This window comes from Tachysurus vachellii, chromosome 1 (assembly GCF_030014155.1).
Source record: "Tachysurus vachellii isolate PV-2020 chromosome 1, HZAU_Pvac_v1, whole genome shotgun sequence".
In the NCBI taxonomy this organism is placed as follows: Eukaryota; Metazoa; Chordata; class Actinopteri; order Siluriformes; family Bagridae; genus Tachysurus; species Tachysurus vachellii.
In genome coordinates this window covers 881,087-953,175 of record NC_083460.1, presented here as the reverse complement: position 1 = coordinate 953,175, position 72,089 = coordinate 881,087, and the positions used below count along the sequence as shown (strand labels likewise).

General features: G+C 38.6%; 3 protein-coding genes and 1 long non-coding RNA gene across 5 annotated transcripts; 1 reads left to right on the top strand and 3 right to left on the bottom strand.

Annotated features, from left to right (window-relative positions):
* Positions 1 to 5,105: 5,105 nt before the first annotated feature.
* Positions 5,106 to 8,776, bottom strand: LOC132843703 (uncharacterized). Of its 2 annotated transcripts, none has more exons than XM_060867004.1 (4): positions 6,802 to 8,776; positions 6,559 to 6,722; positions 6,359 to 6,454; positions 5,106 to 5,591 (listed from the first exon to the last, which is right to left on the bottom strand). In XM_060867004.1, exons 1-4 carry the CDS (start codon positions 7,750 to 7,752, stop codon positions 5,558 to 5,560), a joined length of 1,245 nt encoding a protein of 414 aa, XP_060722987.1. In that variant the 5' UTR covers positions 7,753 to 8,776; the 3' UTR covers positions 5,106 to 5,557. The 2 variants fall into 2 exon arrangements, with proteins under 2 accessions (XP_060722987.1, XP_060722986.1); XM_060867003.1 differs by having other exon boundaries at positions 5,107 to 5,591; positions 6,564 to 6,722.
* A 13,100-nt stretch (positions 8,777 to 21,876) lies between these two features.
* On the top strand, positions 21,877 to 22,878 carry LOC132842820 (uncharacterized). Its single transcript, XM_060865708.1, has 2 exons — positions 21,877 to 22,101; positions 22,234 to 22,878. The coding sequence occupies exons 1-2, from the start codon at positions 22,027 to 22,029 to the stop codon at positions 22,876 to 22,878; spliced, it is 720 nt and encodes a 239-aa protein (XP_060721691.1). The 5' UTR covers positions 21,877 to 22,026.
* Positions 22,879 to 25,859: 2,981 nt separating this feature from the next.
* LOC132856680 (ubiquitin-conjugating enzyme E2 W-like) lies at positions 25,860 to 28,073 on the bottom strand. Its single transcript, XM_060886379.1, has 5 exons — positions 28,059 to 28,073; positions 26,690 to 26,781; positions 26,445 to 26,547; positions 26,200 to 26,355; positions 25,860 to 25,916 (listed from the first exon to the last, which is right to left on the bottom strand). Exons 1-5 carry the CDS (start codon positions 28,071 to 28,073, stop codon positions 25,860 to 25,862), a joined length of 423 nt encoding a protein of 140 aa, XP_060742362.1.
* Positions 28,074 to 56,925: 28,852 nt separating this feature from the next.
* Positions 56,926 to 70,087, bottom strand: LOC132857793 (uncharacterized). Its single transcript, XR_009649606.1, has 6 exons — positions 69,889 to 70,087; positions 63,975 to 64,078; positions 61,858 to 61,980; positions 59,440 to 59,546; positions 58,462 to 58,518; positions 56,926 to 58,075 (listed from the first exon to the last, which is right to left on the bottom strand). It is a non-coding gene; the product is annotated as an uncharacterized LOC132857793 (long non-coding RNA).
* Between the last annotated feature and the right edge of the window lie 2,002 nt (positions 70,088 to 72,089).

Sequence of the window (72,089 nt, the reverse complement as noted above, 5' to 3'; positions counted from 1 at the left end):
TCCATGGAGTAACGTAAAACTAAAAGTACAAAATCAAGAACTCTAAGCATACATATTCAATAAGATGTTCACATAAACACAACAAAGGCTCTTCACATTCCTTGTAGCTAGCATCAACTATTTCACAAAAACAAAGAGAGATAAATGAACTTCTGGCAAACGAAATGATTTGACATCATATAAGGACTTAATCAATAATATGCAATACCCCATTTGAACAGAAGGGGTCACTCTAGAACAACATTTCAACAAATGAAACAAAAAAGTTAGTAGAGAAAAGCACACATTCTAAAAATAGCTCATGTTTCAAAGATCATTGGCTAGACTGCAAGATGTTTTGTAGAAGTGTTTTGCTGTGTCTTATATGACGTACAATACACTTTGAACTTATACTGTGTCTTATGTTCTTTACTGTCTAGTGTATGAATTTAAGATGGGTTGTAGCATCACAAATGGAACACTAACGTTATTTGACTAACAGGAAGTACAAGCTGTTTCCCAATGGCTGTCAAATGACACAGTTCACATAAGGCTACGTGCTACAGTAACTTTAGCTGAATCGAAACGAAAACGAAAGTCAGCCATTTCTGTTGCAATGGAGTGCTTTGACACCGGCATGATGGTAGCAGACTTGAAGCAGGTGGGGACGATTGCCTGGGCCAAGGACAGATTAATGATGTCCGTGAAGACCTCGGCCAGTTGCTCCACGCATGCTCTGAGTACTCGACCAGGGATGCCATCAGGGCCAGCTGCTTTACTTGCATTCACCCTTCCCAAGCGTAGAAGAGGTTGAGCTCGTTGGGGAGTGAACTGGCAGAACTGGTTGCAGGTGTTGCGTTGGGTGGTTTGCGGTCAGTGATAGCCTGTATTCCTTGCCACGTTGGGGGTCAGCAGAGTTGAAGTGCTCCTCAATCTGCTGTTTGTAAGCATGTTTGGCTTTGCAGATTCCCCTCCTCTTATTATTATTATTATTATTATTATTATTATTATTATTATTATTATTATTTCATATTATATTGTTTTGGCACTTTGTCTGTCTATGTATGAACATGTATATCCAAAGATTATAAGGTGATATGGCCTATGTGGCTGTATATGCTGATGTGAGATACCGGTACAACTGTGTTGTGTTGTGTTGTGGTTGAAATTAAAAAATAAATAAATAAATGACGTCTTGACTGATTTAATTGTAAGTAGAACTTTAATTCTTTCATTGAGTAACACAAAAGCATAATAAACATTATTTTATAGAGGATTTCAGGAGTTATTGAGTGTGTGTGGGGGGGAGCGGGTCATCAAATGATCTGTGCATGTGTAACGATCCTAATTTACTGCTTATTAAGAGTTAGTAATGTAGTTATTAAGTTTAGGTATTGGGTACAATTAAGAATGTAGAATAAGGTAATGCAGAATAAGGCATTAATATGTGCTTAATAAGTACTAATAAATAGCCAATATTCTATTAATATTCATGCTAATAAGCAACTAGTTAAATGACCCTAAAATAAAGTGTTACTGTGCATGTTATAGAAGAATGTAAGTACCTGCAGGGGGTTTGGCCTCAATGGCGCTCCAGTAAGCAGTGTGCTGTGTGCAAGTGACAGAGGAACGCAGGGTATAAAGTCAACTTAAATTGCATTAAATCTTGTTGTTTTAAACAAAATTAGATTTTTTTTAACTACATTTAAACTTGTTGTAGACAACTCTGCATTTTTTTTAATTCCTAGTTTATTTCTATATATTCCCATTAATTCCCATGGAAAGTTTCCAGCCTTGAAAATTCCCAGAATTCCCAGAATCTATCCTTAATTTTCAATCCATTAATTTTTGTTTCTAAAATTAATACGGTGTTTGGTTGTGGAACATTCTTTGATAGCGCTTTCACCAGCAGAGGTCCTCATCGAGCTCTCACTCACTCACTCATTTTCTACGGCTTATCCGAACTACCTCGGGTCACGGGGAGCCTGTGCCTATCTCAGGCGTCATCAGGCATCAAGGCAGGATACACCCTGGACGGAGTGCCAACCCATCACAGGGCACACACACACACTCTCATTCACTCACGCAATCACACACTACGGACAATTTTCCAGAGATGCCAATCAACCTACCATGCATGTCTTTGGACCGGGGGAGGAAACCGGAGTACCCGGAGGAAACCCCCGAGGCACGGGGAGAACATGCAGACTCCACACACACAAGGTGGAGGCGGGAATCGAACCCCGACCCTGCTAACAAAACAAACAACGTGCTAACAAAACAAACAAACAAAAAAAGAAGAGCTATGGCAGCGGTAAGTAACGCTTTCATACTCATGAACATGCTGAGCACACAAGACTATTGGTTTAAAAGAAAACAGGCTCCTGATCAGATGTTTAGCACTGAAAGAGGATTATGTCAGTGCCAGTATCAACAGAGATGATCACAGGTACCAAGATCCAGCACTGGGTCTGAACACACTCCTTATTCACTATAGTGTGCTGTATTCATAGAGCTGTCTGAGGTATAAATGAACAAATTAATTTATATTTGATTATCTCTACAAGGTCCAGTGTAGATTTTACATGTAGTGCCTTCTACATCAAGAGCACCACTACTTCTGTAGACACAATGCATGCGTTTCTGCTCTTTCTTTTTATTCGCAGCTTTTCTTCTGTGGTTTCAGAAAACTGATAACTGTTAACGCTTGAATTGTTTAAGTGACTGCGTTCTCTGACTTTAGTACCGTCTCTATATTCTGCTGCCCCAATACACCTCTATACAGAACAGACATATAGACGTATCAGTTATACCATTAGATCATCTTCCCATAGTGCTTTGTGGTGTCGTGTCTCCCCACAGGTAAGCGATGCACATGCACATGACGTGCACCAATCCGGTTACGACAACCATGTTATCCGGCCCTTTAAATTCCCATTCATTGAGCCGCTTTCTAGCCCATCGCTGCTGCTGCAATTTAAACACCCTCCTCCAACCCAGACTCCACCTAGCCGGAACCCGTTGTTTGTTGTACCAGTTTACGTTATAAATCTTCATCATGTATTCGTTTTTTCTTCTCTCTCTCCCTCTCTCTTTATTTTATTTATTTATTTTTCAAAACCTGTAAGTGAGCATATTTAATATTATGCATGATTAATGGTTCTGCTGTTATACGGGGGTCTACTTTATTTTCTAGTTGCTGCTCTGTCCACGCATGCACACAGATTTTTGCCCAGAACAGAACAATACCGCTAACACTAACTGTATGCTTATCATCTAATAAATCCTTATTTGACAAAGTGGTCTTGACTGAACTAAACTTTTATTTTTTTAAATGTAAAGTATGTGTAATGAGGCATCGTAAGGCTAAGGATCTATTTGCAGCGTCTTTTAATGGTAAATACAAAGTCAAACAGGCGGGGTAGAAATCGGCAAACGAGATAATCAGAGGACAGGCAAAATCGCAACGGTAAACAGGCAAAAGGCCGGGACAGGCAGCAAACAATCAAACAGGTCAAAGAACAGAAATGGAGCCGGAAACAGGCAATCGGAAATACAGAAACGCTCAGAATGACAGTGAAAACACGTTGAGACTTCACAATGAGGTCAAGTTCATGATGGCTTTACAATTAAGAATGTAGAATAAGGTAATGCAGAATAAGGCATTAATATGTGCTTAATAAGTACTAATAAATAGCCTATATTCTATTAATATTCATGATGATAAGCAACTAGTTAAATGACCCTAAAATACAGTGTTACTGTGCATGTTATGGAAGAATGTGAGTACATGCAGGGGGTTTGGCCTCAATGGCACTCCAGTAAGCAGTGTGCTGTGTGCAAGTTCCTTATTATAGGCAACTCTGCATTTTTTTTTAAATTCCTAGTTTATTTCCATATATTCCCGTTAATTCCCATGGAAAGTCACTTTGTTGTCTTTGATAAAGATGCAGACATCACAGCTTCCTTCCTACACTGTAAAACGTAATAAGTTGAGTTAACTTAAAAAAGTGAGGAAACCGATTGCCTTAAATTTATAAGTAATGTATTACTTTTGAGTTGGCAAAACTAAATAGTATTTGTAAACTAAACTTATTCATTAAGTAAAGTATTAATTTTAAGTTGGCAAAACTAAGTATTTGTAAACTAAACGTTTTCATTTTAAGTTGGCAAAACTTAATAGTATTTGTAGACTAAACTTAATTGCCAAGTACAATTAAGTACTGGTGACTAAAAAGCATTAGTTGAGGTAACTTATTATTAGTGTTCACTTTACTAATAAATATAAGGTAACCGATTGCCTCACATTTTTAAGTCAGGTAAACTAACAAAAACGAGTAAAGCAAAAAATTTACTATGTTGTCAAAACAATCATTTTATTATAATAATTCAACCCTACAATAAAACATTTGTGTTACTACAAACACAGATAAATGATTAAAACACATTTTTGTTGTGGGTATAGGGATTTGTCACCCATCAACCTGGATACAACACCCAAAATGCAAATACAGACCTACAGTCTTGTTTCTGCTGTTACAAACGTATGAAAAACAGAAAAAACAAGTTGTTACTGCAGTTTTGGTTTTTGTATCCAGGCTGACAGTTTACTAAATAAAACTCGAATTACAGCATTTTTTGCTTTTTCTAGGATTTGTATCCAGAATGAGACACCCAAAGTGTAACAACAGACCTACAACAACAGTCTTGTTTCAGCCATCAGCTCAAATCTGATTAAAACAGATGTTTTTTTTTTTTTCTTTTAGTTGTGGGCATAGGGATTTGTTTTAATCAGTTACCCATCAACCTGGATACAATACTCAAATCGCAACAATAGAAACAAGACTAAATCTTTCTGTAATTACTAACACATCTTGACTAAAAGTTTTGGTTTTGCATCCAGGTTGGCAGGTATCTGATTAAAACTGCCAAGAAATTTAACACACCTACTGCAACACTCTTGTTTCTGCCATCAGAAACACAAAGAACAAATCTTGACCAAAATTACAGTTGACCAACTTCAATTTTGCTTTTCTAGGATTTATACCCAAGTTAATACCCAGTCACCCATCAATCTGGATAAAACACCCAAGGTGCAACAATAGACCTAAGACAGTCTTTTCTGCTATTAAAAACATATTGGACAAATTCTTGACTACAAAGCTTTTAGTTGAATCAGTTTTGGTTTTGTATCCAGGTTGGCAGGTGACTGATTAAAACTCAAAAAATAAAAAAATGCAACAACAGACCTACAGTAACATGGTCTTGTTTCTGCCATCAGAAACACAAAAGCACATTAAAACAGTAAGTTTTTTTAGTGATTGCAGTTTTGGTTTGAGAGATTTGTGCCCCAGGGAAAGAAAAACCCTTTGAATGAACTCAAAAGTGTTTTTAAGCTGTGAAGGGTACTCCATGTTTAAAGCATAGATCAGCCCAAAAACAAGACACATGGCATGTGGAACATTCTCAAGTCCATCCATTGCTATAACACCCTCCAAGATTATTGCTGTATCAGTGACCTCCAATGGCAAACCTTGTGGAGACATCAGGCTGTCCTCTGGCACCACAGTGAGAATTCCTATCGATACTTGAGGTGCAACAATATCACAGTCCTAAAGAAAGAAAAGCAATATTAAAATACATTCTTGCAAACGCAAAGAAGTGCATGTTCCTTTTAAAAATGTAAACTGCTTAAGGTGCTGTTACTAGTTCTTGAAGTAACATTTAAATTTGTAACAGGGCTTCAGTGAGAATTGTCAGTGATAATTTGGACCTTTTCAGCAAAAGCATCATTGAAACATTTAATAGCAATGTATTTTTAGTAACACAGTTACATCCATCCCATGATCGGTTTGATTTCAAACATTCCTTAAAATATCTTCCTTCGTGTTCATCAGAACAAAGAAATTTATACAGGTTTGTAACAAAATGAGATCCTTTCCCTATCCTTTTAATGTTTAAGTTATTATTTACTGCTGATTATTGGTCGTCGAAAAGTGTTTGTTTTTGTTATTACTGCTGAAACCGTCTATACCAGAAGAGAGTGAGGCGATAGGGTGGAGAAGGGATGCTGCTAAAACTGTAACGGGACATAGGTAAGGAATGGCTATATATAGAGACCTCTTTGCACTGAGTAGTTGGATTGGAAAAATTTAAGACACTATTCTATGAGATTTTTATAGTTTGAAAATAGTTTCACCCACAATTTAAGATTTATTTGATAAAATGTTATGAAAAACTAAAGTATATATTTTACTTGCGTTTTATTTCTCTTCTATGTACTTTATATAAGATCTCTTAAATAAACATAATGCTGACAAAAATTGGGACATCTTTCTTGTAGAACTTTTTACAGATATTAAATTAGAAGAATACTTACAAAGCATGTTTTGAAGAAGTCTGTAGTGTCTTCCCCAAGAAGGACAGCAAGACCACGGAGAACTGTTGTCCGTCGAGCAGTGACATCTGTGATGTTCTAACATAATACATAAAACATCAAGATCAACAGTGAAAACAGATCACTTTAAAGTTGACAAATGGACTTACATTATTGTTTTAAAAAAAAAAAAAAAACAACACCTTACTGCAGACTTCATTTGCATTAGATACTCCGAGAGCTTTTTTCCAGCTGTGCCTTTCTTTGATTTGAAAACTTCCAGAAACCGAGAAGTATGTGTATCTAGGGCTGAGAAGAATTCTTGCTTGAGGTTTTTAATTGTGATCCAGTTGAACTCTGCAATAATCTGCAAAAAGAGGAGAACCAAAGAAACATTTAGACTTAAAACATTTTTACATGCCCTAGATAAAATGTGTCTTAATTACCTGACTTTCCCTGAAGAGTGCTGGCCATCTTTCTAAAGTCTCTTTTACTGAAGGCTCCTTTTCAACCAACTCTTTTCTTCTTAGCGAAAAGGTTGTGTCCATGTACTGTGCTATCAGTGTAGAACTCGGATGTCGTTTCTTCATCTCCTCCACAATTTCTAATCGTTTTGATTCCATGCTGCTTTCACTTTCACCAGAAGGCATATTGGGTAGAAAATTGATCTCGAATCGTTTGGGTTTCTTGACATTTCTTGGAGAATCTTGGCTCCCTCTTTTCATTGAATTAACAAGAACATCGGTGCATCCAGCTCTCCGTAGTTTGCTCCTGTAATTACCCATTTTAAACTTTATACTGTTTTTCCATCCGTTCCATCCAGTGGAGGAGCCTGGTTCAAAAAGGCATGGATGTTTTTTGACAAGTGCCGATGCAACATCATTGAAATCTACTTCACGGGGATATGCTTTAAATTTGTACATAGCCTCAGCAAGCTTTTCAAGCACTTCATGTTTCATGTCCCTGGGAACTTTCAAGTATGTCTTATCTCTCATAAACAAGAGGTTTCCCTGGCGCAGTCTATATTCCACATCCACGGAAAAGCTGGGAATTTCAAATGTTTCTGGCCATGGATCCTGGCGTGTAAGAGGTGACTCTTCTTGAGAGGTAACAGAAATAATGTCGGTGTCGGCCTGGCCTGGTGTAGGTGATGTCACGAGAGAGATTACCTTCAAAGTCGGCTTTTCAGGTAAATCTGCAATGTCAGTAAGGTTAACAAGTGCATTGTTAAAATCAGCGTCTTCATACTGAAGAGAGAACGTGTATGGAAGATCAAGATGCTGCCCAAGCTGTTCAATCAGGGAGTCCAGGGTTTGTGGTTTGCTAGGAAGCGTGACCTTGTGAATGTCATGGTCAGTCACAATAACTCTTAAAACAGTTCTCATCTCCATTGTCATGTGGACCTAAAAATAATTTGAGAAAAATGATTGACACGTTCCACAATTTTCAGTATTAGACCCAAGACAATATTCAGCACAAGATGAAATGTTTAATTGTAACAAATGTCCTGCCCTGTATTTTGTAGGTTGGCAGTGGAAACAAGTCATTCAAATCAGACAGCTTAATGACTGACATAAGTGGTACATGGCTGGACAATTCATAGGAACGCAGATGCTCGGTGTACCACGCTGTCTGCTCTTTGCACACAAACAAAACTTCTGTGTTGATGACTACAATTTTAACAATTTGCCTGAAATCAGGAAGACCTGAACAGGAGCCAACAGAAACGACTACATCTGGACAGTACTTAATGCCATCAATGCATACTGAGGATGTAACAAGGACAGTGCTTTGAGCACCAAAGTTGTTCTGAAGAACATTCTGAACATTCTCAGGAAAAGATGAAATCGGTGTAACTGCAACTTTTTCCATCTGAACAGAAGGTTTGAAAAAAGAAAATGAATCCATGTGGTACGCCATCATTCTTTGATGCCGGACTGCCAGAGTTTGAGGGACATTTTTGAAATTCTTTGTGTCACGAATGATTTGCTTGAAGAACTTAAGTTTGCCTTCAAAACGCATTGTCCAGACATCTCTTAAAGGCCCATACATTCGTATAAGTTGTGGGTAATGTTCAATGTAATGGTGTTTGGGACGCAATGCAAAATGAGGAAATGCTGTTAAAAGCAAACCTCTGTGCTCTGAAATTTTATCCGCAAGGAAATCAATAGTTTCCACAGTGAATCTGAAGGACGTCACCAGTTCCAAAATGTCTTTCAAAAGCATTAAAATCTCCCATGATGGATCGTTCTCTGGGATATCAAATCCAATCATGAGGGGAAGAAGTCTTAGAAGTGCCCAATTTTCATACCCATTACCACCAATTGTGCCTCTAGAGGCAAAGGCAACTGGAATAGTTTGAGGCTGATCAGTCTTGTCCATGAATTTGTATGGACACTGCTTGATTTTTCTGTTTAAGTAGTCAAGAGTAATGTACTTTTTGTTAATCAAATCATTAAGACACTGCCATTTCAACGGGTATGACACCCTCTAAGAGATCATGCATCAGTGTGAAAATAGTCTAGCTCTCTGAAGACACAACTACCTTTCACACCATATTGTTTAACCAAACTCTGATCTTTTAAAACTTCAACTTGCCTGTCGTGATTTAGCTTGGTCCTGGATTCAAATGCTCCTGTCCGTACCTCTCTTTGTTGGATTTCACTCTTCTTCAGCATACAGAAGCGACAGGGGTGTTCCACAATGAAACTCTCTTGGAATCCTGCCAAGGTATGGGCACCAAGGTTATCAGCAGACACACAGAGAACAGTTCCCAATACACATTCTCCTAACCGCTCTATGAAGATGCCATGTTTCTCTAATGTTTTCAGGTCTTGAACAAGAGGTTGTAGAACTTTTTCATATCCATACTGTTTCACTGCACTAGCTTTGCATAAGATTGCCAACTGAATTGCATGAAGAGAAGACCGATACTTAGAGGGAAGATTGGCAAGGACCCAGTAAACACTGAACATCTTGTGTTTCTTTTTTGAAGTACCAAGAGGATTGGCAATCTCAAATTCATCAGTGTAGAGGGTAAGTAAAATCCTAAATTTTTCTGCCATCAGAAAAGGATTCTCAGAGTAGTTAGTGCCATCTCTGTAAGAGCTAATTCCACATGCACTGCCATCGGGAGCAAGAACTTTATCAAGGACCTCTGATCTGTTTAAATGTCAACAAACTTAATAAAATAAGTTAAGTTTACTTAATCATTTTAGTAATCTCCGCAATTACATTTTACAGTGTACGTGTCAGACACTTATTTGGAAGTTGTCAACCACACGAGTCCCTGATCAAATTTAAAGTGAATGTGATTATCCATGATGCTGTTATTGCACTTTTGCTGCCTCTACAACATGTTCTTATGCAGAAATCTTGAGAAAATTAAGTCGTTATCACGACAAAACTAGACAGATAAAACAGAATAATCTGTGGCCTATTAGGGCTTCCGTAGGTCTGAATCCTCGTATTCTCAATGAAGAAAACTGGTAGTTCCTACCAGAAAAATTCCTCCAGCTCCAGTGTGGACAGCAGATCCGTGGAGGCTCCGCAGCTGCCTGCCCTGAAAAACATCACACAGATATTAACACAGTGACGATGGCAATAACATGGATGAAATCACAGCTTTCCTTCGTGGTGGACAAAACACACAAGTCTCTATGTGCAGACAGCTGAGAGACAGATTCCAAAGACCGTCTGCAAAGTGCAAAACCCGAAAAGTGAATACTACAAAAACAAGACACCTTTAGCACCTAATCCCAGATTAGTGCCGTGCTTTACTTTTTATTTCTAGGTCTTGCACTAGGTGCAGGTCCCTGACCTGTCAACAGATCCAGGTCTAAATCCTGTCTTTACAGCCCTTTTTACACAGAGACAACCAACAATATAATTTTAATATTCAACACTAATAAATTTAACTAGGGTTCTTTTTTTTTTTTTTTTTGGTGGGGGGGGGGGGGGGGGTTACGACGACTTATAACCTTACAATTGAAATAAAATAAATCCTCTCACCTTCCACGTGTCCAATTACTTTTGATTCCGGTGTTGAGGCGGCTCACGGCGAACTCCCGAGTCCTCTCACGCTCATGGCCAATTTTGCGGTTCGAGGTGAAGTTAACAGCCTTCAAGGCTCGAGCGCTACAAGCCTTCCCGGGAATCCCCGAAGTCAACTCTCAAGCGCGGAATGCTGCTCGACAACGCCAAATTGTTGTGGAAGTTCTGAGGTTAGAGAGATTTAAAGAATAAAGTATAACACTGGTACAGGGTTTTTCCTACATTTTTCCTTTTTGGCGGGTGCCAAAGCCTTATTTGATGTATAATTGGGTTTTGTGAGTGATCCTAAAGGTCGGAAGACCGAATCCATGTTTCATGTGGTGCATTCGGAGAATATTTTTGCTGAATTACCGCTGGGTGTGAATTGCAGTCAAAAAAAAGTTGCCTTATCTTCTCTTACAACTTGTGACAAACATTCCGCACATGCAGCTGACATTAAATAAACGCAAAAAAAACCCCAATCTATCCAGTTATGAAGTGTTTTGTGTGTGTGTGTGTGTGTGTGTGTGTGTGTGTGTGTGTGTGTGTGTGTGTGTGTGTGTGTGTGTGTTGACAAATCTTTCACGATGTCCTAACAGCCAGGATTCCCACATAACACGTCCGCTAAAGTCCGATTCGCGACCTAATGACTCCTTTGAGCCGATTCATTAAAATGAATGGTTAAAGCAGTTGGTCTGCGTCAGTGTCTGAATCAGTGTATAACAAATCATTACTTCTTAGAAGAACATACACATGTGAAATGAGAGTAAGTGCTTACCGCATTTAGCAAGAGTGTTTAGTAAAATTTAGCCTTAATAATCCACAGTATGTATAGGCCTATGACAATGTGTAGTAAATTACCTATAAAATCATTTAGTTCAAAGTTAGACTGGAGTGAGATGAAACTAGATCAAAGCACAAAGCAAGCTGTTGCTAGCTATCTGCTAAATTTATTACATTTTATATGGTAAAAAATGACACTATTTTTTACTATTACTAATATTACGCTGTGTGTGAATGACCATGTCGGTCAGCCACCACAGAAGACCTGTGGTAGACACGGGCAAGAGTAAAAAAGGGACATTGTTTATGGACAACTCGTCCCCAGTCCCTACTGCCCTTGTCATAATCTAAACAAAACCTACTGATGACAACGTCAGTCTCTGGTCATGACGCACACAGGGTACAAGCATAGAAGGTCAAAGCCTTATGAACATCTTTAGATTAGAAATTTCCACCACTGTACATAATTTGTACTTTTGCCATTTGTACTAAATTGACCTTTAGTAGTGTTTTCAGTTTTATGCTTTATAACCACTTGGTCTTACTGTCTTTTTTCACAAACTTTTAACACCAAGATAGACCAGACTTTAGAAACATCCATGTGTTTGTACTGAGTGTTTTCACTTTACTTTAATCGAGGCAAATAGTGGTGAGAAGTTGTTGTTAGTAATGTTGTAATTTTTTACAGTTTTCAGGTACTTTTATCTCGAGCGTTTAACATCTTTAATAAAGCTGTTTTATACAAAATGTTTTGATCCCATTGGGGAAAAATAAACCATTTAATTGTATTTAAACAGTGTGATTAGTGTTGAAATCTAACTGGTTAAATACAATTAAATGTATTATTTTTGGTAATATCTTTATTATTAATAATGTTTACTTAATTATTACTACAAAAGAAAATAAACAGATAAATGCAATTTACCTTAAAAAGATTTAAAAGATTTTTTAAATATTGCTGTTACAGTAAAACAAGAAATTACAAAAAAATTAAAAAATTTACCTGAATAAATAATTTCAACAAAAATAACTTTCATTAAAATTTATTAAAACTGATTTTTTACAATATAATTACAAATAGTTATATAAAATATAAACAAATACAATTAAATATAAAATATAAATAAATAGAATTAAAAAAATAATAAATATTAATGATTAAACTGATTTTTTACAATATCATTACAGATCTACATAAAATATAAATAAATAGAATTAAATATAAATAAATAGAATTAAAAAAATAATAAATATTAATGATTAAACTGATTTTTTACAATATTACAAAGAGTTATATAAAATATAAATAAATAGAATTAAATATAAAATATAAATAAATAGAATTAAAAAAATAATAAATATTAATGATTAAACTGATTTTTTACAATATCATTACAGATTTACATAAAATATAAATAAATAGAATTAAATATAAAATATAAATAAATAGAATTCAAAAATTAATAAATATTAATGATTAAAACTTGTAGCCTGTGGAGAAATACACACACACACACACACACACACACACACACACACACACACACACACACACACAGTGTGTTACACACAGTTAAATATTTAATAAATAATTTCAACAAAAATAACATTTGTTAAAATTTATTTCATAAAAACTGATTGAACAATTAATATATTTATTACATTTTAAGATTTAAGACCCGTTTTGCATGAACTGCACACATACAGGGCAGACTTCCTTCTGTGGAGAAACACACACACACACACACACACAGTTACACATCTCTACCTCGTGTCCTTATTTTAAAACTGAAATGTTAACAAATGATTATACAATAATCTAAAATGAAGATTTTATTCTACGTCTTTCCAACAAGTTCCAACATCAACATCATCTGTTCCCAGCATCATTAAATACAATAACATGCTTTTATAGACGACTTAGAAATTGGGTTTGTACAGCTGTGGTGCTCTGTGTGCTTTGGGTGTGTATGTGTGTGTGTGTGTGTGTGTGTGTGTGAAGTTTTACTGAAGCATGTGTTAATACCTCTGAAAATTTTCCAGAAAATAAAGTATCTCTCACAGAAAAGTATTGCAATTACACATGTTTTGCTGTACACACCTTTGTTTCCTTTGTGTGTATTACATCACAGAGATAAAGCACAAGGAGAAACAACACAAAAAAACACACAAAATTATTGACACCCTTAACTTAATATTTGGTTGCACACCTTCCTATAACCATCAATAAACTCCTTACACTTTCTCACCCGGAATTTTAGACCATTCTTCCTTTACAAACTGCTCCAGGTCTCTCATATTGGAAGGGCACATTTTCCCAACAGTAATTGTAAGATCTCTGCACAGGTTTTCAATGGGCTTTAGATCTGGACTCATTGCTGGACACTTCAGAACTCTCCAGTGCTTTGTTCCCATCCAGTTCTGGGTGCATTTTGAAGTATGTTTGGGGTCATTGTCCTGCTGGAAGACCCATGATCTCAGACACAAATCCAGCTTTCTGTCACTGGGCCCTACATTGTGACCCAAAATCCTCTGGTAATCCTCAGATTTCATGATGCCTTGCACACAATAGAGGCACCAAGTGGCAGAGGCACCAAAACAAGCCCAAAACATCTTTGAACCTCCACCATATTTGTCTGTAGGTTCTGTGTTCTTTTGATTACAGTTTTCGGTAAACAGTAGAATGATGTGCTTTACCAAAAAACTCTATCTTGGTCTTGTCTGTCCGCAAGACGTTTTCCCAGAAGGATTTTGGCTCACGTACATTTTGGCAAACTGAAATCTTTCTTTTTTATGTCTCTGTGTCAGCAGTGGGGTCCTCCTGGGTCTCATGCCATAGCGTCTCATTTCATTCAAATGTCGACAGACAGTTCGTGCGGACACTGATGCACCTGAGCCTGCAGGACAGCTTGAATTTCTTTGGAACTTATTTGGTGCTGCTTATCCTCCATCTGGACATCCTGCGTTGCAACCTTTCATCAATTTTTCTCTTCCGTCCACGTCCAGGTAGATTAGCTACAGTGCCTTGGGTTGCAAACTTCTTGATTGTCTGTGGACAAAGGAACATCTAGATCTCTGGAGATGGACTTGTAACCTTGAGATTGTTGATATTTTTCCACAATTTTGGTTCTCAAGTCCTCAGACGGTTCTCTTCTCTTTCTGTTCTCCAATGCTTAGTGTGGCACAGACACACAGTGCAAAGACTGAGTCAACTTCTCTCCTTTTTATCTGCTTTCAGGTGTGATATTTATTGCCCACACCTGTTACTTGCCCCAGGTGAGTTTACAGGAGTGTCACATGCTTGAAACAAACCTATTTATCCACAAATTTGAAAGGGTGCCAATACTTTTGTCTGTCCCATTTTTGGAGCTTTGTGTGAAATTGTCAAATTTGCTTTTTTCCTCTTTATTTTTATTTTATTTTTTTTCAATTTTTTTTTTTGTCGTGTTTCAATACACACAAAGGAAATAAACGTGTGTACAGCAAAACGTGTAATTGCAATACTTTTCTGTAAGAAATACTTCATTTTCTGGACAAATTTTAAGGGTGCCAACACTTTTGGCCAAGACTGTATATAATATCTACTACCTTTAGTGAAATGTGTGTGATCTTAAATACGAGAGATAGAAAACTGACCCCTATAATATCATGATAAAATCAGTGTGCCTTTAAACTAGGGCTGGGCAATAAAACGACAACGATATGTATCGTGATAGACACATGATCGATATCAATAAAAAATGTGTTCGATAAAATGTTAGATATTTTTTATTCTTCATTGTAAGAAAACCGAGGTTGCGAAGCAAGTTTGGTTGCATTAACAAAGGCATTCGCTCTCTGGTAACCTAGCAACGTAGGGAGTGACATGCTAACAGCCAATCATGTAACAGTATCAGGTTTGGTTGCACCATATCGTTGTCTCGTCTTTCAAAAAAAGAGCAAATCTACGATGGATAATGAAGGACAAAACAGTCATACAGGTAGATTTTATATTTTATATCTATTATGCTTTATTACCTTACAGTTAAGCTGTTTTAGAAAACAAATAAACAACCAAAAACTACGGTGAGGGTTAGATTATCAAATAGGCCACGCCTACCTGATGACGCAATATCTGTTACACTGTTCTAAATTCCCTGGAAATAAGTGCATCCTGACCAGAAGCGTCCCTGAGCTCGATGTTTATATTTAACACTTTGCACTATTTTATTACACGTTATGAAGCATTTCTTACATTTTCTTTCATTTTGCACCTTAAATGTTAAGAGATAATAGTTAAGTGTTCATTGTGACTTTAGACTCATGTTTACATTGTAATTATTAGAGTTTTCCTGGTTGGTGACATTTCTGTCTTAATAACTGAGGGGATTCTGATCAGAGGAAGGTTAAGTTTCAAATAAAAAGGTTTAAATGTAATAGATTTTTCTCCTGGTCCTTATTTTAAAGGGGTCATAAAAAGATCAATAATTATCGATATCAACCGATATGATACACTGATATCGTGATACGGTTTTCAGCCATATCGCCCAGCCCTACAACAAATTTCAAGCTAATTTACTATGTAAAATGTGGTGGATCAGCCGTAACAAAAATTGGGGTGAGGATGGATAGAAAGGAGTGGGGAGTGCTGAAGTCTACCAGCAGACTAAAGCACAATAAGGAGAAAGGGAAGTGATGTAGGAGATGATGAGATAGTTACCACGGCGAACCACTGCAATATGCATGATGTATGGTACACATGCGTGCAGGGGAGCACCGTCTCCTGCCCTGTGAAGTCGTCCCAGCATATAATGCAATCTCCGACTGCGGCACAAGGGGGAAGAAAAGACAAGCAATGTAGAAGTTAATGAGGTTGGAAATCAACATCTTGTGTTGGCTGAGGTCAGAGAGAAAATATTTAATCAAGTCAACCGGCCCTTAAACGCTGTTAGAAAGGATATCTGGTGTCTCTATCTGGCTGATATCAGCAGAAAATCCTGGATCAGATATCATACAGAAAGGAAAAAACAAATGGGATGTGTTTGTGTAACAAGCTGCCATGTGCCCTGAAACAGGATGTTGTGTTATAATAAATACATCATCAGTAATGCAGTGGTGTGATGTGGACGCTTTATTCCACTTATACCACAGCAGCCCGATCTGTTATGGCGAGACCAATACGTCATATTTAACGCTTAGGATAAAATAATAAATTATAATCGTGTTATAAAAGAGCGAACAGGAAAATAGCTCTTTTAATTTCAGTTTCAGTAATTAAGTATTTCATGACATTGGATAGATGTCCCTCAAACCTCAGCTTTATCGCTCAACTTCTACTTCACTTACACCATAATATATTAAAGTTAACGTGTCTAAATGAGTATCACACTGGGCAGAAGTTTCTCCGTATCCTCCCACAGTACAGCTGTAATAGACTGGACTATTGTAATGCATTACTAGGTGGTTGTCCTGCATCTTTAATAAATAGGCTACAGTTAGTCCAAAATGCAGCGGCCAGAGTTCTCACTAGGACAAGAAAGTATGACCATATAACCCCAATTTTATCATCTCTACACTGGCTACCTGTTAAGTTTAGAATTGATTACAAACTGCTGCTACTTACGTACAAGGCTCTTAATGGTTTAGCTCCCATGTATCTAACTAGTCTTCTAACACGTTACAATCCTTCACGCTCTCTGAGATCACAAAACTCAGGACTTCTGGTAGTCCCCAGAATATCTAAGTCTACTAAAGGCGGAAGAGCGTTCTCTTATTTAGCTCCCAAACTTTGGAATAGTCTTCCTGATAGTGTTCGGGGCTCAGACACACTTTCACAGTTTAAATGTAGATTGAAAACTCATCTCTTTAGTCAGGCGTACACATAATACATCCCATAAATATTGTGCACTATCACACTAGACTTGCACATTCTTATGAACAGCAGATATGTTAATCCCTATGCACTGCTCTTCTCTTCTCTTTTTCTACCCATGCTGAGACACCCATGCTAAGATCGTCTTCCGTGCGTTGAAATTTCTGGACCTCCACTGAGACAAGGCTGACTCTGTGAGAACCCAGAGACATCTACAGATCTACCGGCTCCAGTTGGACTCTGTGATACTTGTATATTTGTAACCACACCATCTAGTGTCACCCATATGAGGATGGGTTCCCCTTGAGTCTGGTTCCTCTCAAGGTTTCTTCCTTTACCAATCTAAGGGAGTTTTTCCTTGCCACTGTTGCCTGAGCCCTCAGACTTGCTCATTGGGGACAAATACACATACACACATACATACATACTGTGAACTGTTATATCTTGAATTTTTATTATATTAATTCTTTATACTTCTCCTTATGTTTATCTTTTGTTTTATGTTTATGTTCTGTAAAGCTGCTTTGTGACAATGTCCATTGTAAAAAGCGCTATACAAATAAACTTGAATTGAATTGAATAATAAACAAAAAGCCACTCACTCACACCCTCCTCCTCCATATAAAAGAGCATCCAGATAAGAACCTGTGGGAAAACATTACACTTTACATATTCTGCATCTAATGACTAATTACATAATTATCAATAATTATTCTGTCCAGGACTCCACAGTTGTGCTACCTGACTTACAATTGATGTCATTCTTTCTATGATGTTTCCCATTTTTCTTTTGAGAATCTGGAAATAAAGCAAGAGAGAGAGATGTAAGATTAAGTAAGATTGAATAAAGCAAAGTTTTAGTGAACACACAGACCGACCGTCATGATTAAGCTCAGTTTGTTTACACTGTGACTTATTGGGAGACCACAGATAATGTGGGATAATCTTACCGTAGAAAAAATTGATTGGCTCAAATTTACGTTTACGGAAATAACCTGTTGGAAATGTAACTGATAAATAATGAGGGAGACCAGAGCAGATAAATTAAGCAGAGCAGATATCTGTAGTAGTTTTTGAAATATAACGGTCAATCAGCCGATCTCTATACGCTCACTACGCAAGTTGCGTAAGGCCCCGCAAATTACACAAGGCCCCGCCTCCCAGAGCCGATCGGTCCTATACGCTCACTCCGCAAGTTGCGTTAGGCCCCGCCTCCCAGAGCCGGTCGTCCTATACGGTCACTCCGCAAGTTGCGTTAGGCCCCGCCTCCCCTGTCATTTTACAGCGTGTGTTAATATTTACTGTGTATATGACCATATGAAGCGGAGCTATACATCTGACCATGAAAAGAGAAAAAAGAAACAAAATGAGAGTGAAATGTGAGAACAGCAGTCAGGTAAACTTTTGTTGTCTTCAAGTTTGATGTCAGCAAGTGTAAATAACAGTAAAGTTAAGTTGATGTGATTCTGTCTCTAGTCTCTATCTGACTAGCTACATTAGCTGTACAGTGCTGACAGTGCATCTCTTGGTCTGTCTGTCTGTCACACAACAATTTATTGTGTGAACATTCGTGTGAATAAACGCCAAAGGGCAACGGTGTTAATAAACGGTGTTAATAAACGGTGTTAATAAACGGTGTTAATAAACGGTGTTTATAAACGGGAGCTCGATAACCGCGCTGCGCGTGAACACGCGTTCATATGCGCGTGCAATCGTGCACGAAATGACGCGCTCAAAATCTCCAAGTCCAAAGCTGTGTTCTGTTTTTTTTATATTAATATATAAATATATATCCTGCTTTTAACTTCAGTTTGATAAGGAATTTATAGGTCTAATTCACTCCAGAGTTAAAAAAAAATCTCTAAATGTTAAGAGCTCATATAAAGTTTCTCTCTCTCTCTCTCTCTCTCTCTCTCTCTCTCTCTCTCTCTCTTATTCTCCCTGTCTACCTGTCTCCCCCCCCCCCCCCCCCTTCAGGCCAGACGGTAATTCTCTCCACCCACCACATGGATGAAGCTGATCTTCTCAGTGATCGAGTTGCGATTATATCTAAAGGCCAGTTGCATTGCTGTGGTTCTCCTTTGTTCCTGAAAAACTGCTTCGGTGTTGGTTTTTACCTCACACTCGTCCGCCGTATTAAAGAGCTACACAAGAAAGAGGTGAGGTGTTCTGTTACACAAGATTTCAGATGTTCCTTTGCTCTCAGTCTCAACATTTCTGTAAAAATCTCATTTAGTTTCTCATGATGTTTGGACTGCTGTTAAATATGTCTACAATAAGCTAGATAATGTTAGTCAGTGTCAGGTTGTTATGGCGAACAGAAGAACATGGTGCCTTTCCTAATTTACATACTGATGTATATTCATAGATCCAGGCATTGAATTTGTTTCTTGCGCATTAAAAATAGCAAACAGGTTTTTTCTCGTTTGTTTTGCAGAACGAGTGTGACTGTGCATCTGAATGTTCCTGTATGTGTTCCACCTGCACCAGGTATAAAGAGGAGAGTCAGACTCAGCACAAGGACAGAAGCCTGGATGGTTAGCATGCTAATTATCTCTTAGCTTTTTTCCTATTTTATAGAGTTTCATTACAGTTTTTTACAATCGCTATGACAGATTTTTCAATACATTTAACAAGTTTCCTAAACTCTTAACACGCTTAGCACAACATCTGTATTTTTAGGCTATACAATTAACACATTTCTTGTTGCTTTGTTACAAAATGTATACAGTTAACACAAATTTAAAATGCTTGAACTTCTTTTACACACAAACTCAACCAAGACCAAAACAATGTCATTTTACAGTCAAATTTACAAATGCTTTCACACTGTATGTCAGAACAGATAACATCATGTTCTAAACATAACTTATATAGACTAAAGTCAAAGTCAACAGCTGTTCATATTGTGAATTGAAACATAAATGAGAAACAGCTTATTGCAGTTATGCAAATATATAAACCACTGCTGATTCCCATCTAGGAACCACACTCAGGTGTTGAGGTTCTTTCAATCGCATGATCATATGTTCTGAAAGAGGACTCTTTGGGCTGATCTTGTGTGGAAAAGGAACAATATAGAGCAACACAAAGAGAGAAAGAAAGAAAGAAAGAAAGAAAGAAAGAAAGAAAGAAAGAACGAAAGAAAGAAAGACTGCCAGGGATGGTGAGTCATGCCAAAAGATTCTTCCCACGATGCCTTGCCAGAGAAGATATCAGGTGTGATGTGGATGAGAACATGTGGCCAAATGTAGAAGACCGGGCAGATTAGAAGATTACTTTGTTTTTTATTATAATTCCGGTGCTTTTTCTGCTTGTATATCTTGCAGTAATGTCCTTTTGCAAATAAAGTCTTTACTGCAACAATTCTGTGTCTGTACATAAACTGTACATTTTATAAAGCTACTCTGAGACGGTCTTTCATTTTTTGTATTGAATTTCTGCAGCAAAAGAAACAAAATGCATGCATTTACTAAACAAAACAAAAATGTAGAGAGGATTCAAAAGAAACTACAGTGCAAAACACGACCTATGATCAATACAATATAGTGTCTATTGTATAAGGGTAGAACTGACACATAAAATAATGTAGTTTCTGTCATTTCAGCTGATGATAGTGTTTTTTTGTCATTGTGTTATGATTGAATAAATGTTCCTGTTAGAAGAGAAGGTGTTAGTGTTTTGAATAATTATTTGATTTTGAAACATGCTTGCAGTGTTTTGTTAGACAAAGTGTATTGTGTTAGTTTATTATTGTATTTTGAAAATTAGTTTTGGGGTTTAGTTTACAATGTGTGATTTTACAGTTTTTTTCAGTCGCTAACAAGCGTTTGTCCAAACAGTTGTCACATTTTCAAAACTCTAAACACAATTAGCACAGCATCAGTCTTTTGTGGCCATACCATTCACACATTTCATGTCGTTTTCACACAATATGCAATCAGTAAACACATTTCCACAATGCTTACATTTCCTTAACAGACAAGTTATACCTCTCAACAAAATTATGGATTGTTTTTGTAGTATTCAAGAATGTTAACACACAACATCCCACAATAGCAAAAACAATATTCCAAACCTTAGATACAGTATAAAAACCTCTGCTTCTGCAATGATATCAGTTCAAAAACAATATATCTCAGCTGATAATAAACAAACAATTGAATAATTGACACACAGCTGATTTATGTTGGGTGAATTGGGCCAACCACAGCTGATTCCAGTCTGGCTTAGACTCAGTGGCAGGGGTTATTTTTTTCTATTACTATAAAAAGAGGACTTTGAGGAGTGATGTTTTTGGAAACAGAAACAGAAAAAGACAAACACTGTAATGTTTGGACGTGGAAGAGGAAGAGCAAGGGGCCCAGGGAGAAGACCAGCTCCAGTGAGAGATGCAGGGCCAGGGAGAGGTGCAGTAAGAGATGCAGTAGGAGGTGCAGTGAGAGGTGCAGTGAGAGGTGCAGTGAGAGGTGCAGGAACAGGAGCAGGCCCAAGGAGAGGGCAAGGTAGAGGTGTAAGAATGCGTGGTGGTGGCATTCCAAGGGCTGCAAGAACAGTAGTCAGTGATGAAATTCGTGCCACTATCATTGACCATGTAATCAACCACGGTCTCTCACTAAGAGAGGCTGGTGAAAGAGTGCAACCCAATTTGAGGCGGTCAACGGTTGCCGCCATTATTCACATCTTTCAACAAACCAACAGGTAAGTATTGCATTTTACATGGATTGTTTCTATTCTCACTTGACATGTCAATAAGGTCATACAGTAATGCATATGTTGATTTTTTTCCCATCTAAAGAATGCAACGTCTTCCACCCTCTGGGGGAAGAGGAAAGCTCCTCAATAATGATCAAGAGCTTGCCATTGTAGAAATGGTTGTTGCAAAAATGCAATAAAACTGCATGAAATTAAAACTAGAATTGTGGAGGACCATGAGATATTTGGCAATATAGAAAGCATCAGCCTCACAACCATTACACGTACATTGTCCAAACACAGAGTGCGGATGAAGCAGCTCTACACTGTTCCCTTTGAGAGGAACAGTGAGAGAGTCAAGGAGCTACGACGACAATATGTCCAGGTATAGTGTATATTCAATTCAATGTCCAGTTCTATAAGCTTTGCACTTTGCAAGTAGGTAACCTACACAGTAATAGGTTACAATACAGTATGGTATACAGTAATGACATGATATACATAAACTTTGTTTCAGAGAGTTATGGAATTGAAGGCCAACCAGGCCCCTCATGAATTCATTTACATAGATGAGGCAGGATTCAATTTATCCAAAAGGCGTCGACGTGGACGAAATATAATTGGAAAAAGGGCCACAGTTGATGTGCCAGGACAGAGAGGGGCAAACATTACCATGTGTGCAGCAATGGCAAATGCAGGATTACTCCTTCACAGATGTCAGGTTGGACCCTATAATACCGAGCGCCTCCTTGCCTTTCTCAATGATCTCCACCAGCGCCTGGTGCCAGAGCAGGATCAGGAGGGTGAAAACATGAGGACCTTTGTAATTACCTGGGACAATGTTGCTTTCCATCATTCGCAAGCAATAACAGCATGGTTTGAAGTCCACCCAAGACTGGTAAGTCTCTTCCTTCCACCCTATTCACCTTTCCTCAACCAGTTCTTTTCTGCATGGAGGTGGAAGGTTTATGACCATCAGCCACATGACCAGATGTCCCTCCTTGAAGCCATGGATGCTGGCTGCAGGGACATCACAGTTCAAGATTGGCAAGGGTGGATCCGACATACCAAGCGGTTTTATCCCAGGTGCATCGCCTTGGATGATATCAGATGTGATGTTGACGAAAACATGTGGCCGAACCATGAAGATCGCAGGGATTAGATACATTAATTTTGTGCTATTTTTAGTTCCCCCCTTCTTATCTGGGCTTTTTGCTGTTTTGTTTTTTGTTTTTCAGAATGCTCTTATATATATTTTGTTCACTGTAAGCAATACTGTAAAACTTTTTCTGTTCTATTATATTGTGTTTCTACTGTACCTCCTTTAGTAAACAGTAAAGAAAAAAATAACTGTGGACATACAGTTCCCAACTAAGAAGTTTTGTGTAAAAGGTGGATTGCATGTTACCTGAAACATAAAAGTCTATGCAGTTTTTCTAATGTCAACAATAGCCAGTATTTTGAAACCTGGTGTACTTTGATTGACTGCATATACCTTGTGAAGTGAAAACAAGTGTTATTGTTTGACAGAATAATTTCATTTTGAGTCAGATTTCCAGTGTTTCGGTAAAGTTAGTGTGTGCAGAGAAAGATGTGTTCTGTTTTGAAATGGAGAGTTAGTATATATTTAACAAAATGTGTTTTTGAGAGGAAAATTATCAATTTGGCCAATTGTGTTCTGTAGGTATAAGTCTGTGTTAAGAGTTTAGAAAAATTATCTTAAGTATAGGTAAGCGCTTGTTAGCGATTGAAAAAAACTGTAAGCATGAAATTAACTGTTTAACCAATTGTGTGTTTTAGGTGTGTTGGTGCGTTAAGAGTTTAGGAAACTTGTTAAAGGTATTGAAAAATCTGTCATAGCCATTGTAAAAAACTGTAATTAGCTGTGGAATTGCAGCTACACTTTTACACACTGATCCACCCAACCCCCCCACACACACAAACACACATATACACACACAGTCATGTGCACACACACATACACACACAAACACACACATACACATAGGTGGTGATGTCTGGATCTTTAGGTGATGGTGATGTCTGGATCTTTAGGTGATGGTGATGTCTGGATCTTTAGGTGATGGTGATGTCTGGATCTTTAGGTGATGGTGATGTCTGGATCTTTAGGTGATGGTGATGTCTGGATCTTTAGGTGATGGTGATGTCTGGATCTTTACGTGATGATGTTCATCTTATAATAATAATAAATAATAATAAACAAAGTGTCAGACCAAATTATAAAGCATTCACCTGTTACACCTCAAAAGCCTCAATCAGAACTTAATAGAAGTTTACTTTACTCTATACTTTAAAATGTTAACAGATTGCTGAACAGTAACAGTGCTGTTTATGTGATCTGCAAAATTGTGTAGAATTTCAATTATATGTTATAATGTATAGCTCCCTACATTAGATGAGGCCAACTCTGCGAGAATCCTGAAGAAAACATCCTACAGATCTACCAGCTCCAGTTGGATGCTGTGATACTAAGAGGAGATCTGAATTCCATGTGATCCTTACACCAATACAACATTTGTCTGACTATATTTGGAATCACACCATCTAGTGTCACCCATATGAGGATGAGGTTCCCCTTTGAGTCTGGTTCCTCTCAAGGTTTCTTCCTTTACCAATCTAAGGGAGTTTTTCCTTGCCACTGCTGCCTGAGTCACCTCAGACTTGCTCATTGGGGATAAACACATATACATACACACATACACACACACTGCGAACTATATATATTTTGAATTTTGAACTTTTATTATATTAATTCTCTATATTACTCCTTATGCTTATCTTCTGTTCTATGTTTACGTTCTGTAAAGCTGCTTTGAGACAATGTCCATTGTAAAAAGCGCTATACAAATAAACCTGAATTGAATTGAATACATTACCCACCATGCCTTTCAGCCATGTGCCAATATTGGTGCACTGGGGTTTGTCTCTTAAGTCAGCTCTTGCTACAGAGAGTGATTCTCTGTGAAATCAGAGCTACACACAACGGTAAATTCTGCAAACCAGAAATTTCACGTGGTTCAGGGTTTAGTTTTACTGTCAATTCTACGCTCCAGGTTCGATGGTCAACAACAACGACTTTCAGATACAAATAAAGCTTTAAAAAGCTGGAGGTGGAGCCTAATGGGGGCGGAGTCATAATAAAGTAAATAAATTAATTAAATTCACACAAAACAGAGACACAAAAACTCTTAGCTGATCGAGTGCATACAGAAAAAGAAGGTTTATTATTTATAAAAAATGGTTTTGCAAAAGCAAGTCTTACATTTATCTACTCATCTAAAATAAATGTTTTATTCTGTTATATAATTGACATGCCTGGACTGACTGCCTTTACACAAAGACTTAATCATTGCACAAAACATCAACTTGGAAAGAAAGAAGTAGAAAAAAATAAATAAAACAAAACAACTGCTTGTCTGCTGATACGGTGCCAGTGCCAGTCCTGGTGGTGGGGCTTATTCAGAACCTGTGAATAATGAGAATGACAATGAGACACTCAACTAAACACGAGGACCAAAGAAGTGAGAGCTTGTGGGTGATGATGTGAGGAAGTCGAGCTGTTTGCTGCTTTGTTATTGTAACAAACGGCTAAAAGAAAGTTGCAGAATTACTGGTCCAAGGACCAAACTGTACAGAAGCCATATTGTTAATCCTAATGCGCAGTTACAGGTTCAGAATAAATAAGTAATCATGATGCACTGCAGATGAACGGCGCTCGGTAAACTAATCCCTAACCGATCCCAGAACCAGCACCGGCTCCACTGGGTCAGAGGAAAAGAGGTAAAAATTGATCCAGCGCTAATCCCACCATCTATAAACCCTCTAAGCACACGCATCATCCGTGTTTCTCAATGAGCACACGTGGAGTTTTACATTCCTTTAGTCAGATCAGGTTTTTTTTAGCTTGCTGAAGTGTAACGCCCCAAAATCACTGTTTCTCTAAAGAGGTCCACTCATTGCCGTAGGACAGAAAACTGCCAGTGTACTGTGTGTGAGCCTGTTTATAACTGCTAAAAGTCCCCGTGCTACTAACACGTGTCATCTGTAAGGAGACATAAACAACAGCACGCTGGGTTACTGTACAAAAAGGAAATAACAGCTGTGAACAGATCACTCACCGTGCTACCAACACCACCACCACCACTTTGTCTTCTTTGGGGATTTATCAGGAGGACGACGCTACAGAGAGAAGAGCAGAACTCAGAAACACAACAAGAACACAACAAAAAACAACCACCATTTCAACCACCTTTTTGTGTTATTTCGGTCAAATAAAAACAGATCTTTAAGTTACTACTAGAGGACACATTATAAACTCTGGAGACTCGAGTTCATCCCATTCCTGACCAGACCAGTTTCTACTAGTTATATGCACCAGGAGAACACCGGTCGAGCCTAACAAGCTGCAGCAGTGGTGGCTTTTAGACTGTTCAATTCAGGTTTATATCAATGTGAGACTGACCTTCACGCTCGCGATGCATAGCATGCTGATAATGCTAAAGCACCAGGACCGGACAGTCAGAGCTGGAATCCAGTGCTCTGTTAAATTGGACAGACGGATGTGTCCGTTGCTGTCGACGTACGAATGGATCGGAATGTTCTTGCCGGTAAACATGACCTGTATGACATTGAGGACAGAAGTCAAGATGGAGGGCACATGAAGAAGTGATCAAAAACAGTGTGTGCACTGACACTTTTGAGGTTCACCTGAGGAGGTTCATACGGGTATCGGCTGCTAAACGTAAAGAGAAGCTGGAACTTCTGGCCCTCGTACATTGTTAATGGAGCGCCCTCCAAATCTATAAGCCACCTGGACACAAGATGCAAGTGAGAAACTGCCAATAACGAATAAACACACTCATCAATGCTCTGTGTGTAAGAAACCACTGTATCCATAACAGTGAAAACCTTTCTGTATAAATCGTAAAATAAAACCAGAAACAAGCTCCTACTCTGTGATTGTATTCTGAACTCTTCTTTTTTTCAGAGTCATTCCTGGAGGTGGATCTTTCTGCAAAGCCAACCATTCCTTCTGCAACCGTCTCTAGAAACAGAAACAATAAATATAGAAACAATAAATATAGAAACAATAAATATAGCTGAGTGCACAATTATGTACAACCCACCCCTTGGTACTAGCTGTAAGGAAGAAAAACACCGTGTTATACACTGTGTTCAGTCTTATTTAAACACTTTCTTAGGTTATTTACAGAACTAAGATTTATACATCAAAAAGTAATAAAATTCGTTCACACAAATGAGTAAAAAAAAAAGATTGAATATCGAACAAAACACAAAACATTTCTACAACTAAAAAGGTGCTTCCCAGTTCATTCTTTAGATGATTTGCTAGCATTTCTAAAACAAAACAAAACAAAAGCACCCTCATGATTAGTCTCACCATGGATAAATATTCTATTCATATATATTCTATTCTATATATAATATTATATTCTATTCTATATATAAAAAATTCACATTTTTCTCCACCCTCAAAACTGTGGAGATGATAGTGGACTTTAGGGAAAACCCCTCAACACCCCCAGCAGAGGATGTACTTTCTTTTACATCAATTAAGGAAGTTTGGTCTGCCACAGGAGCTGTTGATGGTGTTCTACACTGCAGTCATAGAATCTGTAGATTCTATGACATAGAAACAGGACAGGAACAGACCGCAAAGCACAGTAACAACAGCAGAAATAATAACTGATGCCCCCCCTGCCCACCCCCCAGGACTTGTACGACACAAGAACCAGAAACCGGGCAGTAAAAATCACCACTGCCCCTTTACACCCTGAACACACCCTCTTTCAGCTCCTCCTTTCTCTCAGGTGCTACAGAACTTTGTTTACTAAAACTGTCAGACACAGGAATAGTTTCTTTCCCCAGACAATCACCCTGATTAACACCTCACCATAATTATATTCACTGCTTCATATCTATAAGTGCTGCATTATCAGGACTGTCAGTCATCACATCATCTGTATATATTACACACTACTGCTGCTGTATATTGTACTAAAGTATAATATTACACAATATTGTTATTTACACTCTCACACTTTATGTACATAACTGATCTGTTATATATTCTGTATTAAATATGACTATAGAATATGACAGATCAGTTATGTACATAAAGTACATGGTAGTGTAAATAACAATATTGTGTAATATTATACTTATTATACAATATACAGCAGCAGTAGTGTGTGTAACTTATACGGATGATGTGATGACTGACAGTTCTGAATTGTAATGAACATCTCCTTATAACCGTTTGAATTAACTTGATTTGTTTACTATAGTTCTGCTACTCACCTGCATACACGCCATGTTGGAACTCCCTAAGTTCTAGACGCGTTATTTTTCTACCTACGTCTGTATGTGCACAAGTCCCACCTCCTGCTGCCTATAGGCTAATTTTAGTTCTATCCTGATACCAGATTGGCTATTTATAGTCATACAGAATCAGAATCAGAATCAGAATCAGGATCAGAATCAGGTTTATTGGCCAAGTGAGTCGACACACACAAGGAATTTGGTTCCAGATGTTTGTGACTCTCAAAAGTACAGACATAAATAACACTATACTATACAATACACACATAAATAACACTATACTATACAATACACACATAAATAACACTATACTATACAATACAGACATAAATAACACTATACTATACAATACAGACATAAATAACACTATACTATACAATACACACATAAATAACACTATACTATACAATACACACATAAATAACACTATACTATACAATACACACATAAATAACACTATACTATACAATACACACATAAATAACACTATACTATACAATACAGACATAAATAACACTATACTATACAATACAGACATAAATAACACTATACTATACAATACACACATAAATAACACTATACTATACAATACACACATAAATAACACTATACTATACAATACAGACATAAATACACTATACTATACAATACACACATAAATAACACTATACTATACAATACACACATAAATAACACTATACTATACAATACACACATAAATAACACTATACTATACAATACACACATAAATAACACTATACTATACAATACACACATAAATAACACTATACTATACAATACACACATAAATAACACTATACTATACAATACACACATAAATAACACTATACTATACAATACACACATGAAGCAGGAGAACACAGAAAAATCGGTGGACAACATAAGAAGCAGAGTACAACAGCTAAGATTAAACCGTACTAGTGAGCGTAGTAATAATGTGAGGCTTTGTTAATTTATCAAAGCCTTATACAGTGTGATGGAGTTACCTTACACAATTTTACTCATATCTGCAGTCCATTTCAATTAAACATTCAACTGTTTCATAATCAGAGTACAACTGCGTTTTTGGAGATGTGAATTAACTATTTGGATTGTAATTGTGATGTTTCAGCGGAGCGGTGAGTGTGTAATTGTGCACTACTTACGCATTCAGGCGGTCTGCAATACTTTGCCACGCTTTTTCTCTTTGCTTTATCACTGTGGCGGTGTTGCCTTTCTTCGTAATTATGTCTTTTACCTCCTTGTATGCCTCCATGAGGATTTGTGCCTCCGACGGGGAAAAGTACGCCGCTCTAGTTGCCATGGTGAATCAGTGAAGCTGTAATCGGTGGCAGGTCTCTTTAGTGAGCCGTGAGCGCGCACATATCCAGGATTGGTTTCACCTGGCTTGATGAATCCGTGTCTGCTCATCCTGACTTGGTCTTTGTGCAACCAATTAAACCTGGACGCACTTGTTTTGGATTCATTGAGCTCAGCTCAGTCATTTATCCTGGATGTCTTAATTCTACTTTTGTGTAACAGGCCCCAGGTGGAATAATGTGGTGTTTATAAACTCCATCAGTTTTGTAATATCAGGAAACTGTATGTGTAAGTGTAACTGGTGTAAAAAACAAACTCATTGATTTAACCTGACCCTTGGCTATTTCCTTCTGTATCTATATTATTATTATTATTATTATTATTATTATTATTATTATTATTATTATTAATGGTGCTTGCAAAGCAACATTATTACTATTGTGCCGAACAAAACTTCGGCGCGTAACTTGTCCCGCAGGTTTTGTCCTAGACCCATGAATCACGTGTCAAATTCGACCGGCTCATTGAGGAGAGATGTGCTATGACTTCTATATAAGCGATCCGAGTACCGGGTCTCAAAGTGGCCTTTTTTCCCATAGACTCCCATTATAAACATTGGAGGTTTATAACTCGGCCAGCTTTCGAACGATCTACACCAAACTCGACCAGCTCCTTTAGGGTGATACTCTGAACAAACTTTTAAATTGGTGTACCGACTGGCCTTCCGGTTGTGCCACAGCCCCGCCCCCAAAATATGCTAAATCAAAAAACTTTTTACAACATGGACATGTGACATATCAAAACACTCAGAACAACGAGGGGAACTTCCTCACGTGTATTTTGATGACGTCACGTGACGTCACGTGAAAATAAATAATTAGCACAACATGGACATGTGACATATCAAAACACTCAGAACAATGAGGAAAACTTCCTCAAGAGTATTCAGATGACGTCATATGCTCGTCTCGACTAGCCTCCGGGATTTGCCACGTGCAAGCACCATTCACATTTTCTTCAGGAAATGTACGTTCTAGTTATTATTATTTGAGATTGGTTTATTAATGTTTTATATCTTCCTACTTTTTGCAAAAAGAATGGTTTAGTGAACTCCACAACATTTTGTTCCTATATTATTGTTCACTAGAATATAACTTTAAAAGTAGCGGGACTTTTCTTTGGGAATTTGTTTGAGGAGGGAATGTTATCGGTGCGACACTTCTACGGGGTTTCCTCTTGTACCTCATGCGGTCGCCTCAGTATATGTTGCGTGTGAGGCCGATGATGACGCGCGTGTTTTCCGGCTCCTCCCCTCATTACACTGCTGAGGTAATATTTCTTCTCTGAAACGTGTTTTTGTAGCTGAGAGAATGTGTTTAACGTGAAAACAGTTGATTGTGTTAATTATGTTAAAAATGTATCGTTTAATGTGTTTTTTTGTTTATTTAAACGAGATATATGGTGATGCTAACTGATTAGCATTATATGTACTAGTGTGGACCAGACTTAAGTAAAGTTGGTCACATGTTCACAGGTTGGAGTTTCCCGAGTCAATAACTCCTGAGTTAAACACTGTTACTACACAAATAACACCTCTTTTCTACCGTAGTAATGTAGAGACGCAGCTACAACACAATTCTCCTCAAAATATTCAGCTTTCCTCCGCGGTGGACAAAATACACAAGTCTCTATGTGCAGACGGCTGAGAGACAGATTCCAAGGGACCGTCTGTAAAGTGCAGAACCTGAAAAGCGGTCTTTTAAAAGTCAGTCAAATGTATATTGTTCATAATGAAAACAATAAAAATAATCAATAAGCAAGGTTATTAAAAATGAGTGTTGTAGTGTAACTATTGTAACTAAGTGTTGTAGTTATTGACTGTTTTTGTAGTATTCGCTTTTCAGGTTCTGCACTTTACAGACGGTCCCTTGGAATCTGTCTCTCAGCCGTCTGCACATAGAGACTTGTGTATTTTGTCCACCGCGGAGGAAAGCTGAATATTTTGAGGAGAATTGTGTTGTAGCTGCGTCTCTACATTACTACGGTAGAAAAGAGGTGTTATTTGTGTAGTAACAGTGTTTAACTCAGGAGTTATTGACTCGGGAAACTCCAACCTGTGAACATGTGACCAACTTTACTTAAGTCTGGTCCAGTGATGGAGAAGATGACGCTGTTTATTTCCTTTTCTTACAGGTATGTTGTTTAATGAGTTGTGTTTCAGAAAGAAAAGAGATTTAGCTCACTGATAATTGATCTATATTAAACAGAGTGTTATAGGAGAAATAATTAAATGTAATCTGTTATGCTGTCTGTGACGCACGTGGTGCGGCCTGCACGTGGTGCGGTGCTGAATATACTGTATATATCCTGTTTTATTCCATTTTGATATGTAATGTGTGGAAATATGGGTTATGCATATATTATGATTATTATTATTATTATTATTATAAATACAGTATAATGTTTTTAACATATAAATACTCAAATTTATGCATATGTTAATATAATATAGATAATAATGTGATATATAAGAAAATAAGAGGTTTATATAAGTAATATACTTTATTTACATTTATATCATCTATTTCTATTATTGTATAATATCAGTCTATTAGTCTATTTTTGCTCCTCCCCTCATTATACTGTGTGTACCAGTGAGGGAGAAGCTGACGCTCTGTGTCTCAACTGTTTATTTCTTTTTTACAGTTTTGTGTGTGTGAGAGTGCCCGGGTCAGACACGTTACAGCTACCAATCGGAAGGTTGTGAGTTCGATTCCCACGTCTACCAAGCTGCCACTGCTGGGCCCCTGAGCAAGGCCCTTAACCCTCAACTGCTCAGTTGTATAAACATGAGATAAAATGTAAGTCTCTCTGGATAAGAGTGTCTGCTGAATGCTGGAAATGTAAATACTGTAGTTTCACTTTGCTTTTTGTTCTTTTTCTTGTCCAGTAAGATGCAGTCCATCGTCACTGTGTTAATATCTGTGTGATGTTTTTCAGGGCAGGCAGCTGCGGAGCCTCCATGGATCTGCTGTCCACACTGGAGCTGGAGGAATTTTTCTGGTAGGAACTACCAGTTTTCTTCATTGAGAATATGAGGATTCAGACCTACGGAAGCTCTAATAGGCCACAGATTATTCTGTTTTATCTTTCTAGTTTTGTCGTGATAACGACTTAATTTTCTCAAGATTTCTGCATAAGAACATGTTGTAGAGGCAGCAAAAGTGCAATAACAGCATCAGGGATAATCACATTCACTTTAAATTTGATCAGGGACTCGTGTGGTTGACGACTTCCACATAAGTGTCTGACACGTAGGAAGGAAGCTGTGATGTCTGTATCTTTATCATCAAAGACAACAAAGCGACTGTTGTTTATGTCGAGATAACGAGAAAATAGTCATTGTCAATGAAAATTTATAATAATGCATGGCCTCTTAGGACGTCCGTATATATACCAAACTGGTGTATTCATTCTGTTCTGCCCTTTATCTTAACATCCTTATGATCCTTGTCGAGAGAGAGTGTACTAGTGTGGACTCGACCCTAAACTAGTGTCGTTCCTGAATAAAGCAACGTTTTAGTGAACACACAGACAGACTGTCATGATTAATCTCAGCTTGTTTACGCTGTGACTTACTGTGAGACGAGGGATAATGAGGGATAATCTTACCGTAGTAAAATTCGAGATTGTAGCAGTGAAATTGGAGCAGAGTTTTAGCTGTGGTAGGAAATTTAACAGTGAAAAGCTGATCGGTCCTATACGCTCACTACACAAGTTGCGTTAGGCCCCGCCTCCCCCTGCCTCGTTTTACAGTGCGTGTTAATATTTACTGTGTAGATGACCATATGAAGCGGAGCTATACATCTGACCATGAAAAGAGAAAAAAGAAACAAAATGAGAGTGAAATGTGAGAACAGCAGTCAGGTAAACTTTTGTTGTCTTCAAGTTTGATGTCAGCAAGAGTAAATAACAGTAAAGTTAAGTTGATGTGATTCTGTCTCTAGTCTCTATCTGACTAGCTACATTAGCTGTACAGTGCTGACAGCGCATCTCTTGGTCTGTCTGTCTGTCACACAACAATTTATTGTGTGAACATTCGTGTGAATAAACGCCCAAGGGCAATGGTGTTTATAAACGGTGTTAATAAACGGGAGCTCGGTAACCGCACCGCGCGTGAACATACGCTCAAAATCACCAAATCCAAAGCTGTGTTCTATTTCTTTATATATATATATAATTGCATCGCGGGGTGTGTGTGTACATGACTTTGAGTGTGTGTGTGTTTCCTTGTACTGCTAAATTAAAAACAACACATTTCAGACACATTACTGTTGAACACAAAGAAAATGATAAAATTCACTGAAGTGTACGGCTCAACTACTGGGTCATGTCATGTTGCAGAACGTTCTTGCTTGAAGGTTTTTCCCCACCTCTCTCTCTCTCTCTCTCTCTCTCTCTCTCTCTCTCGCCCTTTCTCACGTTTGATCACTGTTCACACCTGCTTGCTTAATTTAGCCTCAATGTGTCTTGTTTCCATGTGTAATAATGTTAATGCAGTTCTATTAAACTAGAATTAAATGATTACATTCCATTTGGAATTGCCTGATGACAAACAGGGCATCTTCTAAACTGTGGAGAAATTCTAGTTTAAAAACACCTTTGACACTTTTTCATTGTAACTTTGAACAGATGTTTTAAACTCATGGTATCTTAAGTATGTAACTTGGTGATCCAGCATTAATGTATTCAATGTTAGAGATTTAAGCACTTATGTACGTTGCTCTGGATAAGGGTGTCTGTCACATGCTGTAAATGCAAACACACACACACACACACAGTTACACATCTCTACCTCGTGTCCTTATTTTAAAACTGAAATGTTAACAAATGATTATACAATAATCTAAAATGAAGATTTTATTCTACGTCTTTCCAACAAGTTTCAACATCATCTGTTCCCAGCATCATTAAATACAATAACATTGCCTGGATGCAAATCGGGCATCTTCTAAACTGTGGAGAAACACACACACACACACACACAGTTACACACACACACTCACACACAGTTACACATCTCTACCTCATGTCCTTATGGCTTCATTTTAATAGATATTTACAGTTAAAAATGTCTCGTCTTGTTTCCTGATACTTTTTATAATATTTATAGAGAACATTGTGCCAAGGCTGAGCCACCTGACAGTGCAGTGATGGCTTATGTCACCATGTTCAATGTTATTTTCCTCCAAAAATACAACAGATTGTCTGATTTAATTCTCTCGCTCGGATGAAGTTAACTGTTTTAGTCACAGCATCAAAACATGGTTCATTTTTAACACCGTCTTACATAACATAATATAATACAACGAAAAAATGTCCATTTCTGCACAGGGATCGTTTCTGTCACTTTATCCTGCATTCTCTTTAAAAGTCCAACATTTTTCCCCGTCAGATTTGGACAAGCGTCTGCTGTCACCCCTGCCAGCTTGTCCCATTTCAGTCCTAACGTGTCCAAACATGCATTTATCTCTGTGAACAAGTCATTACCAGTGGTTGTCCCTTTCATTGACTGCATGGCTGCCAACTCCTCCGTGATCTGAAAGTATGCAGTTATCCCACGTAAGAAGACGAGTAGCTGCGCGGTGTCACATACGTCGCAGCTCTCGTCCAAAGCCAGAGTAAAAGTGTCAGTCGGCCGCTCTGTTCTTCAGCTGAAGCTCCGAGTTTCCAGCGATGTCCTCAACCCGCCTGGTTACAGTGCGTCAGGAGAGTGACGCGTTCTGTTAGGAGTGGAGTAACTGCCATATCACGTTTCACGTGCTGTGAAAATAGCGGAGAGAGAAACTTGGGTCCGTGCCAGTCACTGCAAATGGGTACCGGTGCCAGGCCAGGAATAAAAGTTAACCTACCGTTAACAATGAAAAATGAACTCCTGAGACCATCTGCATTTCTGTCCAGTTTAGTGAGGGTCTGGGTGACCCGCACTCACCAAACAGCCTAGACTGGTAGTGTTCCTAAGCCTCGGTGAGGTGGGACGAGTGCGAATGGGCAGTGCCTGCACTCTGAGCACCGATATACGTCAAGGAGGGTGAAGGTTCACTTAAAGTTTAGTTCTGTCTACATGAATCACCAAGTGACGTCCTGAATATCCTGTTACTGAGACACAGAGAAGAAAATCACCCCGGTGCAGGTTGTTCGGACCTTCTAAGCCGTGTAGCGTGTGGAAACCCGTTTCACAGAGAAGAGACTAGAGCACACGTCTGTTGGAGACCGAGACATGGACTTTACACCTGATCCGATTCAAACTGACTATATTCTGGCATTGACAAATGTAGATGGATAAATTAGCTTTGTTTAGTTTTATTCGTCTTTTAGTTAATGAATGTCATTGGACTACTGGAACATTAGACAGTCCAATACATCAAACTCATAAACTCTTGATTGATTTTGCTTCGATTAACTAGAAACCGTTAAAGAAATTTTCTCCAGAACGTCTGGTGATTATTTATTTGGGATCGGCAGGAGAAAAGGACTATTCACTTCACTTCTGTAGCTTAATATCATTATCAGTGTGCCTTTAAACTGTAAACACTGAATTTCAAGCTAATTTACTATGAAAAATGTGGTGGATCAGCCGTAACAAAAATATCCTCTGGAAGATTACATGGAGGTGAGGATGGATAGAAAGGAGTGGGGAGTGCTGAAGTCTACCAGCAGACTAAAGCACAATAAGGAGAAAGGGAAGTGATGTAGGAGATGATGAGTTACCTGTGAGAACCACTGCAGTATGTAAGATGTGTGGTATACATGATAGCATGTGAGCACCGTCTCCTGCCCTGTAAAATCATCCCAACAGATGATGCAACTTCCGACTGCGGCACAAGGGGGAAGAAAAGGCAAGCGATGTAGCAGTTAATGAGGTTGGAAATCAAGATCTTGTGTTGGCTGAGGTCAGAGAGAAAATATTTAATCAAGTCAACCGGCCCTTAAACGCTGTTAGAAAGGATATCCGGTGTCTCTATCTGGCTGATATCAGCAGAAAATCCTGGATCAGATATCAGACAGAAAGGAAAAAACAAATCTGATCTGTTTACTCTTCTTTCTGCACTTTTTTTTATTGATAAGGTCACTTCCACTAGAGCTCTTATTTCACCTTCTGCTTATGATCCCTCGATCCCTGTCCTCTGTTCTGCTGTTTTTGACAGGTTTGAGCTTGTGACCTTGTCTGTGTTACAGGAGAGTTCCTACTGTGTTCCTACTGTAGGGCCGTCTGTTCTTGCAGTTGTTAATAGCAGTCTGTCTTCAGGTGTGGTTCCTAAAAATTTTAAACATGCAGAAGTGCAACCTCTGATTAAAAAACCTGGTCTGGATCCTGTAGATCGTGCAAATTTTCGGCTTATCTCCAAACTACCTTTTTTTTCTTTTCCCCAAAAATTCTTGAAAACGTAGTCTGTAGTCAATTAATGGCCTTTTTGAAAGCCCACAATATTCTTGAAATTTTCCAGTCTGGTTTTAAAACTTTACACAGCACAGAATCTGCTCTTTTAAAAGTTTTTAATGAGATATTTTTAGCTACTGACTGGTGTTATTCTTGTCCTTCTTGATTTAACCATCATATTTTCCCTGGGTCTTTTTGACCCGGCTGGAAGATTTTAATGTGTCATAACTTGGGTTTTCTTCCACATATTTGCCTGAAATTTTGCAGGATTGTTCCAAATTATGAACTTTGCAAGCAAAATTAATTTTGTCTATTTTCATTGAACTGTGTGTTCAGAACAATATGTAAAAGCTGTTTTGGAACAGCTTGGGTCATTTTGACCCGGCCACATTTGACCCCCCCCCCCCCCACGCACAAACACACGCACACTAATTGGGCATTGCATTTCATTAGGCCTTTTCATCAGAAAATGAAAAAAAAAGCCAAACATTTGTAAATATTTCACACTTTTGATATGCCTTCGCCTAGCAGAGGGCAAAATATGATCTACCGAAATGATGCCACACACACACACCCACAAACAAACACTGTTCCAAGCATTGGGCATTGTAATTCAGTTGGCCTCCAGACAAAACAAAAGCTACACATTTTGTAAACATTTCGCACACACACACATTGGGCATTGCATTTCATTAGGCCTCCAGAAAAAAAAGCTACACATGTGTAAATATTTTTCACTTTTGATATACTTTTGCCTAGCAGATTGCAAAATATGATCTACCGAAATGATTCTACACACACACACACAAGCATTGGGCATGGCATTTCATTAGGCCTCCAGAAACAAAAGCTACTCATGTGTAAATATTTCACACTTGTTAGATGCATTTGTCCAACTGGGGGCAAAATCTGATCTACCAACAAGCTTTATACACACACACACACACACACACAAGCATTGGGCATTGCAATTCATTGGGCCTCCAAAAAAACAAAAGCAATCATTTGTAAATATTTCTCACTTGTTGTATACATTTGTCCAGCTGGGGACAATATCTTCTCTTCTTCTTCTACCAACAATCTTTACACACACACACACACACGTTGTGTTTTCATATTCAAATCATATTTGTTTCCTCTCTTATTTATGAATTTAGTTCCATCAGTCAGCTTTGGCCTGGAGATATGCTGAGTAATGTTTGACATGTATCAGTCAGTGGTTATCCAAAATAATAGTTAATAATTTCTGCTTATTTTACTCAAAACATGGCAAAATGTCATAAGGTTTATCGTTCATAAATTAAGTATAATAAAAAAACAGGGAGGTAAACAAAGTTTTATTCACATGAAATTATGGCATGTTTTTGAGTGTGTGTGTGTGTAGCCTGTTGTTGGTTGATCAGATGACATCAGGTGGGCAAAATATACATTACAAGTGTAAAATAGATATTACACACAGAATGGTGCTAATTGTAGAATTTTTGATTTATAAGCATTCAAGTCAATTTGGCCTGTAAAAAAAACAGGTTTTATTATTTGCTGACATTAAAAATGGTCAAAATGGTTTCAAAACAATCTCCTGTCCTTGATGTATACCAGTCTGTAATTGTGCATTAACTTTTGTGCCTCTGAAGTGAAAATAATTCAAAATTTCTTCTTTAATTTTTTTAGTAAAAAAAAAAGGCATTTTTCTATACAAATAAGGTTTATTATACCGAATATAATTTTTTTTGCAAAATGATTAAGCTCAGCTTGTTTACACTGTGACTTACTGAGAGACCACAGATAATAACGGATAAATAAGTGCAGAGCAGATAACTGGTTGCTTGGACCAAACTTGTAGCAGTTTTTGAAATAGAACGATCAATCAGCCAATCGATCCTATACGTCCACTATGCAAGTTGAGTAAGGCCCCGCCTCCCCCTGCCTCATTTTACAGCGTGTTAATGTATGTTAATTTAGGGTGTGGGTGTTTTTGTGGGATTATTCAGTGAGAATAATCCAGTCTGTTCTGGGCTTGAACAAGGGCATTGAAATGTGGCTGAATGTCTGAGGTGGTTATGTGAAGGACAGCTGAGACGTGATCATCAGTGATGGAGGATCTGTGTTTGGATCTGTCGAACTTCATCACTGTTCTATGTTCTAACATGGTGGAGTACTTGTGGAGGTGATCGGCTGATCTTTTGGCTTTGGCAAACATTTCAGTGAAACCTGAAAGACGAAGCAGTGTTTTTTTTTTTTTTTTGTTTTTGTTTTTTTTAAGTTTATGACTTTATGGTTTTATCAAACTTTAGTGCATTTGTGTCTGTACATTGTGTATGTGCCATTGGACCCGTCATTCACGTTGTGTAGGTCACGTTGTGTAGCTGTTGTTAGTAATGTTATCATTTTTTGCCAGTTTTCAGGTACTTTTATAGTTTTATGCAAAATGTTTTGATCCCATTGGGGGGAAAAAACATTTAATTGTATTTAAACAGTGTGAATTGAGTCTGTCCTAAATTGACGGTCGATCGGGTTACAGCAAACAAGAATATTAAGGATATAAATAAATAATTTCAACAAAAATAACTTTCATTAAAATTTATTAAAAACTGATTTTTTTACAATATCATTACAAAGATTTATATGAAATATAAATAAATATAATTAAATATAAATAAATATAAATGATTTAAAACTTGTAGCCTGTGGAGAAACAGTTACACACAGTTAAATATTTAATAAATAATTTCAACAAAAATAACATTTTGTTAAAATTTATTTCATAAAAACAATTATATTTATTACATTTCAATTTACACTGCCATTTTCCACAAACTCGTAACACACAGGGCAGGTTTGTTGCTGTGGAGAAACACACACACAGTTAAATATTTAATAAATAATTTCAACAAAAATAACGTTAAAATTTATTTCATAAACAATTATTATATTTATTACATTTCAAGATTGAAACCCGTTTTGTATGACTTGGTCACAAGTTGGGCAGATTCCCCTCTGTGGAGAAACAAACACACAGTTACACACAGTTAAATATTTAATAAATAATTTCAACAAAAATAACATTTGTTAAAATTTATTTCATAAAAACAATTATATTTATTACATTTTACTGTAAACCATTTGGAATGATTTCCATGAGACACACCCCACAGGTTAGTTGCTGTGGAGAAACAAACACACACACACACACAGTTACACATCTCTACCTCGTGTCCTTATTTTAAAACTGAAATGTTAACAAATGATTATACAATAATCTAAAATGAAGATTTTATTCTACGTCTTTCCAACAAGTTTCAACATCAACATCATCTGTTCCCAGCATCATTAAATACAATAACATGCTTTTATAAACGACTTAGAAATTGGGTTTGTACAGCTGTGGTGCTCTGTGTGCTTTGGGTGGGTGGGTGGGGGTGTGGTGTGTGTGTGTGTGAAGTTCTACTGAAGCAACAAGGAATTAGTGTTGAAATCTAACTGGTTATATGCAATTAAATGTTATTTTTGGTAATATCTTTATTATTAATAATATTTACTTATTACTACAAAAGAAAATAAAAAACAGATAAATGCAATTTACCTTTAAAAGATTTTTTAAATATTATTACAGTAAAACAAGAAATTACAAAAAATTACCTGAATAAATAATTTCGACAAAAATAACATTTAATTTATTTCATGAAAATTGATTATTTACATTTTATTACAGAACAACCTGGGGGGTTTAGGTGGTGTTTCCTAAAGTCCACTATCATCTCCACAGTTTTGAGGGTGGAGAAAAATGTGAATTTTTTTTTACCCACATTAGAATATTTATCCATGGTGAGACTAATCATGAGGGTGCTTTTGTTTTGTTTTGTTTTAGAAATGCTAGCAAATCATTTAAAGAATGAACTGGGAAGCACCTTTTTAGTTGTAGAAATGTTTTGTTTTGTTCGATATTCAATCTTTTTTTTACTCATTTGTGTGAACGAATTTTATTCCTTTTTGATGTATAAAGATTAGTTCTGTAAATAACCTAAGAAAGTGTTTAAATAAGACTGAACACATTGTATAACACTCATTAATAAGGAGACTGGAAAATTAATTACCTGAGCAGCTTGAAGTGGTTCACAAACTTTTAAGAGCTGCACATTAGACTGAGGATCAGTGTTGTATAAAGTATTAGAAAGCAATACTTGAGTAAAAGTACAAGTATCGTACTAGAAAAATACTTTGGTAGAAGTGAAAGTCACCTTTTAGAATATTACTCAAGTAAAAGTCTTAAAGTATCTGATATTTAATGTACTTAAGTATCAAAAGTCATTTTCTGATATTTAATGTACTTAAGTATTTGAAGTAAAAGTAAAAAGTAAAATTTCAGTCATTTTCGGTGGACATAAGAGCAGGGGTGGTTCTAGAGTTTCATCTTTAGGGGGTTTTAGCCCTCAGTGAGAATTTAAAACAAGAAGAGTTCTTCCTCTGATTCCTTCTGAATCTTCCTCTATCTCCCTCTTCCTCGATGTGTTTGAGACCGCATCATTGTCAGCTGGACTCTGTGTGTTTGTGCTTCTTTCTTCTTTTCCTGCTCCTGCTTGTGTTGTGCGAGCAGTTTCTCTGCATGTAGAGCATGTCGTTCGATGAGGCTCAGTTTTCCAGTGTCCCATGTGATGCATAGGTTTTTCACCTTGTCAGCTATTTCTGGAATCAGTCCATTCATGAAACTGTTTCTCAAGTGCGCCTCGTACGCTGTCACTGCCCCCTCACTCGTATCAGGTGGGGGAGTGAGGCCGCTGTGCGCGTTGTGTATGTCAGTGAGGCGATGGAGATATTTTCGCCGTCCTCCTGTTTGCAAAGCGCAATCTTTGTCATATCCATCTTTGCTGGGAAAGCCTCACTACATGCTTCATGTAATTCCATTATGAAATTAGAGTATGTCGCATTCCTCGAGTTTGCGTGATCTGGATGCCTCATGCACAGATTCTCATCCGGCCATACATACTTGATTTGTGTTATGTCAGCTGCTCGTTTTCTTCCCAGCAGGCGCCTCAGTTCAAGTGAGGTGGGACGAAATTCCTTGCAAAAACGTTCCAACTCCACACCGAACTTTTTCCCCCCGACTTCTCTTGGGTCAGGGAGGCGCTCATGAGCATGTTCAATGTCCTTTAGTGTCCAGGGATGATGTACTAGCATGGGGTCTCCATCTGGTCCAGCTACTTCTACCATGGGCATTGTTGCTCCTTGACCTCTGAAATCGAAGCCTTTTCTTCAACTGGTCCAGGATCAGCATTCTGCTTCTCCCTCTGACGTGTGCGATCCGCGATCGGCGGGGAGGGTGTAGGGGGTGGACACTTCGTTTCTGGTTCCGTGTGGGCTGGCTCCGGTTGGGGGTGTGTTCCTGAATCCGTGAACACCCGTGTCGACACAGCCGCTACCAGACGTGGTCGAGGAGGCGGTCCATCCAGGTCAGGATAATCTGAAAAAGACTTAAGACACTGGAGACTTTGTGAGCTCCTTAATGTACTTTGTGTATTTTGTAAATACTGTTTAGATAATCTCCTTGGGGCAGATTGTGATTTTCTCAACCTTTTCTCTGCTTCTGATCTCCACATCTGAGCTGTCCAATTTACTTCTACCCTCTTTCTCTTCTTTTTTCTGGCATTATCTTTTTCAATTTGGATCAGGTTACCTCTCAGCAAGTCTAACTGTTTCAGGCTAAAACTGCCGCCGTCTGGGAAGCCACACTCCGTCACTCACCACATTAGTTGTGACACAGAATCAGGACCATAATTAGTTTTCATAAAATTCACATTAGGTCCAGTGATACACACTATGTTTGTACTGAGTTTGCTCTTAGATTTACTGTTGCCCATGACTATCTTAGTTTATTGTTAACAGTCTCTGCGTCAGAAAGCCTGCGTCAGAAAGCTATGTGTGTGTTCTTTATCTTTTGTTGTGTGCCTTTTCTCTTTTCCCCCTAACCTGCTTTGCTCTCCGGAGAGTCTACGCCGAGCTCGTCAGCTCTTAGCGGCGGGTTTTCTGAAAACCTCGCAAACAAGACACCTTTAGCACCTAATCCCAGATTAGTGCCGTGCTTTACTTTTTATTTCTAGGCCTTGCACTAGGTGCCTATCCAGGTCTAAATCCTGTCTTTACAGCCCTTTCTACACAGCCCTTTCTATTCAACACTAATAAATTTAAATAGGGTTCTCTGGGGAAAAAAAAAAACCTTTATAACCTTACAATTAAAATAAAATAAATCACCTTCCATGTGTCCAATTACTTTTGATTCCGGTGTTGAGGCGGCTCACGGTGAACTCCCGAGTCCTCTCACGCTCATGGCCAATTTTGCGGTTCGAGGTGAAGTTAACAGCCTTCAAGGCTCGAGCGCTACAAGCCTTCCGGCTAATCCCCGAAGTCGACTCTCAAGCGCGGAATCCTGCTCGACAACGCCAAATTGTTGTGGAAGTTTTGAGGTTAGAGAGATTTAAAGAATAAAGTATAACACTGGTACAGGGTTTTTCCTACATTTTTCCCTTTTGGCGGGTGCCAAAGCCTTATTTGATGTATAATTGGGTTTTGTGAGTGATCCTAAAGGTCAGAAGACCGAATCCATGTTTCATGTGGTGCATTTGGAGAATATTTTTGCTGAATTACCGCTGGGTGTGAATTGCAGTCAAAAAAAGTTGCCTTATCTTCTCTTACAACTTGTGACAAACATTCCGCACATTCAGCTGACATTAAATAAACGCAAAAAAAACCCCAATCTATCCAGTTATGAAGTGTTTTGTGTGTGTGTGTGTGTGTTGACAAATCTTTCACGATGTCCTAACAGCCAGTATTCCCACACAACACGTCCGCTAAAGTCCGATTCGCGACCTAATGACTCCTTTGAGCCGATTCATTAAAATGAATGGTTAAAGCAGTTGGTCTGCGTCAGTGTCTGAATCGGTGTATAACAAATCATTACTTCTTAGAAGAACATACACATGTGAAATGAGAAAGTAAGTGTGCTTACCGCATTTAGAAAGAGTGTTTAGTAAAATTTAGCCTTAATAATCCACAGTACTGTATCTATAGGCCTATGACAATGTGTAGTAAATTACCTATAAAATCATTTAGTTCAAAGTTAGACTGGAGTGAGATGAAACTAGATCAAAGCACAAAGCAAGCTGTTGCTAGCTAGCTGCTAATTTTATTACATTTTATCTTCTTCTTTCGGCTTTTCCCTTCAGGGGTCGCCACAGCGAATCATCTCTCTCCACCTATCCCTATCTTCTGCATCCTCAACACTTGCACCCACTAGCTTCAAATCCTCATTAATTACATCCATATACCTCTTCTTTGGCCTTCCTCTTTGCCTCCTGCCTGGCAGCTCCATGTCCAACATTCTCCTACCAATATACTCACTCTCCCTCCTCTGAACATGTCCAAACCATCTTAATCTTGCCTCCCTAACTTTGTCCCCCAGACGTCCAACATGGGCTGTCCCTCTGATGTACTCGTTCCTAATCCTGTCCAATCTTGTCACTCCCAAAGAGAACCTCAACATCTTCAGCTCAGCTACCTCAAGCTCTGACTCCTGTCTCTTCTTCAGTGACACTGTCTCTAAACCATACAGCATGGCCGGTCTCACCACTGTCCTGTACACCTTCCCCTTGATTCTTGCTGATATTTTCCTATCACACAGAACTCCTGACACCTTTCTCCACCCACTCCAACCTGCCTGCACTCGCTTCTTTACTTCTTTCCCACTCTCTCCATTACTCTGGACTGTTGACCCCAAGTACTTAAACTCCTGTACCTTCTTCACCTCTTCACCCTGTAACCTTACTGTTCCACTTCCCTCCCTTTCATTCACACACATGTACTCAGTCTTACTACGACTGACTTTCATTCCTCTTCTCTCCAGTGCAAACCTCCACCTCTCCAGGTTTTCCTCCACCTGCTCCCTGCTCTCACTACAGATCACAATGTCATCTGCAAACATCATCGTCCAAGGAGACTCCTGTCTGACCTCCTCTGACAACTGGTCCATCACTATAGCAAACAGGAAGGGGCTCAGAGCCGATCCTTGATGCAGTCCCACCTCCACTGTGAACTCCCCTGTCTGACCTACAGCACACCTCACCACTGTCCTGCTCCTCTCATACATGTCCTGCACCACTCTGACATACTTCTCTGCTACTCCTGACTTCCTCATACAGTACCACAGCTCTTCTCTTGGCACCCTGTCATACGCTTTCTCTAAGTCTACAAACACACAGTGCAACTCCCTCTGACCATCCCTATACTTTTCCATCAACATTCTCAGAGCAAAAATTGCATCTGTTGTGCTCTTTCTCGGCATGAATCCATACTGCTGCTCACAAATTTCCACCACCTTCCTTAACCTAGCTTCCACTACTCTTTCCCACAACTTCATTGTATGGCTCATCAACTTAATCCCCCTATAGTTGCTGCAACTCTGCACGTCACCCTTATTCTTAAAGATCGGCACTAACACACTCCTTCTCCATTCCTCAGGCATCCTCTCACTTTCTAAAACCCTGTTGAACAAACTAGTTAAAAATTCCACTGCTGCCTCTCCTAGACACTTCCAGACCTCTACCGGGATGTCGTCAGGACCAACTGCCTTTCCACTTTTCATCCTCTTCAAAGCCTTCCTGACTTCATCCTTTCTAATCTTATCTACTTCCTGTTCCACAGAGTTCACCCCTTCTACTCTTTTTTCCCTCTGATTTTCCTCATTCATCAGCTCCTCAACGTATTCCTTCCATCTCCTCTGTACACTCTCCTCACTTGTGAGCACCCTTCCATCTCTATCCTTAATAATTCTAACTTGCTGTACATCCTTCCCATCTCGATCCCTCTGTCTAGCTAACCTGTACAAGTCCTTCTCTCCTTCTCTAGTGTCTAACCTAGTGTACAACTCGTCATATGCCTTCTGCTTGGCCTTAGACACTTCCCTCTTCACTCTGCACTGTAACTCCTTGTATTCCTGTCTATTCTCTTCAGTTCTGTCCATATCCCACTTCTTCTTGGCTAATCTCTTCCTCTGGATACTATCCTGAACTTCCTCATTCCACCACCAAGTCTCCTTATCTTCTTTCCTCCTTCCAGATGACACACCCAGCACCTTTCTCCCTGTCTCCCTGATCACTTCTGCTGTAGTTTCCCAGTCATCTGGCAGCACTACCTGACCACCCAGAGCCTGCCTCAACGTCTGTCTAAATTCCTCACAACATTCCTCCTTTTTCAGCTTCCACCACTTAGTTTTCTTCTCTATCTTTGACCTCTTCCTCTTACAGACCATCAGAATCATCCTACACACCACCATCCTATGCTGTCTGGCTACACTCTCCCACTACCACTTTACAGTCACTAATTTCTTTCAGATTGCCTCTTCTACAAAGGATGTAGTCTACCTGTGTTCTCCTACCTCCACTCTTGTAAGTCACTCTATGTTCCTCCCTCTTCTGAAAATAAGTGTTAACCACAGCCATGTCCATCCTCTTAGCAAAGTCTACTACCATCTGTCCTTCAAGGGTCCTTTCCTTAACTCCAAACCTGCCCATCACCTCCTCATCAAATGTGTTCCCCTCACCAACATGTCCATTAAAATCCGCTCCTATCACCACTCTCTCACCCTTGGGAATACTCTCAATCACCTCATCGAATTCACACCAGAATCTCTCTTTCTCCTCTAACTCACAACCTACCTGCGGGGCATAACCACTAACAACATTCAACATCACCCCTTCAATCTCTAACTTCAGACTCATCACCCTGTCTGACACTCTCTTCACCTCCAGAACATTCCTCACAAACTCCTCCTTCAGGACCACACCTACCCCATTTCTCTTACTATCCACACCATAATAAAACAGCTTGAATCCTGCTCCTATACTACGAGCCTTGCTACCCTTCCACTTGGTCTCCTGTACACACAGTATATCCACCTTCCTTCTCTCCATCATATCAGCCAGCTCTCTACCTTTCCCTGTCATAGTACCAACATTCAGAGTCCCTATTCTCAGTCCTACACTCTTACCTTTCCTCTTCTCTCTCTGTCTGTGCACTCTCCTCCCTCCTCTACTTCTTCGACCAACAGTAGCCCAATTTCCACCGGCGCCCTGTAGGTCAACGGCACCGATGGCGGTCGTTGTTAACCCGGGCCTCGACCGATCCGGGATGAAATTCTTACTGACAATTCGCATGGTTAGATTTGGCAATGTTTTATGCCGGATGCCCTTCCTGACGCAACCCTCTCTATTTATCCGGGCTTGGGACCGGCACAGAAGTCACTGGACTGTGACCCCCATGGCTAGATTTATTTTATTACATTTTATATGGTAAAAAATTACACTATTTTACTATTACTAATATTATGCTGTGTGTGAATGACCATGTCGGTCAGCCACCACCGAAGACCAATTTTGACCCAGGAAAAACCCTGTGGTAGACACGGGCAAGAGTAAAAAAGGGACATTGTTTATGGACAACTCGTCCCCAGTCCCCTTGTGATAATCTAAACAAAACCTACTGATGACAACGTCAGTCTCTGGTCATGACGCACACAGGGTACAAGCATAGAAGGACAAAGCCTTAAGATTAGAAATTTCCACCACTGTACATAATTTGTACTTTTGCCATTTGTACTAAATTGACCTTTAGTAGTGTTTCCAGTTTTATGCTTTATAACCACTTGGTCTTACTGTCTTTTTTCACAAACTTTTAACACCAAGATAGACCAGACTTTAGAAACATTGATGTGTTTGTACTGTGTGTGTTCACTTTACTTTAATCGAGGCAAATAGTGGTAGGAAGTTAATAATGTTATCATTTTTTGCCAGTTTTCAGGTACTTTTATCTCGAGCGTTTAACATCTTTAATAAAGCTGTTTTATGCAAAATGTTTTGATCCCATTGGGGAAAAATAAACCATTTAATTGGTAACCATTTAAATCTTTATTATTAATAATGTTTACTTAATTATTACTACAAAAGAAAATAAACAGATAAATGCAATTTACCTTAAGATTTAAAAGATTTTTTAAATATTGCTATTACAGTAAAACAAGAAATTACAAAAAAATTAAAAAATTTACCTGAATAAATAATTTCAACAAAAATATCTTTCATTAAAATTTATTAAAACTGATTTTTTACAATATCATTACAAATATTTAAATATAAATAAATAGAATTAAATATAAAATATAAATAAATAGAATTAAAAAAATAATAAATATTAACGATTAAACTGATTTTTTACAATATCATTACAGATTTACATAAAATATAAATAAATAGAATTAAATATGAAATATAAATAAATAGAATTAAAAAATTAATAAATCTTAATGATCAAAACTTGTAGCCTGTGGAGAAACACACACACACACACACACACACACACACACACACACACACACACACACACACAGTGTGTTACACACAGTTAAATATTTAATAAATAATTTCAACAAAAATAACATTTGTTAAAATTTATTTCATGAAAACTGATTGAACAATTATTATATTTATTACATTTGAAGATTTAAAACCCGTTTTGCACGACCTGCGCACATACAGGGCAGACTTCCTTCTGTGGAGAAACAAACACACACACACACACACACACAGTTACACATCTCTACCTCATGTCCTTATTTTAAAACTGAAATGTTAACAAATGATTATACAATAATCTAAAATGAAGATTTTATTCTACGTCTTTCCAACAAGTTCCAACATCAACATCATCTGTTCCCAGCATCATTAAATACAATAACATGCTTTTATAGACGGCTTAGAAATTGGGTTTGTACAGCTGTGGTGCTCTGTGTGCTTTGGGTGTGTGTGTGTGTGTGTGTGTGAAGTTCTACTGAAGCAACAAGGAATCAGGAAGAACTACTAAATACAGCAACAAAGACATGATATCATGGTAAAGTGTGTTCACTAATAAACTGCCAGAAACCAAACGATGGAAGGATTTACAGCTGAAAATAAAATAATCCACAAAATTCTATCTTTTTATATATATATATATATATATATATATATATATATATATATGTATATGTATATATATATATATATATATATATATATGTGTGTGTGTGTGTGTGTGTGTTGATACCTCTGAAAATTTTCCAGAAAATAAAGTTTTTCTCACAGAAAAGTTTTGCAATTACATGTTTTTCTGTACACACATTTGTTTCCTTTGTGTGTATTACATCACGGAGATAAAGCACAAGGAGAAACAACACAAAAAAACACACAAAATTATTGACACCCTTAACTTAATATTTGGTTGCACACCTTCCTATAACCATCAATAAGCTCCTTACGCTTTCTCACCCGGAATTTTAGACCATTCTTCCTTTGCAAACTGCTCCAGGTCTCTCATATTGGAAGGGCACATTTTCCCAACAGCAATTGTAAGATCTCTGCACAGGTTTTCAATGGGCTTTAGATCTGGACTCATTGCTGGACACTTCAGAACTCTCCAGCGCTTTGTTGCCATCCAGTTCTGGGTGCATTTTGAAGTATGTTTGGGGTCATTGTCCTGCTGGAAGACCCATGATCTCGGACACAAATCCAGCTTTCTGTCACTGGGCCCTACATTGTGACCCAAAATCCTCTGTTAATCCTCAGATTTCATGATGCCTTGCACACAGTAGAGGCACCAAGTGGCAGAGGCACCAAAACAAGCCCAAAACATCTTTGAACCTCCACCATATTTGTCTGTAGGTTCTGTGTTCTTTTGATTACGTTTTTGGTAAACAGTAGAATGATGTGCTTTACCAAAAAACTTTATCTTGGTCTCATCTGTCCACAAGACGTTTTCCCAGAAGGATTTTGGCTCACGTACATTTTGGCAAACTGAATTCTTTCTTTTTTATGTCTCTGTGTCAGCAGTGGGGTCCTCCTGGGTCTCATGCCATAGCGTCTCATTTCATTCAAATGTCGACAGACAGTTCGTGCTGACACTGATGCACCTGAGCCTGCAGGACAGCTTGAATTTCTTTGGAACTTATTTGGTGCTGCTTATCCTCCATCTGGATGTCGTGCTTTGCAACCTTTCATCAATTTTTCTCTTCTGTCCACGTCCAGGGAGATTAGACTACAGTGCCTTGGGTTGCAAACTTCTTGATCCTGTTGCGCACTGTGGACAAAGGAACATCTAGATCTCTGGAGATGGACTTGTAACCTTGAGATTGTATTTGTCCACAATTTTGGTTCTCAAGTCCTCAGACGGTTCTCTTCTCCTCTTTCTGTTCTCCAATGCTTAGTGAGTGCAAAGACTGTCAACTTCTCTCCTTTTATCTGCTTTCAGGTGTGATATTTATTGCCCACACCTGTTATTTGCCCCAGGTGAGTTTACAGGAGTGTCACATGCTTGAAACAAACTTATTTATCCACAAATTTGAAAGGGTGCCAATAATTTTGTCCGTCCCATTTTTGGAGTTTTGTGTGAAATCATGTCAAATTTGCTTTTTCCTCTTTTTTTTATTTTATTTTATTTATTTATTTATTTATTTTTATTTTTTATGTGTTGTTTCAATACACACAAAGGAAATAAACGTGTGTACAGCAAAACGTGTAATTGCAATACTTTTCTGTAAGAAATACTTCATTTTCTGTAAAAATTTCAGGGGTGCCAACACTTTTGGCCAAGACTGTATATAATATCTACTACCTTTAGTGAAATGTGTGTGATCTTAAATACGAGAGATAGAAAACTGACCCCTATAATATCATGATAAAATCAGTGTGCCTTTAAACTAGGGCTGGGCGATATAACGATATGTATCGTGATAGACACATGATCGATATCAATAAAAAACGTGTTCGATAAAATGTTCGATATATTTTATTCTTCGTCGTAAGAAAACCGAGGTTTGCAAAGCAAGTTTGGTTGCATTAACAAAGGCATTCGCTCTCTGGTAACCTAGCAACGTAGGGAGTGACATGCTAACAGCCAATCATGTAACAGTATCAGGTTTGGTTGCGCCATATCGTTGTCTCGTCTTTCAAAAAAAAGAGCAAACCTACGATGGATAATGAAGGACAAAACAGTCATACAGGTAGATTTTATATTTTATATCTATTATGCTTTATTACCTTACAGTTAAGCTGTTTTAGAAAACAAATAAACAACCAAAAACTACGGTTAGCGTTAGGGTTAGATAATCAAATAGGCCACGCCTACCCGATGACGCAATATCTGTTACGCTGTTCTAAATTCCCTGGAAATAAGTGCATCCCGACCAGAAGCGTCCCTGAGCTCGATGTTTATATTTAACACTTTGCACTATTTTATTACACGTTATGAAGCATTTCTTACATCTTCTTTCATTTTGCACCTTAAATGTTAAGAGATAATAGTTAAGTGTTCATTGTGACTTTAGACTCATGTTTACATTGTAATTATTAGAGTTTTCCTGGTTGGTGACATTTCTGTCTTAATAACTGAGGGGATTCTGATCAGAGGAAGGTTAAGTTTCAAATAAAAAGGTTTAAATGTAATAGATTTTTCTCCTGGTCCTTATTTTAAAAGGGTCATAAAAAGATCAATAATTATCGATATCGACCGATATGATACACTGATATCGTGATACGGTTTTCAGCCATATCGCCCAGCCCTACTTTAAAGTCTAAACAACAAATTTCAAGCTAATTTACTATGAAAAATGTGGTGGATCAGCCGTAACAAAAATATCCTCTGGAAGATTACATGGAGGTGAGGATGGATAGAAAGGAGTGGGGAGTGCTGAAGTCTACCAGCAGACTAAAGCACAATAAGGAGAAAGGGATGTGATGTAGGAGATGATGAGATAGTTACCACTGCGAACCATTGGTCTATGCATTGCGCTTGGAATTTGTGACCACAGGGGAGCACCGTCACCTCCCCTGAGAACGGATCCAGGCAAATAGGGCATTCTACAAGGGGGAAGAAAAGGCAAGCAAAGTACAAGTTAGTGAGGTCTTGTGTTGGCTGAGGTCAGAGAGAAAATATTTAATCAAGTCAACCGGCCCTTAAACGCTGTTAGAAACGCCCCAAGCATGACACAAAGTATTACTGTTAACTTTCCCATAGCAGAACATTTCCATCCAGCACTTTATTCCACTTATACCACAGCAGCCCGATCTGTTATGGCGAGACCAATACGTCATATTTAACGCTTAGGATGAAATAATAAATTATAATCGTGTTATAAAAGATAGAACAGGAAAATAGCTCTTTAAATTTCAGTTTCAGTAATTAAGTATTTCATGACATTGGATAGAATTGTGGGTACTGAATAATAAGAGACATTGACATGTGTTTTATTTAGCTGAAGTTCATTCCACTCCAATAACCCATCCTTTTTACAGACTGTGTGTGTTGCACAAAAGGTTAGATACCTTACACGCTGCTAATGAATCAAACACTTCAAAAAGAATCCATGTACTATTTATTTACTCCTTATTCATATATTTCTATCTAACGCTCTTTAACAGGCTTTGTCATACTTCCTGTTCTTAGTGTGCTGTGATCAGCTTTATCACTCAACTTCTACTTCACTTACACCATAATATATTAAAGTTAACGCGTCTAAACGAGTATCACACTGGGCAGAAGTTTCTCCGTATCCTCCCACAGTACAGCAGTAATAAACAAAAAGCCACTCACTCACACCCTCCTCCTCCATATAAAAGAGCATCCAGTTTAGAACCTGTGGGAAAACATTACACTTTACATATTCTGCATCTAATGACTAATTACATAATAATCAATAATTATTCTGTCCAGAACTCCACAGTTGTGCTACCTGACTTACAATTGATGTCATCCTTTCAAGTATGTTTCCCATTTTTCGTTTGAGAATCTGGAAATAAAGCGAGAGAGAGAGAAATGTAAGATTTCAGGATCTTTACAACTACTTAATCTCTCACTGCAGGTCTGTATGAAAACATGGCTGTAGCTGAGAGCAGAGAACTTTCTGGAACCCCGTTATTATCATCTGAACAGCATTAAAGCAGGAGACCGCGTGCCATATAACGGTCAATCATGACATTTGACAGACACACAGATCTCACAGCAATTAAACATGTCTTACTAACACTAATTACACCTTAGTGTTAGAGATATATAATAAATACATATCAGTACACTGAAGAACCACAATGACACTTTAATAAGCCTAAGCAGACTTCTCTGTTAGGACTAAACCAAATCATATCATTACCGTTTACACTTTTCATCTTATATGATTTTATATGATTTTATTTAATTTATTAATAAATTCCCGGCTAGCAAAAGTTATGATTAAACGCTCTGAAGGAGTATGAACTACTAACAAGCTTCATGTTTCCAGCAAAGAGAGAATACGGTGGTTGTTACGGTCTTAACTGGAAGCTAAGCTAACTAGTGTGTACTCGACTCTAAACTAGTGTCGTTCCTGAATAAAGCAACATTTTAATGAACACACAGACCGACTGTCATGATTAAGCTCAGTTTGTTTACACTGTGACTTACTGGGAGACCACAGATAATGAGGGATAATCTTACCGTAGAAAATTTTTTGGGGGCGCTGAGAAACTTTCTTTCAAAAGCAGTTTTTGAAATATAACGGTCAATCAGCCGATCTCTATACGCTCACTATGCCAGTTACGTTAGGCCCCGCCTCCCAGAGCCGGTCGTCCTATACGGTCACTACACAAGTTGCGTTAGGCCCCGCCTCCCCTGTCATTTTACAGTGCGTGTTAATATTTATTGTGTATATGACCATATGAAGCGGAGCTATACATCTGACCATGAAAAGAGAAAAGAAACAAAATGAGAGTGAAATGTGAGAACAGCAGTCAGGTAAACTTTTGTTGTCTTCAAGTTTGATGTCAGCAAGAGTAAATAACAGTAAAGTTAAGTTGATGTGATTCTGTCTCTAGTCTCTATCTGACTAGCTACATTAGCTGTACAGTGCTGACAGTGCATCTCTTGGTCTGTCTGTCTGTCACACAACAATTTATTGTGTGAACATTCGTGTTAATAAACGGTGTTAATAAACGGTGTTTATAAACGCGAGCTCGTTAACCGCGCGTGCACATTCGTTCATATGCGCGTGCAATCGTGCACGAAATGACGCGTGCTCAAAATCCCCAAGTCCAAAGCTGTTATTTTTTTTATTAATATTATTAGATATATTATTTTGTTATATTTTATTATTTTCTGCTTATTTAAAATAATGTTAATATTCACTTTAAATTCAATTGCTAATATTCAACTCAAAATTCTATGTAAAATATTCCATTCAATAAGGATTTGTTTATACCTCATTTAATTCTGTATTGTTTTATTACAGAACAATTATTAGTTTTTATTTTTTAGAAATTGTTAAATTCCATTTGGAACTGCCTGTTGGCAAATCGGGCATCTTCTAAACTGTGGAGAAATACACACACACACACTCTCTCACACACACACACACACACACACACTCTCTCTCTCACACACACACACACACACACAGTTACACATCTCTACCTCATGTCCTTATAGCTTTATTTTAATAGATATTTACAGTTAAATGTCTCGTTAGTTTTGACTTCATGAACCGTTACAGACGCCTTGTTTCCTGATACTTTTATAATATTTATAGAGAACATTGTGCCAAGGCTGAAACACCTGACTGCAGTGATGTCAATACAACAGATTGTCTGATTTAATTCTCTCGCTCGGATGAAGTTAACTGTTTTAGTCACAGCATCAACAACATGGTTCATTTTTAACAGGAAGCAAAGAAAAAGGACGTTATGGAAAATAAACTAAAGGAAATGGTGACACTGTTGTATGAAATAAAGAAACTGAATGTATCTGATTAAAACTGTGAAGAAGACGAGATTCAGAAGGAAGCTGATTGAACAACAGGAGGAACAGACACTGTACCTAGACAGTTGGATCAAGACTCATTTTGCTGAAAGAAGATTATAGAATCGTTATGTTTCCTTTTTCATGTTATAGAATGATAAGTTTCCTTTACCTTTAATATGAACTTATGTAATCATTTTGTGATTAAGAAATGATCTAATGTTCAATAGTATGTTCAGATATTAAGACAGAGAGTAACAGTGAAAGTTTAAAAGGTTTACACTTGGAGAATGTTTCTTGGTTTGTTTGATCTTTGCATTTTAATTATTTCTACTTACGCTAGAATTGTTTGATTATTTGAAGCAGATTTTATTTGTAATTTTACTCACATTTATCTGTATTACACTGCTTTTAATAAAAACAAGGCCTCCCATTGTGAGGATCCTGAAAAGACAAGAAGGTCTAAGTCTGACTCCTTCATCTAAAGATTCAGTCAATAGATTAGGTAGAAGACCTTGAAGAGGACAGAGGGACTTCAGAGGACACCTGCGTTCAAGGTAAGACCAACTCTGATGGTTGATCTTGTGTTTTCAACATTAATTCGTGCAAACTGACATCCTTTAGTGGGAGGGTGGAAGGGTTTCCTACGCACCCCGAAAACGTGTCGTCACTAAAGGACACGTACGTCAGTATAAATGACTTCAGTTCTCAAATGCGCCCTTTTTCTCCGCACGCATCAGCGTCCAATAATCACTTCTTAATAAACTCTCCGTCAGAAAACTCCTGACTTTTTCTGGCGATTTTGTGAGAAATGACGTAACTTGTCCTTACGGCTGCATCTCTGGGGGTGTGAAGTTTCGTAAAAAGTCCTTGTTGGGTTTGCAGTTTTGCTAGCAACGCATCAGACTCCCGCGCATCAGACTCCCGCGCGCTCTTCATCAGACTCTTGCGCATCAGACAGATTTCTGTATTTATCCTCATGCTCAGTCATTTAGTGGCGATTCAAATTATAATCCTTTAACGCAGCGACCCGTGTACCACAGATTAAGAACACGGCTTTATCTTTCATTTCTGTAAAGAAATACTTGGCAGTCTGAGTCTTGTTGAAAACACGACATTCGTTATCAACTTTTCTTTTCTTAGCGTGAGCCGACATCTTGAGGGTAACCGGGCTAGCGTCACTTGTCGCCGTTCACCTTCACGATCGACGTGTTGGTGCTCACTGATCTAAGGCAATGAATTCCACCTTTTTTGTGTTTTGCCTTTTGCCTTTGCTCCATCACTGGAAAACTTTTTTGCCTTTTTAAAAACCGTCCGTTACAGACGGAGTGGACGCGCTGCTCGGATTGACTTTTCTTTTCTGTGCCGCATTCTTCTCGTATTTAGAATGACATTCAGGATGTTTGGATTTCAGCTGATAAATTAAACCCGACGTTTACAGCACAGTGGAATTCTTTTCTTCACATAGCCCAACTGAGGAGGTGCAGTTATGATACAGCACCCCTGGAGCAGGGAGGTTTGAGGGCCTTGCTCAAGGGCCCAGCAGTGGCAGCTTTGTGTTACTCAATGAAAGAATCATTAAAGTTCTACAGTGAAGATGTCATTTTTAAAATGTGTATTACCTTGCATGTGTCTGCTTATGACCAAACAAAATGTTTGTTTGTATATGGTTTATATAGTACTGGTTTGGGCTGGTATCATCAAAGATGAGCTTGTGGGGCCTTTTCGGGTTGAGGATGGGGTCAAGCTCAACTCCCAGTCCTACTGCCAGTTTCTGGAAGACACCTTCTTCAAGCAGTGGTACAGGAAGAAGTCTGCATCCTTCAAGAAAAACATGATTTTCATGCAGGACAATGCTCCATCACACGCGTCCAAGTACTCCACAGCGTGGCTGGCAAGAAAGGGTCTAAAAGAAGAAAAACTAATGACATGGCCTCCTTGTTCACCTGATCTGAACCCCATAGAGAACCTGTGGTCCATCATCAAATGTGAGATTTACAAGGAGGGAAAACAGTACACCTCTCTGAAGAGTGTCTGGGAGGCTGTGGTTGCTGCTGCACGCAATGTTGACGGTGAACAGATCAAAACACTGACAGAATCCATGGATGGCAGGCTTTTGAGTGTCCTTGCAAAGAAAGGTGGCTATATTGGTCACTGATTTGTTTTTGTTTTGTTTTTTTTCCAAATAATTCCCATAAATTCCTGTAAACGGTCCAATTTGGAATATTTCCAAAATTCCCCAGATTAAGTTCCCGTGGAAATTTACCGGAAACTTTCTGCCCCTTTGCAACCCTACATACGCAGGGTAAATGTAAACAAAAATGTAATGAAGAGAACTTTTTGTATGGTGAATGTGGACATTTTGACTGTTTTTAGAATAAAAAATCATAAGCATTCTTTTCATAAACATAAGTGCAGACACTTTTACATCATTATAAATCTGCCTCACATTCTACTGTACTGTAGGTCAGATGGATGCTTTGTGCTTAATGATGCTTTATTAACACTCAGCAATCAGGTGTCCACCTGTTCAGCATGACTATATACACACAGTCTTATTTGTAAGTGTGAACTCGTGAACTGGACATTGTAAGTGTTCTTGAATGAGTGACATGGATGATGTATTATTATTATTATAGTCCAGCTGCTGGGAGCAAATCACTGGAGCTAAAAACAGATTAAGGACAGACCTTGTCTCAAAAGTATAAAGTGTGAACCCTTTAAAAAAAGATCATTATTGGTATTAAGCGGTGCACAAAAGGCTTTTCTTGCATTCCTGTATTTTTTTTAACTTATTACTATCCAATAAATAAATATGACAAAATATACGACATGAGATGTTACACTGACTCGTATAATTGCCCAATGATGAGTGACATTTAAGTTATAAATATCGGCTTCACAACAAAACCATATAAATATCCACCTAATTGGGCAAAATCAAATGAAAGTGTTCCCGCATTTCAGAAGGTGATTTTTTTATAACAGGCTCCATTGACAACAATAAACTCTCCTAAACTCGCTATACAGTAATAGATTCCGTGTAATACTCCAATACAACACACGAGGGCGCTCCGCCGCGTGTCGCACACGATTTTAAACCTTCAGATAACGAAGCAGTCACGTGGGTGTGTGAGAGAAACGAAGCTTCGGACGTCATTGGTCACGTGATTTTGCCAGAACGAATCAAGCTTCGATACAAAGCTTCAATGAAAATCGGTTCCTTTTTTTGTGACTCACGACTCAGCGCTTCGGTGTCACCGGTGACGTCACACGTGTTTGTGTCTTTATTATTTATTAAAGGCCGTTGATTTGACGCGGTCCTGCGTTACCGTCTGTCTCCCTCCGTCCTGCTGCTCACATCCACCTGCTGTATTTATTTATGTTCACTGTTCTAATTGGGAGGAAAACAAAACAATGAACTATAATACATATATACACACACAAACATATACACAAATAAAACATATATACACACAAATATACAATTAATAATGTTTACTTAATTATTACTACAAAAGAAAATAAACAAATGAAAAACTACCCTAAAAAGATTTAAAAGATAAGAAATTATAAAAAGAAATTTCAAAAAAATAAAATAAAACTGAATAAATAATAAAAATAACTTTCATTAAAATTTATTAAAAACTTTTTTACAATTTCATTACAAAGATTTATATAAAATATAAATAAATATAAATGATTAAAACTTGTAGCCTGTGGAGAAAAACACACAGTTACATAATAAATAATTTCATAAAAAATAATTATATTTATTACATTTTACTGTAAACCATTTGGAATGATTTCCATGAGACACACCCCACAGGTTAGTTGCTGTGGAGAAACACACACACACACACACACACACACACACTTACACATCTCTGCCTCGTGTTCTTATTTTAAAACTGAAATGTTAACAAATGATTATACAATAATCTAAAATGAAGATTTTATTCTACGTCTTTCCAACAAGTTCCAACATCAACATCATCTGTTCCCAGCATCATTAAATACAATAACATGCTTTTATAGACGACTTAGAAATTGGGTTTGTACAGCTGTGGTGCTCTGTGTGCTTTGTGTGTGTGTGTGTGTGTGTGTGTGTGTGTGTGTGAGAAGTTCTACTGAAGCAACAAGGAATTAAGAAGAACTACTAAATACAGCCACAAAGACATGATATCATGGTAAAGTGTGTTCACTAATAAACTGCCAGAAACCAAACGATGGAAAGATTTACAGATGAAAATAAAATAATCCACAAAATTCTAATATCTTATATATATAATATCTACTACCTTTAGTGAAATGTGTGTGATCTTAAATATGAGATAGAAAACCGCCCCCATGTTAATATAGTGTTCTATTCCCAGCACTACTGGAACATTAGACGGTCCAATACATCAAACTCATAAACTCTTGATTGATTTTGCTTCAATTAAGTAGAAACCGTTAAAGAAATCTCCTCCAGAACGTCTGGTGATTATTCCTTTTGTCCTACTGATCCCAAATAAATATTCCCTTCACTTCTGTAGCTTAATATCATGATAATATCAGTGTGTCTTTAAAGTCTAAACACTGAATTTCAAGCTAATTTACTATGTAAAATGTGGTGGATCAGCCGTAATGAAAATATCCTCTGGAAGATTACATGGAGGTGAGGATGGATAGAAAGGAGTGGGGAGTGCTGAAGTCTACCAGCAGACTAAAGCACAATAAGGAGAAAGGGACGTGATGTAGGAGATGATGAGTTACCTGTGTGAGCCATTGTGCGATGCAATACCAGTGGAACCGGTGGTTGCACTGGACCATCACCATATCCCACTGTTCCATTGGCTCGAAGCAAATCGGTCACTCCTCTCCTGCTAACGAATCAAAAACTTAAAGAATCCATGTACTATTTATTTACTCCTTATTCATATATTTCTATCTAACGCGCTTTAACAGGCTTTGTCATACTTCCTGTTCTTAGTGTGTTGTGATCAGCTTTATCACTCAACTTCTACTTCACTTACACCATATTACAGTGATACCTCGAGATACGAGTGCTTTGACATACAAATTTTTTGAGATACGAGCTGTGATTCGACCAAATTTTTGCCGTGAGATACGAGCAAATTTTTGAGATACGAGCATCTGAGCCGCCGCCGAAACAAAGATCCCCAACAACCACGTGTGCTCTGTTTCCCGCCTCAGCTTCCTGCGTCTCACTCGGTTAAAGCCGCCTTTCCACTGCACACGACAAACGACGGTCGATAAACAGGAAGTCATTCATTTCCTATGGAGAGTCGCAAAGGGGCTGCGTGAGGTGACGACCGTCTGCGGATACGTAATTTTCGGATCCGTTTTAAACGTTGGATCCGTTAAAAAAATTGAACTTGTGCGACTTCACCGCATCTGATATGCCGACCGGACAGGTTTTTATTAAAACGACCGGCAGATGTTAGTGAGGAAAGAGTGACAAAAAAGGCAAAAACAAGTGAAGAGAAAAGCGATGAAGAAAATTAAGCAAAATTAATGTAAAGAAAACAGAAATTGTAGCAATTAAGTTCAGTTAAGTTAAGAGAATTTCAGTTCAGTCAGGACCACTTTGTCAAAAGAGGATTTATTAGATGATACACATACAGTTAGTGTTGGCGGTATGGTTCTGTTCTGGGTAAGAATCCACAGGCCCGTCCGTGCGCATGCGTGGTCCGAGCGCAGAGAGCAGCGACTAGAAAATAGAATAAACCTCCCTGATGCACGCTTGATGACGTGGCCTGCCAGAACTAATGCGATGCTTGATTTAAGTTCGTTAATTTTAGTGAAGTTTAGTTAATTTCCATTTAAGTGTAAAGTAGCATTAAGAGTGTACAGTAGAGTGTACAGTAGAGTGTACAGTAGCGAGTAAGTGAACGAAAGTGAAAGTGTACGTACGAGACAAAATTCCTCCTGTTTAATCCTCATACCTGCAAACTCACAAGAGGTGAAAAAGGTGACGAGGTGCGAAATATACACCCCCACCCCCCGCCAACATCCCCCGGGGAAGAAAAATTGAGAACTTAAAATGAAGCGCACTCTGACAATAACATAAAGGGAAAAGACAACATTTGCGTCAAGTGAAAAAAGCAATTTTACCAAAATTTCTTGGAAATAATTTTTCTCTGTACAATTTGAGTGCCTTGGAACCAGGGGCGGTTCTAGACATTCTTTAGGGTGGCTGAGATGACAGACAGGGGGCTGGAGCCACCCTAAAAAAGGTTTAGAACCGCCCCTGGTTTAAACTATAAGTATAATTTTTACTTTCATAAATAAACAATAAAAATTACGTTGCAGGACATGTCGTGGATGGGAAAGAAAATTATTTATCAGTTTGATCCAAGAGCGATTTTTTTACTAGTAGTAGTTTACTAGCAGTCTTTCAAAAGTGCGTTATTTGAATGGAGAAGCACAGGTACGCGCAGCGTGCACGCGCAGTCAGAGCTGGATGCGTTTATCTATAATGTTAATCGCCGCAAAGACGGCAACCAAAAGCAGTGAAATTTCACTATTCTTATTACCAGAGTTGTCATATAATATAAAACTCTTCTTGTTTTAAATTCTCACTGAGGGCTAAAACCCCTAAAGATGAAATCCTAAAACCACCCCTGTTTGGAACCTTAATAAATTGATGAACACAAATATATAAGACGCGAGGAGTTGGTTTGCCATCCGCCATAAAAAGTCATTAGAAGTAGAGACGCGAGGCATCAGCTTGATAGATGGTTTACTACGCTGCGTCCAAAACCGCCACGTAAGCACTACCGAAAAGTGACTAGTTTGCAGGTATGAATCCTCCCTCAACCTCCGTGCTCATCTTCCGTAAAGTAAAACCAATTTATTTTTTTTTAACATTCTCTTTTATTACTGTATGTTTTTGTACAATATTTGTCATTTATAAATACAGTACTGTACATTTGTCATATTCAAAACACAAACAAAACAACTGGAGTGGAATTTTGCGAGATGGAACGGAATAATGGGATTTCAATTCATTTAAAGGGGGAAAATTGCTTTGAGATACGAGCAAAGTCACGGAACGAATTAAACTCGTATCTCGAGGCATCACTGTATGTTAAAGTTAAAGCCTTTTTTCTAGCATTCTCTCTCTGTACTTGTGTTACTACTGAGCAAGTGAGCATGAGTAGTACTCACCCTCACGCTGACCCTGAGATTCATTTATTCTGGCCAAGACTCCTTGTCCTTCACAGTTGTGCTACCTGAGTTATGGTCCATTCTGCCACAATCCTCAAAATGTTTCCCATTTTTCTAGTCCATCTAGAGAGAAATGGGGAGAGAGAGAGAGATAGAGAGAAACAGACAAACAGAGAGAGAGACAGAGAGATGGAGAGAGAGAGAGAAACAGACAAACAGAGAGAGAGAGAGACAGACAGACAGACAAAAAGAGAGCGAGAGAGAGACAAAAAGAGAGAGAGACAGAGAGAGAGAGAAACAGACAGACAGAGAAACAGACAAAAAAAGAGAGAGAGACAGACAGACAAAAAGAGAGAGCGAGAGAGAGACAGACAAAAGAGAGAGCGAGAGAGAGACAGACAAAAAGAGAGAGAGAGAGAGAGAGAAACAGACAAAAAGAGAGAGCGAGAGACAAAATGAGAGAGAGACAGAGAAAGGCAAAAAGAGAGAGACAGAGAGAGAGAGAGAGAGAGAGAGAGAGACAAAAAGAAAGAGAGAGAGAGAGGGAGAGAGAAATCACACAGCTTTAATCACTCAACTTCTACTTAACTTACACCTGTAAGAAATGACAGAAATTGCACCCAAATTCCACTCCAAGGTTCACATCTAAAAGAGCTCATTCCTAAAAAGGTTTAAGCATCATAAGGTAATATGTTTAAGACTCTAAACGTATAAACTTGATTCAATTATAAATATGGGAACGGCAGCAGGACATTAAGCATCACCATGAACAAAGGGTGTACGTGACTGCGATTACCACTTAAAGTGACCACTTGGTTGATAACTGTAACAATACCAAGACAAGGTGTACGTGACCATGATTAACATTTAAAGACATCTGGCTAAATAACAAGATGTAGCCCAGTGATTTGGGAGACATTCAGTTCTTAAACTCAACACACATTCAAAGCGGATCTTCATTTAAATGACCAAAAGGGAAAACTGTATAAAATGCTTGAGCAGGATTTGCTCAGGGTTCTTATTGACTCCGATGAACCCAAAGTACGTCATGTATTTTGTCACTGCTATGCTGGAATAAACTTCTTGTTCTTCATTAAAGTTAAAGACTTTTTTCTAGCATTCTCTCTCTGTACTTGTGTTACTACCGAGCAAGTGCTTTAACTCAGGGTGGGCAAATCTCATCAAATCTCATTTACCCTGAAGCGGTTTTTGTCACAGTTAATATTCCAAACTGAAATCATTAACGCAGCTAAATCACCCTCACCCTCATGCTCATCCTCACGCTCACCCTCAGGCTGGTTATCACCCTCACGCTGATCTGCCCTGACCAACCCTGGCATCCAGTTAACAACTTGTGGGAAAACTTTAGACTTTACATATTCTGCATCTTGGTTTGACTAATTACATAATAATCACAAAATTATATTTCAGGTCTTAGTTTTTAATGCAGTCTTTTGGCTTCATTTATTTTTTCCAGGACTCCATGTCCTTCACAGTTGTGCTTCCTGAGTTACGATTGATGTTACCAAGATGTTTCCCATATCGAGAGTCCTCCTGGAAATAAAGATCAGACCAGGCTACAAGCACATACTGATACTGTATGCAATGATTTTTCAAATGCAACTAATAAGTACAAATTTTGCATTAACATTTTAACATACCATGGTCCCATTCCCATGTTGGAATGATGACTCCATTTACTAACTGCTGAATTATTCTGAGACACAAAATCATACCCTTACATTGTATCTGAGACAACAGAGATATGGTTCCTAAACCCTGAGATGCTGAAAAAAATGTAATTTAGCATGAACATGTTGTCGTTCTTTCGTCTTTTCCCGTTAGGGGGCGCCAGAGCGAATCATCTGTTTCCACCTGACACTATCCTCATCATCCTCGACTCTCACACCAGTTACCTTCATGCCTTTAAACTCTAAACACTGAATTTCAAGCTAATTTACTATGAAAAATGTGGTGGATCAGCCGTAATGAAAATATCCTCTGGAAGATTACATGGAGGTGAGGATGGATAGAAAGGAGTGGGGAGTGCTGAAGTCTACCAGCAGACTAAAGCACAATAAGGAGAAAGAGACGTGATGTAGGAGATGATGAGTTACCTGTGAGAACCACTGCAGTATGCAAGAAGTGTGGTACACATGATAGTATGGGAGCACCGTCTCCTGCCCTGTGAAGTTCTCCCAGCATATAAAACAATCTCCGACTGCAGCACAAGGGGGAAGAAAAGGCAAGCAATGTAGAAGTTAATGAGGTTGGAAATCAACATCTTGTGTTGGCTGAGGTCAGAGAGAAAATATTTAATCAAGTCAACCGGCCCTTAAACGCCGTTAGAAAGGATATCCGGTGTCTCTATCTGGCTGATATCAGCAGAAAATCCTGGATCAGATATCAGACAGAAAGGAAAAAACAAATGGGATGTGTTTCTGTAACAAGCCGCCATGTGCCCTGAAACAGGATCATGTGCAGAAGGCTGAGAGGCAGATTCCAAGGGACCGTCTGCAAAGGGCAAAACCCGAAAAGCGAATACTACAAAAAGTCATTAACTTCACTGTAATACACTGTACTGTCACCAGCTCACACACATCACTGTAATACACTGTACTGTCACCAGCTCACACACATCACTGTAATACACTGTACTGTCACCAGCTCACACACATCACTGTAATACACTGTACTGTCACCAGCTCACACACATCACTGTAATACACTGTACTGTCACCAGCTCACACACATCACTGTAATACACTGTACTGTCACCAGCTCACACACACATCACTGTAATACACTGTACTGTCACCAGCTCACACACACATCACTGTAATACACTGTACTGTCACCAGCTCACACACACATCACTGTAATACACTGTACTGTCACCAGCTCACACACACATCACTGTAATACACTGTACTGTCACCAGCTCACACACATCACTGTAATACACTGTACTGTCACCAGCTCACACACATCACTGTAATACACTGTACTGTCACCAGCTCACACACATCACTGTAATACACTGTACTGTCACCAGCTCACACACATCACTGTAATACACTGTACTGTCACCAGCTCACACACATCACTGTAATACACTGTACTGTCACCAGCTCACACACATCACTGTAATACACTGTACTGTCACCAGCTCACACACATCACTGTAATACACTGTACTGTCACCAGCTCACACACATCACTGTAATACACTGTACTGTCACCAGCTCACACAACACTGTAATACACTGTACTGTCACCAGCTCACACACATCACTGTAATACACTGTACTGTCACCAGCTCACACACATCACTGTAATACACTGTACTGTCACCAGCTCACACACATCACTGTAATACACTGTACTGTCACCAGCTCACACACATCACTGTAATACACTGTACTGTCACCAGCTCACACACATCACTGTAATACACTGTACTGTCACCAGCTCACACACATCACTGTAATACACTGTACTGTCACCAGCTCACACACATCACTGTAATACACTGTACTGTCACCAGCTCACACACACACATCACTGTAATACACTGTACTGTCACCAGCTCACACACACATCACTGTAATACACTGTACTGTCACCAGCTCACACACACATCACTGTAATACACTGTACTGTCACCAGCTCACACACACATCACTGTAATACACTGTACTGTCACCAGCTCACACACACATCACTGTAATACACTGTACTGTCACCAGCTCACACATCACTGTAATACACTGTACTGTCACCAGCTCACACACATCACTGTAATACACTGTACTGTCACCAGCTCACACACATCACTGTAATACACTGTACTGTCACCAGCTCACACACACATCACTGTAATACACTGTACTGTCACCAGCTCACACACATCACTGTAATACACTGTACTGTCACCAGCTCACACACATCACTGTAATACACTGTACTGTCACCAGCTCACACACACATCACTGTAATACACTGTACTGTCACCAGCTCACACACACATCACTGTAATACACTGTACTGTCACCATCTCACACACACATCACTGTAATACACTGTACTGTCACCAGCTCACACATCACTGTAATACACTGTATTGTCACCAGCTCACACACATCACTGTAATACACTGTACTGTCACCAGCTCACACACACATCACTGTAATACACTGTACTGTCACCAGCTCACACACACATCACTGTAATACACTGTACTGTCACCAGCTCACACACACACACATCACTGTAATACACTGTACTGTCACCAGCTCACACATCACTGTAATACACTGTACTGTCACCAGCTCACACATCACTGTAATACACTGTACTGTCACCAGCTCTCACACACGTCACTGTAATACACTGTACTGTCACCAGCTCACACACACGTCACTGTAATACACTGTACTGTCACCAGCTCACACACATCACTGTAATACACTGTACTGTCACCAGCTCACACACATCACTGTAATACACTGTACTGTCACCAGCTCACACACACGTCACTGTAATACACTGTACTGTCACCAGCTCACACACATCACTGTAATACACTGTACTGTCACCAGCTCACACATCACTGTAATACACTGTACTGTCACCAGCTCACACACGTCACTGTAATACACTGTACTGTCACCAGCTCACACACATCACTGTAATACACTGTACTGTCACCAGCTCACACACATCACTGTAATACACTGTACTGTCACCAGCTCACACACATCACTGTAATACACTGTACTGTCACCAGCTCACACACATCACTGTAATACACTGTACTGTCACCAGCTCACACACACGTCACTGTAATACACTGTACTGTCACCAGCTCACACACATCACTGTAATACACTGTACTGTCACCAGCTCACACATCACTGTAATACACTGTACTGTCACCAGCTCACACACATCACTGTAATACACTGTACTGTCACCAGCTCACACACATCACTGTAATACACTGTACTGTCACCAGCTCACACATCACTGTAATACACTGTACTGTCACCAGCTCACACACATCACTGTAATACACTGTACTGTCACCAGCTCACACACACATCACTGTAATACACTGTACTGTCACCAGCTCACACACACATCACTGTAATACACTGTACTGTCACCAGCTCACACACACATCACTGTAATACACTGTACTGTCACCAGCTCACACACACACATCACTGTAATACACTGTACTGTCACCAGCTCACACATCACTGTAATACACTGTACTGTCACCAGCTCACACACATCACTGTAATACACTGTACTGTCACCAGCTCACACACATCACTGTAATACACTGTACTGTCACCAGCTCACACACACATCACTGTAATACACTGTACTGTCACCAGCTCACACACACATCACTGTAATACACTGTACTGTCACCAGCTCACACACATCACTGTAATACACTGTACTGTCACCAGCTCACACACATCACTGTAATACACTGTACTGTCACCAGCTCACACACATCACTGTAATACACTGTACTGTCACCAGCTCACACACACATCACTGTAATACACTGTACTGTCACCAGCTCACACACACATCACTGTAATACACTGTACTGTCACCAGCTCACACACACATCACTGTAATACACTGTACTGTCACCAGCTCACACATCACTGTAATACACTGTACTGTCACCAGCTCACACACATCACTGTAATACACTGTACTGTCACCAGCTCACACACATCACTGTAATACACTGTACTGTCACCAGCTCACACACATCACTGTAATACACTGTACTGTCACCAGCTCACACACACATCACTGTAATACACTGTACTGTCACCAGCTCACACACACATCACTGTAATACACTGTACTGTCACCAGCTCACACACATCACTGTAATACACTGTACTGTCACCAGCTCACACACATCACTGTAATACACTGTACTGTCACCAGCTCACACACATCACTGTAATACACTGTACTGTCACCAGCTCACACACATCACTGTAATACACTGTACTGTCACCAGCTCACACACATCACTGTAATACACTGTACTGTCACCAGCTCACACACATCACTGTAATACACTGTACTGTCACCAGCTCACACACATCACTGTAATACACTGTACTGTCACCAGCTCACACACATCACTGTAATACACTGTACTGTCACCAGCTCACACACACATCACTGTAATACACTGTACTGTCACCAGCTCACACACACATCACTGTAATACACTGTACTGTCACCAGCTCACACAACACACTGTAATACACTGTACTGTCACCAGCTCACACACATCACTGTAATACACTGTACTGTCACCAGCTCACACACATCACTGTAATACACTGTACTGTCACCAGCTCACACACACGTCACTGTAATACACTGTACTGTCACCAGCTCACACACATCACTGTAATACACTGTACTGTCACCAGCTCACACACATCACTGTAATACACTGTACTGTCACCAGCTCACACACACGTCACTGTAATACACTGTACTGTCACCAGCTCACACACACACATCACTGTAATACACTGTACTGTCACCAGCTCACACACATCACTGTAATACACTGTACTGTCACCAGCTCACACACATCACTGTAATACACTGTACTGTCACCAGCTCACACACATCACTGTAATACACTGTACTGTCACCAGCTCACACACATCACTGTAATACACTGTACTGTCACCAGCTCACACACATCACTGTAATACACTGTACTGTCACCAGCTCACACACATCACTGTAATACACTGTACTGTCACCAGCTCACACACACGTCACTGTAATACACTGTACTGTCACCAGCTCACACACACGTCACTGTAATACACTGTACTGTCACCAGCTCACACATCACTGTAATACACTGTACTGTCACCAGCTCACACACATCACTGTAATACACTGTACTGTCACCAGCTCACACACATCACTGTAATACACTGTACTGTCACCAGCTCACACACATCACTGTAATACACTGTACTGTCACCAGCTCACACACATCACTGTAATACACTGTACTGTCACCAGCTCACACACATCACTGTAATACACTGTACTGTCACCAGCTCACACACATCACTGTAATACACTGTACTGTCACCAGCTCACACACATCACTGTAATACACTGTACTGTCACCAGCTCACACACATCACTGTAATACACTGTACTGTCACCAGCTCACACACATCACTGTAATACACTGTACTGTCACCAGCTCACACACATCACTGTAATACACTGTACTGTCACCAGCTCACACACATCACTGTAATACACTGTACTGTCACCAGCTCACACACACGTCACTGTAATACACTGTACTGTCACCAGCTCACACACACATCACTGTAATACACTGTACTGTCACCAGCTCACACACATCACTGTAATACACTGTACTGTCACCAGCTCACACATCACTGATGTCCTGATAGTTACACTACAACACTTATTTTTAATAACCTTGCTTATTGATTATTTTTATTGTTTTCATTATGAACAATATACATTTGACTGACTTTTAAAAGACCGCTTTTCAGGTTCTGCACTTTACAGACGGTCCCTTGGAATCTGTCTCTCAGCCGTCTGCACATAGAGACTTGTGTATTTTGTCCACCGCGGAGGAAAGCTGAATATTTTGAGGAGAATTGTGTTGTAGCTGCGTCTCTACATTACTACGGTAGAAAAGAGGTGTTATTTGTGTAGTAACAGTGTTTAACTCAGGAGTTATTGACTCGGGAAACTCCAATCTGTGAATATGTGACCAACTTTACTTAAGTCTGGTCCACACTAGTACATATAATGCTAATCAGTTAGCATCACCATATATCTCGTTTAAATAAACAAAAAAACACATTAAACGATACATTTTTAACATAATTAACACAATCAACTGTTTTCACGTTAAACACATTCTCTCAGCTACAAAAACACGTTTCAGAGAAGAAATATTACCTCAGCAGTGTAATGAGGGGAGGAGCCGGAAAACACGCGCGTCATCATCGGCCTCACACGCAACATATACTGAGGCGACCGCATGAGGTACAAGAGGAAACCCCGTAGAAGTGTCGCACCGATAACATTCCCTCCTCAAACAAATTCCCAAAGAAAAGTCCCGCTACTTTTAAAGTTATATTCTAGTGAACAATAATATAGGAACAAAATGTTGTGGAGTTCACTAAACCATTCTTTTTGCAAAAAGTAGGAAGATATAAAACATTAATAAACCAATCTCAAAAATAAATAAATGAAAAAATATAGATACAGAAGGAAATAGCCAAGGGTCAGGTTAAATCAATGAGTTTGTTTTTTACACCAGTTACACTTACCCTAGGGGCAGGCACTAAATTCCAGGGGTTTCGTTCCACGTAAAGTGGGCGTGTTTCCGGAGGTCTTGAAAAACGCCCTCTTTCAAAAAAAAAAAAAAAAAAAAAAAAAAAAGAGACGTCACCGATCTTCAGATACCTGTCCTGATCTCAGGTGTTTCGTGTCAAATTACATTAATATGCAGTGTAAGACGATAATAGGTAGCAGAGGGTAATACAATAAGGTCTCATTTAATAACAGTTAAAGCATTAACTAACAGTGAGAAATACATTTATTTATTCATGCAGTGCCTGTCCCATAATGTTCTGTTTTTCTTTCATTTTTAATTGTAATTGTATTTTTCCTCATAACAGGTCTTATGACAGTCACAAAAAACAGAAAGTGACACCAAGATGTCTATGGAAAGTAGAAGACTATTCAGAACATGAACACATTTTGTTCACCACACTGGTTATGAATTCGATGCAGCGGGTGAGTAAATGACAGAAATTTCATTTTTGGGTGAACTACTGTAACCCTTTAGTGCCAAAAATGTTTAAAGGTACACTATGTAATTTTTGCCACTCTAGTGGGTAATAAATAAAATTTTATGCATCTAGCAGAAGAACATTGCAGCTAGAGCTACTCCACAGCAATTTGTGTCTCACTTGGTCTTAAATAGTATAATATGAATACGTAAACACTTAAAAGATTACAGGTGTACCGTACTGATTCAGGACTAAAGACAAAAACATGGTTGAGTACACCATGAACACCTCTTCCAAACCATTATATAAATGTTGTAAAAAAGATATATAGTGTGCCTTTAAAATGTAAAAAAAATCATATATTTGCACAGTTTATATTTGTCTACATAACTAATTTGTACCATTTGAGCATAAAACATTCAATCTTTTTGTTTTAATGCAGGGAAACAGGGTTTTTGCAGTCATTTAACGAATTTATATACAGTGCCCTTCATAAGTATTGGGACAGTAAAGACAAAATTGTTCCGTTACCTGTGGTGTCAAGACATTTATTAATATGAGGCAGAAGTACAGAATGTCACATTTTATTATTGACTGTTTTAACACAAAATGCTTTACCAACTAAGTAGTACAGCACTTTCAGCACTTTTCAACAGAATTTCATCCCTCTGCCTAATGTGAGCATAAGTATTGGGACGGCTTAAGTAAATGTAAAAGCTAATATTTAATTGTAAATCCCTTGCAAGCAATCACAGGAGCGAGTCTGTGACCCATAGACATCACCAGACTCTTGGTTTCACATTTTTCCAGGGCTTTAATACAGCCAATTTAACAGTTGCTTGGTTTTATGTGATTTTACTGACAGTTATTTTAGAATTTTTTTTTCATTTGTCTGTCATCAAGTGCTGTTGATCTTCTCAGCTGACCTGGTCGTTGTTGGTTGCTGAAGCTTGCCAGTGGTTTCTATCTTTTTCAGGACATTCCAAGTCAATCTCCAGATTTAAATCCTATTGAACAAGCATTTCACCAGTTGAAGAGGAGACTTAACACAGAAACTCCCCAGACAAGCACAGTTCACAATAAAATATTAGCTTTTACATTTACTTTGTTAAACTGTTCCAGTACTTATGCTCACATTAGGCAGGGGGTTGACACTTTAAAAGTTGATAAAGCATTTTGTGTTGAAACAGTCAATAATAAAATGTGACATTCTGTACTTTTTCCTCATATTAATATTTTAACTATATTTATAAATGTCTTGACACCACAGCTAACAGAGCAATTTTGTCTTTACTGCTCCAATACTTATGGAGGGCATTGTATGCTATATGAAATTGTTGGTTCACTCACAAATGTTAGTGC

Bases quoted from the DNA above. Each gene is read 5' to 3' on its own strand.
- LOC132843703 (XM_060867003.1), bottom strand. From the start codon at position 7,752: ATGACAATGGAGATGAGAACTGTTTTAAGAGTTATTGTGACTGACCAT. The intron at 6,723-6,801 runs GTAATTAAGACA...CTCTTTTTGCAG, and splicing joins CACTCTTCAGGGAAAGTCAG to ATTATTGCAGAGTTCAACTG. The intron at 6,455-6,563 runs GTAAGGTGTTGT...GTATTATGTTAG, and splicing joins TAATGCAAATGAAGTCTGCA to AACATCACAGATGTCACTGC.
- LOC132842820 (XM_060865708.1), top strand. From the start codon at position 22,027: ATGAAGCAGCTCTACACTGTTCCCTTTGAGAGGAACAGTGAGAGAGTC. The intron at 22,102-22,233 runs GTATAGTGTATA...ACTTTGTTTCAG, and splicing joins TACGACGACAATATGTCCAG to AGAGTTATGGAATTGAAGGC.
- LOC132856680 (XM_060886379.1), bottom strand. The intron at 26,548-26,689 runs GTAGGAGCTTGT...TCTTGTGTCCAG, and splicing joins GTTCAGAATACAATCACAGA to GTGGCTTATAGATTTGGAGG. The intron at 26,356-26,444 runs GTGAACCTCAAA...AATGTCATACAG, and splicing joins ACCCGTATGAACCTCCTCAG to GTCATGTTTACCGGCAAGAA.